The following is a 72,089-nucleotide window of genomic DNA, read 5'->3' on the forward strand; positions in this document are numbered from 1 at the left end:
ATAGCCAAAGCCTCTGGGAATCATTTCTCCTTTAACAAAAAGTAGCAGTAGAGAATGGGCAGTGGTTATCAGAGGATGTGAGTGAAACAAGGGCAAACACTGAAACCTTGGTCAATGAGTAAAATTGCGTATCTTAGTTACTTTTCTATTGCTGGTGTAAACATCCACATCCAAGGCAACTTTTAAGAAAATAAAATACAAATTTTCAGGCGAAAGAAAAAGAAGACTAGAAAATGCTGGAAATCTGAAGCTTTGGTTAGTCTTTTTCTCCAGATACCCTTCGGGCCTTGAGCACAGGAGACAGCTGGGGGCCAGAGGGGGTGAAGGACTGTTAGAGCTCAGTTGAGAAGGGACCCCCTGGAAGCTGTTGCTATAACCTTACCATGCACAAGGGAGCGCTTGCAGCACAGTTACACCACTTCTGAATCCTCTCCAATGAGCTTCAGCCCAGATGGTCCAGCCCCTACCTGAACAAAGAGCCTGTTTGTAAGTCAGCCTGCAAACAGCACCCAACCTTCCTCTGCTCACACTGACACCCTTTGGCAGAACAGCAAGCCCCTCTCTAAATAGCTGCTTTTCACATACAGGAAGCAAATGTAAAGCAGTTTCTGTACTCTAAACATCCTTCCATCCTTAGCACAGTAAATTAGACAGCACCATATTTCGAGACTCCTGTTTCTCATTCCTCTCTGAACATGGAATGGGACTGAGCAGGTTTCTCCAGAGTCAGGGTAAAGAGATGAGTGAAAACCAGGATGTTGAGGGGCTGGGAGGACAGATAGAACATGATGTTCAAAACCCATTCTTCATGGCTTGAAAGGCAGAGACTTTCTCTGTGAATAAAAAAAAATAAAATAAAATAAACCCATACTGGTCCACCTTGAAACCTGAAAGTCTCATATAAATCACAACTAAGATTGGCATGAGAAGACAATGAGACCAGGCAAGAGCCCCCACCACCCTGGGGGAGGAGGACTACTGCCTTTGGCATTTACATAAAGAAGCCGAAAGTAGGGAGTCAGAAGGCAGGTGTGTTAGAGGAGAGTGGAAGGAACAGAAGTAACCGTTCACCTCCAACACCATTGGGTTAAGACCTAGAGGACATCAGTTCCTATGAGCAGATGAAAACACATTCTCATGACACCCCTAGATAACAAACCCAATTGGGATACCAATGTGGGAGACACCTCCAACCATGGGCTAAGTGAAGCCATAAACACCTAGGAAGCAAGGGCGATGAAGCGGGGGATAAGTAGGTTGCCAGGCAGCAGGGACAGGTAGCTTTCCATCAGTAACCCCATGAATTAGTAGGTTGCTAGATGAGCACTGGCTCTTTCTCTCACTGTGGCAGAATATTTGTTCCTCCAGGGGTTTATGTTTTCAAATCTTCGTCCCCAAGGTGGCAGGCACTATGAAGGCAACAGAACTTTTAGAGGGTGGTCCCCTGGGTCACTGGAGACTCAAACCCTCAAAGACAGATGTTGGACTCTGCTCTCTGCCTTCTCTTTGCTCTCTTGGTCATAACAGAAGCAGCATTGTTCTGCAACACACCAGTCCAACCCCACCATATACACACACATACACACTCCCACACCCTTACTGAGCCACTGTAACCTGACACACCCACCAAAGGCTCAAAGCAATAGGTCTGCCCAAACCAGCATTGGAAACTCCAAAATCGTGAGCCAAAATAACACTCTATCTCCAGTATTTTGTCATAGTGATGGAGACTGAGTAACCATTCCCCCATCTTCCACACCTATGACTGCCAGGTGAGTACATCAGACTAGCCCTAATTGGCCCCATGCTGTCCTTGATTTGGCAAGTGCTGAAGGACTGACTGAAAAGCCTTGTTTGTAGTTGAGGCACCGGTTTCCAACTAACTGAGCCAACTGTATCAGGATGGGACATGGGGCTGTTAAGCAGCTAAAAAAAACTGCAGTCCCACTTGTACAGCTCAGGATGTCTGTCTTTAAATGGCGGTAATGTGCACGCGCAGTAGCAGCAAAGATGGGTCCCTGGAACCTGGTGTGTTGACAAGTGAGGTTAAGTGAGGTTAGCTCTTTTAGAAGCTTTTTCTTCTATCGGTAAACATTTAAACAAAGGTGTGCCAAGGACAAGGCTTTGAGACCCAAGCACAGAATTTGTTGGTGTTTTTCGGCTCCTTTAGATAGCACCTACTGAAAATAGCTAAAATAACTACTTACTGGAGGGTAAGAGATGCACCAAGGAAAGGTAGAATCCTGAACAAAGCATGTGATCTAGGAAGGGTGCACATTTTAACTCTGCCACCAGTAAGAGGCGCTGTGTACCACGGAGCTCTAGTGTTAAAGCCTCCCTCTAAACTACAACGGGAATGAGACAGGAAAATCCCACAAATGCCTTCATATCTTTTCTTTTTTGGGGGGTGGGGGTGTCCTAGCCACACATGGAACCATATGCAATGAATTCAATTAGAGCAACTGTTGGTTTATAAGATGGGTTTTTTTTTTAAGCCAAGCCTTTCTTTAGCCAGCTTTCTTCTTAAAAAGATAATTACACTTTGCGATGTAAGGCATTAACTATATCCCTCAGTAATGGATTTTGAACTTTGCTAGATTTATGCCTGTTCCTTCCTATTTAAAGACACTCAGCTCAGAAGATTGCATAGTTAAGTAGAAATGACAATTATCCAACTTCCACTTCCCTGAAAGCCTTTGGAACATGGGAAGTACTCCGATGGGGTTTCTTTTCCTTTTAAAGAAGAATAGAATGGGATCCCGAAATCAGATGTCTAGAACTAAGAAAAGCATTCAAAATTTGTCTTAAGACTCAATGGATAATGGCGAAAATACACTTCAGCAAGTACTTATTATGCACTTTGTTGGATTTTGTTTAATTTTATTTAATGTGTGTGGGTATTTTGCCTACATGTACTGTACACCATGTGATTGCCTGGTGAGATGGATGCCAGAAAAGGGCATCAGTTCCCCTGGCTGGAGTTCTGGACAGCTGTGAACTATCATGTGGGTGCTGGGAATCAAACCCAAGTCCTCTAGAAAAGCACCCACTGCTCTTAACTGCTGAGATATCTCCCTTCCCTAAATTTTTAGGTCACTTGATAGCCATCTAGCACTGCACTCACTTGCACAAACCCACACATAATTAAAAGTAAAAAGATATCATGTATGTGTATATATATATATACAACCTTGTTTTTGGGTTCCCAGGTGCTCACAGCAAGCTCAAAAATTAAGGACTGTGCCGTGTGTGTGTGTGTGTGTGTGTGTGTGTGTGTGTGTGTGTGTTTGTGTGTATGCAAGTTTTCACAAATTCGTAGACATATATTCAGATGCACACGCATACTCGTGCATGTGGAGACCAGAGGTTGAGATGGAGTTGCCAGTATGGGTGGTCTCACTAGCCAGACTGTTCTGGGAATCCTGCCTTCCACTTCTGAGGCTAGAAATACAAATGGGCCTCCTGCCTCTCCAGGGGCTACCTACCTGAGTTCTGAGGATCCAAACACCCAGAACTTTGTTCTTGTGTGTCAAAGTACACTAACCACGGCACCACCTCTCCAGGCTTGTACTATCTCTCTAAAAAGTAACTTCACTTTGTGAAGCAGGCTGCCCTGTGTGCCCAGTGAGCAGCTGCTCGGGACAAAGTTTTTCATTTTGCAGAAATTTCGGTTCGAAGGAAATCTAAAGCCTTTCAAAGGTGAGAAAGGAAGGCTGTAATTTCCAGGGCTGACATATCTAGCACCTGCTGCTAATCAAACACCTGCACTCAGGCACGAAGTAGAGGCTCCTGTGATTGGCCATCTCAATCGCTGTCTCCAGGGATCACTGTCTCAGCTGATCATCCAGGGACCACATTCATCAAAAGCATAATTTGGGCAGAACGTGACTGGTTTTCCAAAGCCAGAGGGATGGCATCCAAAAAAAAAAAAGTCTTTTAAGTCACATTTGTGGTCTATGGGAATAATTGATTTTCTTTTTTAATTTTTAATATTGAAAGGTAATTGTCCATTCTTTATAAGTGGTTTCAAATGCCTGGAAGTATTTGCTTGACCACTCATTCATTGTATTTATTTGTTTGCCTGCTTGCTTGCTTGCTCTGTGTGTGAAAAGATCCAAAGATGTTGGGACACTATCAAAAGAACAAGACATGGTGGACGATGCCTTGGGGCAGTGTGAGAAAATCTCCAGGGAAAAAAGGCAGAGGGCCCTTTACCTCAGGTACAGTTTGTTCCCTGGATTGTTCTTGGATGTGATTCCATGCCTCCTGTGACAAACATTTCATTCAATTTATAAGACATGCTTATTCTTGCTGGATGTCAGAACACAGCTTTCCTGGACATGATCTATATAGTATGTGCCAGGCGTTGTGTTTAAACTGGTCTGTCTGTCCTTAGAAAGTACTGGGAAAGGGTTACTCTGTTGCTATTTATCATGTGCTTGCTGGCATTTATTTATATGGTTTTTCTGAACTTGAACAACCTTCAGTGAACTGTACTTTCTTTGTTGCATTCATGTATAAAGTACACTGGAACTGAAGTAAGGTTGACTAGAGCATTAGACTATAGCCCCCTTCTTTAAGGCCCTTAAATCCCAGGTCTCAAAGAAAAATCTGTGTTTCTCTCTTTCCACTATGTGTATGACCTGGGGATTGAACTCAGGCCATCAGGCTTGCATTGGGTGCCTTTGCTTACAATCTTGCAGGCCCTGGCCATTCATTAAAAAAAAAAAAAAAAAAAAAAAAGCATGATACTAACCAGGAATTCAACAACTATAATACAGGGGATGTCAGATTCTTGGTACCTGAAAAATAGACTAGCAGGTTAAGTGATGTCAGAAGTCAGTAAGTGCAAAGTGGTAACCTTAGTGTGGTAGTGTCTTGTCTGTCCACCAGCCCTTCCATTCAGGGTATCATGGGAAGGCAAAAGGCCTAGACTGAGCTGTCACAGGCCCCTATCCCTCAGCTCCAATAACGTGCCCAAGACAGATGTATTGGAGCCCTGATCCAGTATTTCCCACCTGAAGGCAGATGGAAAGAATTCCTTAGACTGGGGTATAAAGTGTGAGGATGTAGCTGGGCACTTCCTGCAATGATGAGGAAGAATCTGATAAAATAAAGCCAGCACACAGGAAGAATCTAGACTAAGAGGCAAACACAAAGAGTCGATTGCTCAGGTTCAGTCACAGAAGTTTCCAGAATCGCCCCTTTTTCTACCTCTGATGTTAACTACACCGGGTCCTTCCAAGGCCTGGTCTTCATTTCCCTGCCTGTGTTCCCCTCAGGCTAGTGACATCCCAGCTACTGACATTAACAGCACAAAGATGACTAAACAGAAACTAGTATTAGTTGATGACACAAGTGACATGGCCTTACACAGAATGAGCTTAGCTGACACAAGGCAGAGGCCACAAGGAGCACCTCATGTCTATCTAGGAGGGCAGGAACTGGGTACTACTTACTGCCTGTTGGGTCTGGGTGTTCAGACTATGATAAGATGATTAGTTGGTGCAAAAATACTTAGAAAAAGAAGAGCATATTTCTTGTAGCCTTCAGTCAGGTCCTAGGAGAAGAAGAGAGAGAGAGATTCCAAGTAGATAGGAGTAAATATGACAGGTGAAGCTAAAGCAACGCTCTTCCATCTGTGGTTAATAACCCACATCACTAAGAGTCAGACCTCCACCCAGTCTACACCCTAAGGACAGCCAGGAGGGGACTGTTGCAGCATGGAGGCCAGAGATAACCAGCACCCCCATGACTAGCCATTATGGTTCATGTAACCCAGTCCTAGGGGAGTGGAGACAGGAGGATCCCAGGGGCTCACTATACAGCCAGTCTAACCAAAACAAGAGTTCCGGACTCAGTGAGAGACCCTGGGTCAAAGAATAGGGATGTGAGAGACAGAGGCTCTATGTGCATGTACACACACAATGAAAGATGAACATCTGTCCCACAGTGACATTATCTCACCAGGAAGGAGAGGGTGATATCCAGGAAGGACCTAGGAATGGAGAAAGACTGAAAACCCAGGCTAAATGTATTTCTCCCGGGGGAGGGGGGAGTGATTTCCCCATCCTGAACTGCAAATAATTGGGATGTAGCCAGGAACCAGAGGACAGCTAAGCCCTATTTTACCAATCCCAACTCTTGCTTCAGTTGCCATGAGGCAGGGGCCAAGGAAAAGTTATTCAACTGAGATCGTGGAAGGACAGGTAAAGCCCTATAGATTTGTTTCTAGACAATAAGAAACTTGAAAGGCAGCACCCAGTCACATGCTAAGGTGCTGTAGGATCTGTGGCTTCCTGCAAGTCAGAGGAGACCCCAGCATGAACACAGCAGTTTCCAGCCACACACACTCCCCTGCAAATGTCACCATTTCTTTCTCCCTAGTGGCTAAACTAAATCCCTCTGCATACATACACCATATTTCCGTTATAACCATCCATCTGTTGACACCCAGGCTGGCTCTGTTGCTTGACTCTGGGGAATAGTACATTGTGAAAAAATAGTGGCTCTCAAACTTTGATTGTACTCCAGAGATACTAGGAAGAAATGATTAAAGCCATCAGTGGACATTCTAATGCTTTATCAAGGTCTGAAAAGAGACAATCTGATTTTAATACTTTTTTTAAATTTTCTGTGTGAATGTGAGCAAATTGCCTATCTCTGACCTTCTGTTTACTCAAAAAAAAAAATGTAATGTACTTATATGATTCCAGGATCATAAGAAAGTAAGCAATGACTGAGAAAACTTTTTAATAATAAGCTCAAAATTAATATCCAACTAGAGCATTTTGTTATGTTTCTCTGTACAGCCCTGGCTATCCTGAAACTCTCTCTGTAGACCAGGCTGGCCTTGAACCTAGAGATCCATTCCTGCTTCTTCTTCCCAAATGCTGGAACTAATGTATGTTACCACCACCAGGTTCCAACTAGATCTTTTAAGATTATTTTTTATTTACTTATCTCTTCATTTTTGTATGCACATGTGCTTTCGTAACTTTATATGTACCACGTGTGTATAGGAAGCCAGAAGAGAGCACCAGATACCCATGAAACTGGAATTATATAGTTGTGTGAGAGAGAGAGAGAGAGAAAGAGAAAGAGGATCCCCTAAGCTGGAAGTGTGTAATTGCTCAGTGCCCCCCAAACCACTGGAAGAACACAACCTTCCCTGAGCTGTCACTCTATCATGCCATGGAGGGAAGGACAAGGGCCAAGTAGCCAAGGCAGAGCAAAGCACTGCTGTCCCTCACCCGGCTTGTGGCAAAACACGGCCTGGCCTCCAAAGTTTTCCATTTTATCTGGCTTGTCCTGCCCCCCTTTGCCAAGTAGGAAATAAATTTTGTTGCAGTTATTGTGTTTTGCCTGCATTATTGTATTACATGTGAGATGGAAATGGCTAAATTAGTCCCAGTGCCTACAAATTACAGCACCTCAAGACATGACCAAACAGAGAGAAAAGCATTGCTTTGATCCACTTCTGCTGTTGTTACACACACACACACACACACACACACACACACACACACACAAAATAGGTTATATTGTAAACACAGAACAGAAATGTATTTGTTACACTTCCAGAGGCTAGGACATCTGAGATCAAGGAGTACATGGATTATGTGCATTAATGATTAACTCAGTACTACAATACTACACCAGTGTTGCATTAAGGAAAGAAAACCCCTTAAAGTAGGTTAACCAATTAGTGAGTCCAGGTTTGAATTCTCTGCTTCCTGCTCTCTGTGCCCTCTGTCCTCTGTCCACCTGTCTGTCTGTGTGAATCTGTGCCTGACTGAAAGCTGACTTGTGAATCTGTTGTCCCTGTGTCTGTGTGCATCTCAGTGTGTGTCTCTGTGTCCCCAATAATGGGTTCTTCTCTGCATTTATTAAACAGCACAGAAAGAATTCTCACAAGGAAGGAATGGAACACTTTACAGAAATATTTAACAGATTTTACAAGGGATTAAGTCACTTCATCTAACTGCCTCGACTGACACAGATAACAAACATCATTGTTTATCAACCAATATCTACACGTGGTTGCTTTCCAGCTATCTGGTAGATTTTAGGAAACTGCTTTCAACTTCTATATTTGCTGCTTTTAGCAAATGATATGCATGCAGAGTCTGAGGCAGGGGCATGGAAGAGTATATAATTTAAGGTTACAGCTATGCACTAGCTGAGGTTGTAAATGTTGACTACATGGGGAAATTCAAGGCAAATAAAGTTGACTGTCACATTGTTTTCTTAAAGGCAGGTTAACAAGCAGTTTTGAGTACACAGTAGAATGGCTATTTTAAGTCTTAAGTGGCTGTAAGGTGGCTGTGAGGTCCAGCAAAATACCAGTCTCTTAGAATGTATGAGATATTTTCGTAAGGCTGCATCAACACAAAGAGGCTATCTGGCGAGGGTCTAGTGCTGTTCCAAGGTAACCCTTCATTGCTGTGTCCTCTGGAGTAGAATGCCATGTGCTCACACAGAAGATGGCAGAGAGGCAGACCCCTGGGAATTCTATGTGAAGTCACTTTCATAAGGGCTTAATCAACCCATGAGGAGAAGAGCCCTTCTCACCTAATCAGTTCTTCAAGGCCCCACTCCTTGACACTGGGGACACCTGGATTTCAGAGAAGACATAGTCAAACCATGGCAGGGCAGGCATATACCACTTTTAACCTCGGTAACAGACACGGCAGTTGGAAGTGGTTTGTAATACCCATCTTGAAGAAGATGCACTGAAAACCAGACATGGATCTGCTGTTTTATAGCATCAGTAGAAGTTTTATAAATGAAAAGTAAGCTGTGAGTGTGAATTGTGGTGTCTGAGAAGTTAAGTCATGGATGCTTGCATTGACCAAAGAAAACAGGTCAAGATGCACACCAAGCCAGGCACACCAAAAGTGGTAACTAGGTTATCTCTGAAGGATATGATAGGAGAGATTCCTTTCTTCTTTAGTCATAGTCAAGGAGACTATACAACCTCAGAACTCCAGGAAGACAGAGTCCCCTGAGTCCCATAAAAAAACCTTCGTGCAAAATAGAAAATGTGTCTATTTCTCAAACCCAATGGCCTTTGTTAGAAGGGACACTTGAGTGCCCACTGCTGTGACTTTTCTATGCACACAGAGGTCTGACTGGTGTCCCCAAGCACCTGGGAAGTTAGACCTAGTGATTCACAAAAGAAGTAGACATGGCAAAGACAAAAATTTTCACAGGCTTCAGAGGTTTAACTGTAGCCCAAAGTTGACCTGGCTCCAGCAAGTCTTCCATTCTTCTGGTAGCTCCCAAACCCTGCAATATATTCTTCTTGTTGTATCTATAAACTAGTGCAACTGAGATTTTGCTTCCTAGACTCAGAAGAGTCCTAGAAAATCTACCTGGTTTTACAAAAACATTATCTGTCTATATAAGCTTGGCTCAGACATCTGGCCTCTATGAACACAAAATCCATGATATGCAAACTGAGACAGAAGCACCAAGGGCTTTTGAGAGTATGATACTTGGCAGAAGGAAGGAAGGAAGGGACTTCAAGGCAGTAATGAAGTTGAGCATAGCACTGGGGCCAGTGAGGTGACTCAGGAAGTAAAAGCATTTGCTGCTCAAGCCTTACAACTTGAGCTACATCCCTAGAACCCAAGATGGAAATCAAGGACTAACCCCTGAAAGTTGTTCTCTGATCTACATGCTTGAGGCATGAGCATGCCCACATTCACACACACACACACACACACACACACACACACACACACACACACACACACGCTCAAGTATTAAGAATATGTTTAAAATGAAGATGATGCTGATCTTAACTTAGAAAGCAAGAAAATGCAAAATCTTTTTTCCTTCTGTAGGTGAAGATATGAGTATAAAAAAGAAAAGAAAAGGCAAATACTTAAGAATCAGTGGACATAGGACAGCGGTTCTCAACTTTCCCAATGCTGTGACCCTTTAATACAGTTCTTCATGTTGTGGTGACTCCCATCCATAACATTATTTTCACTGCTACTTCATAACTGTAATTTTGCTACTGTTATTAGTCATAATGTAAATATATGATATGCATACCTGATATACTCCTGTAAAGGGATCATTTAACCGCCAAAGAGATTGTGACCTACATGTTCAGAACTACTGGCATAGATTAATGAAGGCTTTATGAGCAATGGGCTCAGGGTCCCATCCTGCCCTCTTCCACCAAGAAGAATTAGCAATGGTTAATCATAACAAATACGGTTGGTAGCCATGAAAATTAGTCTCCAATCAAAGTTAATACATTGAAAGATACAATCTGAGATGAGTCCTGCTTTATCAACTACATATAGTAGGAGATCTTTGGCTACAGTTTATCCCTAGTAGAAACTAAAAAGAGAATTATTTTTTAAGAAGGCAATGTTGGGGAGTAGGGCCTTTAGGTAGACAATGCCCTTATGAATGGATTGTCTTTCCCAAAAGATTTCCCAAAAGACTATTTTTTTCAGGACTGGATTAAGTATCATGGGGATGAGTTGAGACCTTTAGGAATGAATTAGCTTTGATGCCAACAAATTATAATAAACCTGGCTCAAGGTCCAACCCCAATCTCTCTTTGATAGTGCTTTATTTTTTCCCCACGCATGCCTACTTCCCCTTTCCACTTCTCTGTTACACAGTCATTCATTCAGCAAGAGGCCCTTATCATGGACTTCTCTGCTTTCAGAATGAGTCAAACTCAAGTCCTTTCTTTATAAATAATCCAGTCATGGGTGTTTGATTATAACAACAGAACTGAGACTAAGACAACATACCAACAAGCCGTTGGCAAAACTATTCTTTGGGACAAGTGAGTAAAATATAGTAAGTGGCTACTTCTAACCCAAGTCAAAAACTCTTAATGACACCAGCCAAACACATTGAGTAGAGACAAAAATCATCAATTAGGTAATGTAATGAGGCTGGAAATTAGAGGAGTCAGTATAGGATGTAACTTACTAATTGATTGGCCATTGGACACAGCAAAGACCAGAATATTGCTATATTCGGAAGCAGCAGATTACATCTGTCTATCAGAATGACCCAGTGCATTAAAGCCTGGCTGCTTTCTTGCTTTTCATACCTGGATTAATCCACCTGAATTTGGCAGATCATTTACCAAAAACATGGTCGAGATTCACCACATGCAAAGCCCTATGCTAGACAGCTGAGAGCTGAGGATTTGAGTGACGGGATTCCTGCCTTCATGAAATTCAAAGTCTAGGCGGGGAAAGGAAATAGTCACATAAGTTTAAGTCACTCATTAGCTCTTTTACTTGCTGTTAAGTTCAGCAGATAATCACTGAGTACTTACTGAGGACCAAAAGACAAAAGTAAAGGAAACTATGGTCCATGCCTAATAGAGACTAACATTACTAAGGAAGATGTGAGACACATTTGATTTCAACCTGCAGTTGGCACTACAAAGCAAAGCTACACCATGTCTTCAATACAAAGGTTATTTGTTTTTGTTTTCCTGGGAAAAGTCACACCTCTGCTGGAGCTCTGAAGGATGGATGACAGTTGGCCTCACAAGGATAAAAGTAATAGAATATTTCAGGCAAAGGAACCATGGGTGAGAAAAACTGTAGCAGAGAGAGAATGCAGAAACACGAGGAGGAAGGGCAAGAGCAGCCACACATGGTATGAGGGAGGAGACAGGTGAAGTTTCCAAGGAAGGGCAGGACAGTGACAGGTTGCATCGCAGACTTGTTAAAGTTCTTGTCCTTACAGCATTTAGAAGCCACCCAGGCCTTGGATGAAGAACAGTGCCATCATAGCAGCAATTCATAAAGATTAGTTAGGAGGCATGACAACTTAAGTTTGACCACCAAAACCCATGTGGAAAAGCTGGTATGGTAATACGTACGTGTAATCTCAGCATTGGCAAAGCAAAGAAGGCAGACTCCCTTGTCCAGCTACTTGATAAGCTTCAAATCAAATAGAGATCTTTGTCTCCAGAAAAGGGAGACAGCATCTGAGGAACAACACCCAGCGGCATCCTCTTGCACATACATACTCACGTACACCCACACTCTCATTCATGTACATGAGGACACACATACACAGACACTATACTAGACAAGACAAAAGCAGATTTGAAAGGCCAATTGGGAAGCAGCTGCTCCCCCATGGATATCTGTTGTAAAAGGTCATTCCCATCATACACCATCTCAATATCACACTATGATCCATACCCAACTCCTATGGATATTATCAACTCTGAAGTTAGAGGGCAAGGCTCACCAGATACCATGAAGAGACACTCTTGGAGCATGCCTTCCCACAGCAACAGGGCTGTCAAATGCAGTTGAGTTTCATATTCTAATTTAAATACTGTAGTGGAACTTCCATGGTACAGCATACTTCAAAATGGGTTCCAGAAAAAGCCAGGCATGCCAGCTCATACCTACAATGCCAACATTCAGGAGACTGAGACAGGGTTCTGCCATGATTTCAAAGTCAGCATGGCCTACACAGTGAGTACCAAACCAGCAAGACCCACCACACAATAATGATGATGGTAATAAACAATAAACGGTAAATAAAAATTTAAGAGTCCCAGTAGTGGGAGGTTTTAGATATTAGTTTTATGGTAAAAGAAGGCAAAAAAAAAAAGCAGGTGTTTTCAAATACAAGGAAGCTCTTCTATAGACACTGAACAAACATAGAGTTGTTTCTTCTTAGATTTTCTTTTTGTCACTCAGCCTTCCTAGTGAGTAAACAGATTCTCTTTCTCTCTCCCTCTCTCTTTCTCTTGAGACATGGTTTCTCTGTAGCTTTGGAACCTGCTCTGGAACGCAACTCTGTAGACCAGGCTGGCCTTGACCTCACAGAGATCTGCCTGCCTCTGCCTCCTGAGTGCTGGGATCAAAGGCATGTGCCACCATTGGTCAACTCAGACATTCTCTTCTACAATTATTGGACACATATCAAGAGATATAGTCTTTTATCAGGTGGAAATCTCTCTGCTTCAGAAACCGATGAACCTACAAGGGGTAGGGAGGGTGTACCCAGTGCCTAGATAAAAGAGCAACATCTATCTGTGCAGTGGCACTCGGGAGACAAAGGCAGGCAGATCTCTGAGTTCAAGTCCAGCCTGGTCTACAGAGTGAGTGCCAGGACAGCCAGGACTACACAGAGAAACCCTGTCTTAAAAGACAAAAAATAAAGGACCAACGTCTAGAGCAAGCTGCTACCAACCCATAAACTTCCTGTGTCACACTGGACAAGGACTCTTCTGCTCCTAGTGAAGAGAGGTTTCAGGGATGTCCCAACCAGGACCTGTGTGTCCACATACGTCCACAATAGCTATGAGTGCAGCCCAACCCAACCCAAAAGATTAAACTTACTCGAAACATTGAGATTTGTTTCCTTTTAGATTTTCTTTTTGTTAATCTATTGTGTGGTTTTCAAGCATGCACTGTGTAGATTTAGATGTTGTATCATAATGCCAAAATGTTGGACACACTAGCTACTAGAACGTAGTCCACAACACCCTGAACTCTACCTCCCCAATGAATGGACAGCAGTACACTATGCTGCAGCCCTTGCTTGGAGAGAAGGAAGGAAAGTATATACCAAGATGAAAACGGCAATGGTGGGCAGATTGGTGGAGTGTGGTCAAACTGCAACCCTGGATCCATGTTTGATTTGCTAGCTACATGATGATAAATTCTTGCCTCTCGAGTCTTCCGCTTACAAAATGACAGTAACACTATCTACTTTAAGGCTATCATGGAAATTAATATTTGGTACATAATCACCATTCAAGAAAGGGTTAATTAAATAAGAGGTTAGAGTGGGCAATGCTTACTCCACAGGAGGACAAGCCATTTGCTATAAAGCAACCAAACATTTAAGAAGGAATGTCTATAGAAAAACCACCTGCAAAGGGTCACAGGGCCATCTTAGAGAGTTGAGTCTTAATGCAAAAACTGATGTCACCTCTGACCATCACCTATCAGAAAGGCCTCAGGGGCAGCTGCATGGTGCTCTGCCTGTATCAATTTCAGCAGCTGTGGGAAAGCAGAATTCAGTGCCACATCCTTGCACTTCTCCCTACCCCACCCCCACCTCCCAGTCACCTGAATTCATGCTGAACATGGAGGAATTAACTGTGCCCTCCCCAGATGGTGAGCAGATCCCTGCTCTTTCCGGAAATGCTCATGGCACTCAAATCTGTTTCCCAGTGGGAGATTCACGCCTGCTGCTTGACTACTGAAAGGATTCAGGAAGGTTGCATGCAGGCGCTAATGGCTGCATTTACTCAAAAGTTATGGGAGAAATGAATATTTTGACACAAAACAACACCTCCACCTTCCCATTACCAATTCAATTATTCCCACACCAAAACTCATTCCCCACTCGGAAAGATGACTACATTACCCACAGTGGTCTATCTTAACAATTAAAGAAGGCCAGGGTGCCAGGCATGCTCACATACCGATGGCTTGTGTAAGCCACCCTTGTCTGCTTTTCAAAAAGCTTTACTGTAACAGCAGGGTGTTTAAGTAGGGGGTAGGGCAGGGAGATTGCCAATACAATCTCCAGCAACCTAGACCCTTTCCAAAATGTCGTGGCATTCACAGCAGGCACTGATCTGGTAAGAAACTAAGCAGTACACCTGACTGAAGGCATCACCACAGCTATATGGCACTTGGTTCACACACTTGCATCCTCACCATGAGGAAGGGCGGGGTTTATCCTCCATCTTTATTTCTTTGTCAGATTTCTAATTCAGATTAGAAAGAGGGCTGGCCATAAACCAGCTGAGGGATCTACACTAGTCAGTGTGAACACAGAAATGGATACTGTATATGTGTGCATATACACACATGTGTGTATGCTTGTAGAAGCCAGAGGTCTGGCTCAGGTCCATTCTTCAGGAGCCATGCACCTTGCTTTTGAGACTGGGTCTTTCATTGTCCTGAAGCCCTCTAAGTAAACTAGGCTACCTAGCCAACAAGCCTCAGGGATTGCCCCATCTCTGCCTCACCAGAGCTGGCTGACAAGCACCTGACACCATATCTCATTGCTGTTGCTGTTCTCTGGTGGAGCAGAGTGACAAGCACATTTTCTCATGGATGTGTTTAGGACAGAAATGGCTGGGAGAAGGAAGGGAGGCAGAAAAGTGAATGTGTTGTATTCAAGGAGAAATGAGAGAGACCACCCGTCTCTTAGCTCCTGGAGCTTTCTTTTCCTTTGTTTTCCCTATCCTGTGGATATGCATGCCATGGCTATCTCGATCCACAAAATGCTATCACATTTTATGGACACTTCTGCAAGTGTCTTCTGCAACAAGCAGGCCAGCTTCCCGAGTGTCTTTCCATTTCATTAGGAACATTAAGTCACCACAGGGATCTGTTGCTCCAGTGATGTCTTCTGGTTCCAGTTCCCTGCCAACTCCTTGAGCAGTATCATTGCGCTTCAATTTAAACGATCAGCCCTATTCAAGAAACTGGACTTCCCCTTGCTACCTTCTGACTTCTCCCTGGGTGTGGTGGTTTGACTAGAGATGCACCCACCCCATAGGCTCACAGGAAGTGGCATTATGAGGAGGTGGAAATATGTGCAGCATTGTTGGAGGAAGTGTATCACTGGGGGCAGGATTTGATGTGCTCAGATGCTCAAGCCAGGCCCAGTGTGGCAGTGCAGTCTGCCAATACAGATGTAGAAGTCTCAGCTACCTCTCAGCACCATGGCTTGCTGCATGGGCCCATGCTTCCTACCATAACAACAGTGGACTGAACCTCTGAACTGTAAGACAAACCCATTAAATGCTTTCTTTTACAAGAGCTGCCATGGTGGTGGTTTCTCTTCACAGGTACAGGAACCCTAATAGACACTGGGTTTGTTATTTTCAGCCACTTTCATCTTTGTGTTCATTTTTAAATAAACTCAGAAATTAGTTCAGGACAATACAAGGTTCTTGTAGGTTCCCAGGTATTATGCCCCTCAGAAAAGACTTGCTTGCTCTAACAGATGTTCCACTCACCTCTTGACTGCATCCGTCTGACACCTTTCCCATGGCATACCCTTCTTCTCATTTTCTCATCTCTTGGTGTTCTTTCCCCTGTCACATTTTGGTTGACCTGAAGGGCTAAAGCCATGGGGCTCCACATCACCCCAGTTCTTTCTTCCCCTCTGGGAAGGTGTGGGGCTTGGTGGGCTGGCAGCTCACGCCTGACTTTTTAAACACAGATTCTGGGGACCAAACCCTGGTCTTGGTGCTTGCCAGGCAATTGCTTCACTGACTGGACCATCTCCTCAGGTACTAAACTCAAAGCATTTTGAGCAGACGGGACTTCATGCAGAGAATTTCGGTTAACAAGATCCACAGAAGGTCTGAAGAGGCATCTGACCCCCTGAACAATGGCAAAGTTATTCTCCTCCTGGGCTGCCACCAGAGCTGTAAACACTAAGTCACCCGTGTGACTGGGCCCCAAGAATCAGGGAATCTGGAAGACCTTGCTGTCACTATGGCCTTGATCCTACAGAAGCTGGATGAGTATTGCAATGCAGGTGCCTAAACAGCACCCGTTTCCATCCCTCCTTACCAGCAAGGGGAGGAAAATGAAGCAGAAAAATGGCCTCCACCTGCCTCCCACCTTGTATAACTTGGAACAAGAACATCTAATTCAAGAAGAAGAAGAAATAAAATCAATTTCATACCCAGAGCTCTTGTTGTAAAGTAGTATTGGAAATGTCGTTTTTAGCTTTTTAACCTCTACATAAAGGAAAGTAAAAATGAAAGGTAAGTAAAGCAATCAAAAAAATTTGTCATATGACTTCCACAAAGTTCTCAAAATATGTTCAGTTCTGTGGCATGAAACTATATGGAAATGTACCACTCCTAGGGGCTAACTAAGCCTTGACCTTGCCAAGAGCCACAGAAACAATTCATAGAACAAGAATAAACTTCAGCCCTTGGTAAATAAGGGGACCAGTGGGTCTAATAACTTCCTAGAGTTCCAAAATGCAACAAAAGTCATATAGAAGACAGACTCAGAACCAGGGAAAATTAAGCGTGGCAGGAACTGGACGTCCAAAATACAGTCTGTGGTAGTTTGAGTGTAATTGGCCCCCATAATCCCATAATCTCATAGGAGGTATGGCTTTGTTGAAGGAAGTGAAGGAAGTATGTCACTGTGGGTACAAGCTTTGAGGTTTCATACACTCAGGATACCACCCAGTGTCAATCAACTTCCTGCTGTCTCTGAGACAGGATGTAGCCCTTTCAGCTCCCGCATGCTGCCATGCTCCCCTTCACGATCATGATGGACCGAACCTTTGAACTGTACGCCACCAGAATGAAATGAGTCACAGCGGTCATGGTGTCTCTTCATGCAATGAAGACCTAAGACAAGTCTCTTTACCATGAAGCGTTAGGCCAATGTTACAGCCAGGATCTGAGATGCAAGAAGGAGATCTGTTACACTCTTACATAGGGCCACTCCCTAAACACACATGGTGAGAGATATCCCATGTTGGTACTGAAATTTCAACAAAAACATTGAGTCCTACCCACAAAGGCCAGAAATTCCAAACTGACAAACCCATTACTGTGTGCCACTTCAGCCAGGGTTTGCTGAGAAACTGGAATATAGCCTCTGTGCCCAGGACTTGCATCTCCGTATCTGTATAGGAATGCTCTCACTAGCATTTTTCTACAGCTACATCCTACACTGGACACTCCTGGACTGCTCCTTTGCCTATTAGGAGAGAACTGAAAAGTCAAAACCCAGTGAGAGGTTAGACTGGTAAGATGACCTCAAAATTAAAAGCACTGGCTGTTCTTACTGAGGACCCAAATTCAGTCCCCAGCATCCACATCAGGCAGCTCATTACTGCCTCTAATTCCAGCTCTCAGGCATCTGACACCCTCTTCTACTGCCTGTAGTATCTGCACCATGCGTGAGCATACCCACACACAAATACATAAAACTGAAAAATTCTTTAAGGACAGTCGAGGGACTGTGGGGTTAAGTCACTGGTAGAGCATTGTTTACTCAGCATGCACAAAGCCCTTAGTTCTGTTCCTCATCACCATCTAAACTGAGCATGGAAAGACAAGCTTACACATAGTCCTAGGACTCAGGAGGCAAGACGATCAGAAGTTCAAGCCCATCTTCGGATTCATAGCAAGTTCAAGGTCAGCATGCACTAATGTAAATCCACATCACAGAAATAAAGGGGAAAAAAAGCCAACAAAAGTGTACAGTATCATTTCTTTTGTTGTTTTGATATTGTTCTTTTGATATGGGTTTTTTCTGTATAACAGCCCTGGCTGTCCTTGAACTCAGAGATCTGCCAGCCTCTGCCTCCCAACTGCTGGGATTAAAGGCATGTGCCACCACCAACAGGCTCCAACAATATCACCAAACTCAGTGGGTAAGTATAGGATTGTAAGTGACAAACATAACAATGAGAAATAAAGAACAACTCAAAGTGGGAGGCCCCGCTCACTATATGACACCAAGAAAGACACTTTCCCATGAGGGACCACAGGGGTCATGACCTTGAGTTCATCAAATTGAAAGACTTCAGAAACCCGGTGAGCACCAAAATCCAGAGACAACAGAGATGTGTATGTGTGTGTACGTGCACGCGCATATGGTAGAGGGGGGAGAGGGGTCCTTAGCCATCGTCATATAAGAACACTAGCCTCAGCCTCACTTCCAAAGAAATAGGTAGAAAGCCCAATGGGAAACTGGCCAGGAGCCTGGGAACTTGTCATGCCTGGTAGGCCAAGCACCCCAGGCTTGCTCGCCTACCTGCCCAATATTAAACTGTCTGCCAAGCTGGAATGGACCACCCCCGAGCAAGGCCTGGCGATTATCCAGGATGGCTGCTCTCTGCCTGGGCTCCTCTCACAGGCTTGCTCAAGTCCCAGGGAGCTATAAACTATTTAACAACTCAACTCTAATTAATAAACTTCTTAATGAAGATATAAATGCCAATGTTTTATCCTTTACAATGTACTGTGGGCTCCTTTTTCCTTAAAGAGCTTAACCAGTTCCCACTTTTCACATTCCTATCTGATCTCTAAATAACAGCCAGTGTCTGCCTGGGCTCTTTAAATCCGACTTGTTCAATGCACCCCCTACTATCTGCTCCTCATTCAGGGTGTTCTATGTGTTCCTCCAAAGTGCTAGTGTTAGACAGTGAAGATGGGGAAGACCCACTGAGCTTTTCAGTGGAAAGGGCAGAGGCTGGGTAACCATCTACATATATGGAAACAAGAGAAATGCCATGGTATTTGAGAAAGGTAGGTGTGGGCACCGACTTAATGGGACAATAGAAGAAAGGTGGTGGGCAGCCCCTGCTGAACATCACTGTTCTCTCTTAGCTGGTGTCATTAGACTAAAGCCACAGGGTTCAGGGAAGGTCACACATGAATACCTGAATCTTCCACTTGTCAAAACTTAAAGGCGTATCTTCAAACTATGTCATCTATTCACCCACGTCCCTTGTGGTACATACAATTTAAAACCTTTATAAATACAAAAGAGAAGAATATGACCTCCACATAACCACCTCCCATCCCCTCTAAGGATCAGCAGGAAGCCAAGCATATTTTTTTCGTCTGTCTACTCAATTTCCCCACCATATCTCAGCTTGCCTGCGACTTTTGAGGATGACTTTGACTTTGGACTCTCCTGCCTTTCCCATGTGCTGGCCTTACAACAAGTATGACATCTTGCCTTCCCCATTTCAGGTAACAGGAACTCCAAATGTTTACTCCTTCATTTACTCGGACTCCCATCAGATACCTTGACATTTGTTTGGATTGTTTGGAAAAGGGATTACATTGTCATCATAGTACGCAGTGGAACCGACCCGGCACTCCACTGCAAGCCTTGTCGAATCCCCGCAACAGCTCAAACAGCTGGAATCCATTCCCCAGGTCTTCATAGCCAAACAAGCTCTAAAAACCAAACAACCTCTTTCCCAATCAATGGTCTGTGCTGACTCCAGAATGTGTGCTCACTCTCCAGTACAGTGAAATATTTAACCTTAAATTCCACCGATCAAGAGCAAAGGAGACGTGTGCACATCTATTGCCAGAACACGTTCCACGAGCCTTCAAAAGAGACTGAAAAGGGTACAAACGCTGCAACAGTAAATACAGCAAGTGCACTCGAAGACCTTCCTATCGTTCAGGTTCATAGTGTTGATCTGTACAGGGATGAAGCCACACAGGAGATTCGCATCTAATGAAAACAGCGCATGCCCAGAATCTGATCGCTTCCTGGGCAAATCGAAGCAGGTCACCACGGAGGCTGCACAGAGCCCAGGCCTGAATAAAAGCTTATCTAACAGTAAATGCGTCTCCGTTGAGCCAGTGCCTGCCACCATTTCTCTGCTGGATAGAAGCTCTTATGGGACCATAGTATAGTCCTATTTCACAAGTCAGATCTTAAACTGTCCCAAGAGGATATCGATTTGTGTTGTCAGAGCCGCGAGATTCCACAGCTGGGAAGCTGAGGGAGTCTGGTGCTTTTAATCAATATTTTCTTACTCATTAAGGTAGATGCCTGCCTCAGCTTCTGCTTTTAAGCCTGGGATCCAATGTTCTGAGGCTATAGTCTACTGGGCAATAAAACACAGCACTCTCTGTCTCTCTATATCTTTGTTTCTCTCTGTATTTCTGCCTCTGTCTTTGTCCCTCCCTCTCTCTCTCTCTCTCTGTCTCTGTCTCTCTGTGTGTGTCTCTCTCTCTGTCCCTCTCTTTCCCTCTCTTTCTCTCAGCACCATTGTCCACACTGGATGTTTAATTCCAGACCCAGCAGTATCCTTCCACATTTGCCTGGAGCTAATCCAAAGACAAGCTCTCCCCTGAGTCCAAATCACCCAGACCAAAGTTCTCCTATTCTGGACATGGGTCATGGGTGTGTCATCCCCTTAGATAATTTCTGTTGAAGCCATCCTAGCCTATTCAGGCAGCTGACCCTTAAGATTTAAATGTCTGAGCAGGTAGAAAAGAGTAAGGATGATTCATGGGAGCCACACAGGGTCACAGTTCAAATGTCCTCCTCATTGCCATCTGCAAGGCAGCCCAGCCCATTGAAAGAGGACTGTGGCAGACGTGTGCAGCTTGTTTGAAACTCCTGATCAGCCCACTGCTGGGAGAGTGGCTGAGAGTGGCTAATTGTACTCTGGGCTCATTTTCCTCTTCTGTGAAATAGAGAAAATCATTGCTGTCTCGTGAGGTCTATGTGGAAATTGAATTAGAAAGCATAAACAAACAAACCCAGTGTTTCACATAATCACAGTCATAATCTCATAATCACCAGCACCTCACAGGTTCTTGAATGTAGTTTAGTGCTTCATCTTTCTCCAGATTCCAGCTCTCTCTCCCACAACCCCCACTAAGTTTATTTTTCTTCTTCCTGTTTCTCCATCCTCTGTCTATTTCTATTGATGTCTTAGGTTCATTTCGTCATACCTTTTCACTGGACCCCAAACCACAAACTATGAGCACCAGAAGGCTTTGAGAATGATGTGTCCCCACTACCTTCAACTCACCTCTTTGCAACAGTTAAACCACAGGAGCTCTCAACACTCCTAACTCCATAATCTTCAGCTAGGCTCCCCTTTCAGAATTTAATGAATTTCTTTCCTAGTGGTTCCTCTGAGTTGGGTACTTTGGGATCATTCTCTGGGCAAATTACAATAGCTTTTTAAGTGTGTGTGTGTGTGTGTGTGTGTGTGTGTGCACACGTTGAGGTCTTAGGACAACCTTCAGGAAAAAGTTACCTTTTTTTCACCATTGGCTCTGGCAATCCAGTCAGATCACCAGGCTTATGCAGCAAGCTCTCTTAGACACTGGGCCATCTCGTCAACCCCAGAGTTGGTATTGTTCAAAGCAGCCAGTCCCCCTGACAGCTATAGTCAGTTTGCCAGAGAAAGACCCCAAAGTGCACAACTCAGAGGAACCACTAGGAACAAAATTCATTAAGACACTTCCTATGTTCTGCTTGGATATGGTGATATAGACACCAGTTGGGCTGTCTATAATTTGAAGTATACTTTCTCTTCAACTTTGATCTATAAAGGGTCTTTTTCTCTGACCTAACACTATCACTGGTGTGTTAAGCCATCTCTAGCCATCTCTAGATGCCTCAAGAGAAGCAATTCTCATCATCCCTTTCTGTCTATACATTCCTCAGTGATAACACTGGTAAGCAGATGTCAGCATGGTTGGAATATCTATACCACAGTCACTAACAACAACTACAAGCAAAATTTTTGTTTTCTGGAGAACTAGGGTCCAGTTACTAAATATTTATTAGCAAATTTTTGGTAAGTTCACACCCATTTACATGCAGTCTTGTGTCATACAACAATAAGATGCCTTCTGAGCTATAGTCACTAAACAACGTCATTACTTTTTAATGTTTTCACACATAAACCATACTATACTATTAGAAGGGACCACCATTATCTATGCAGTTCATTACTGACACAGTATCAGCATATAGCACATGCAAGATAAAAGAAGAGGAGAAAAGGAGGAAGAGAGAGAGAGAGAGATTAATTTCACATGGCCATAGCACCCATTACTATTAGCCCTGTTCTGTTTAAAGAACTCTGAACTTTGGTTTTATGGTAACAGCTTCCTTAGAGGAATAGAAGCTCTGCCCTGAACACACACAGTAATGTACTTGGGCCTCCACAGATGTGTTACCTGCTGGTGATGGTAAAGGCTGTACTAACTGCCAGGCTTGGATAGGTGCATTAGCTCTGAAGACAGTGAGGAGACCTGTCTGCCTTACCCTGCTGACTCAAATAGTGTGTGAGAGATGGTGGGGACTGTAGTACTTCATCATTACTGTGTTGATCCTGGCCTCAGTGAGCACTCCAGTGTTTGCATCCATGTTGAGATGGATCTCACTTTCTCCAAATGCAATGTTTTACAGCGTTTACCAAGAGAATGTCAGTGGGTTCTGAAACCAGCTGGGATTGAGTCCCAGCTCCCTATTCAATAACAAGCTATCTAACTTCTGTTTGCCTCAGTGGTAAGTGGGGAGAATGTCAGTAACCATAGCAGGAGTGATTAGGAAGAACAGTGGCTGGCACACAAGTACCCAGTGAATATCAGCAAAGAGCAGAGACAAAGGGCTTTGTCACAAGATCTAGGACTTAAGCACCAGTCTTTAGCAGAGAAGGGAAAAGGTTAAGGTACTGCAGCTAGAAGCTTCCACTAGCCCTGGAAGCTGCTAGAAACTCCTCTCAGGCCCAGTTCTGTCTCCCACTGGGTCTACAAGTAGTGCTCATGTAGACCTGAGCAATTGAGGTATACAGCAGAGCCTCCTCTTCTCTGAGGGACAAGTATTCACAGTCTTAGTGTCCAGAGCAGACATGAGGGTGGTGTTCCCATGCAGACACTACCCTGGCTGTGGGTAACTGTAGCCAGCCTGTGGATCAGATACTTCCACCTTCTGCCAATCACTGAAGGCAAAAGAGTGAGATCCACAGATGTGGAAAGTTTCTTCTCTATCTCTATGGTAGCATCATTTCCTAAAGCTCTAATTCTCCCCCTTCTATGAGCATGGCCAGGATCACACTTCTTCTTGTGGCCAAGATCATGTATTCTATCTTGGCCAGTGACATGGGGATAGAAGTGACAGATGTCTCTCCAGTCCTCAACTCAGTGATAGAAACAAAGCCCAGCATGTGTGCAGCCCTGGATGTAACCTCTGTCACCCCAAATAGAGCCAGTAAGTGATTTGCCCTTCTGCCTACTACAAAGGATATTCTACACAGTGAGGGCCCACCAGTTTTTTATGTTACCCATGTTGTGCCCACTATAATTCAAGTTCCAGGGTATGCAACAATTTCTTAATTGGGTCCTTGTTGGGTTTAAACCTCTCTCTCTCTCTCTCTCTCTCTCTCTCTCTCTCTCTCTCTCTCTGCAGAACTAACATGATTAGACAAAATATATTTCTTCTGGAAAGTAAAGAGACAGTAAATTAGTAAAAGTAAACAAAAGGCTAAGTGTAGGAAATCTAGAGAATATAATTTTACCACATACACATAAAATTGCTCTCTGAGCCATCACAAACATCTAGCCTTCAACAGCCATTTGCTTGGTGTCAGTCACAGACACTCAACTTGAACCTCATTTCTGCTTTCTGGCCACCGCACAGAGACTCATCTATCTCATACTTCAGAACCACAGTCTAACTCAACATTTCACTGCAGATGTCTTCAGCTTGGTAATCATGTTTTCCATTTCAGGCTTGATTTTTCTGGTTTGGGACTACCACTGGGCAATTCATTCTCAGCTCATAGGGAGAGCCATTCTTAATCCCCACTGATGGAACACGCCTTTCCAAGCTCATATTATTAGTGTTGTTTCTGTAATTCATTCTGTCACCAGCTCGGGACACACACCTGCACACCATATCCACCGACAATACTGAAGAAAGTGAACCCTGTTGTTTCCAACATTGAATCAAGACATGAATTCACAGTGACTATGCTTTTATAGGTGTATGTTTACGCTGCATGGTATTGGGTTTATAAGGGCATTTCCATATATGTATATAGTTCACTTTGCCCATGCCCCTCTCCCCTGCAATATCCCCTTTAATGGCTCCTTTCTCTCCCCTTATCCCTATCATTGGTCTCTTTATTCCTCAATTGTTTTACTTCTTTTACATCATAAGTACACACATGTGTCTATGTGTTTATATCTAGGATCCACAAATGGGAGAAAACATGTGGCCTCCATCTTTCTGGGACTAATTGTTTAATATGCTAACCGCTAGTTGCATGCGCTTTCCTGCAAATGACATAATTCCATTCTTCTCTGTGGCAGACACCAGGTTGGTTGCATTACTTCACTGCCATGAATAGCGCTGTGATAAACATGGATGTGCAAGCATCTCTCACAGCGATACTGAATAGATTCATGTGTGTTTACATGCACATGCATGTTAGCAGGTCAATTAATAATGAGCTGTGAGCAGATAAACAGTTTTAGCTCTCAGCTTCAACATACCCGTACTGGGAAGTTTAAGGCAAATTATTTAATCTCTCTAAGCATTTGCTTCCCTGGTTGCAGATCGAGAATGATAATAGAGTAATCTCTACACGTAAGACTGATGTGGGCTTAATGTACTGTGAGTGACATGGAGGCTGGGATTTTAACTCCAAAGCAGAGAGCTTGGCTACTACATATGGGGCCCTAGACTCGATTACAAGTACCACAAAAACTAAGAAGAAGAACAAATATGCAAAGCAGTTAATACCCAGAACATAGAGCTAACCAATAAGTCTTAGCTGGTACCAGAGGTGCCTGTGGCTATAATGGTGGTAGGAATAGCACAATATTACTATCATAAATAAAATGAGGGGGAGCATTGTCTCATCGTTGTCCCACTATCCCCACATTTCTATTGCAGCACCTATAATTCTCCAGCAATTTTTCTAATGAATGCCCAGCAAAGTGATTTTTCAGTTCTTTGGAAATACAAAACACTTGAGTAATTATCACTCATCCTGCAGTGTTATCCAGATCATCAGCAAGACACTGCCTCTTCCCCAGTGTCCCAGAGTGATTCAGATTTGCTGATCTGACAGTGATGTTGTCCCAGCTCCTTCAAAGAAGCAAAGGCTTCCCTCATTCCTTGCCAGGCTGCATCATCCACTCCCTTGAACCTCATCCAAAATCAGTCCTGCATGAGGAATCCTGTAAGTGCCCCCGTGAGAATTCGCACACTTAACAATGCACTGAGCAATTAAACTTGGGTGAACTACTTTAGAAAGCAAAAGAGGAACAAAGAGAAGAGTGAGCAGAAAAGCAAACGTAAGTGAGTTCAGCTAGGTTCAGGGAGAAACACGTATGCCACTCAGTATGGGCTTCTGTTTGGAAGGAATTCAAATGTTTCTGTTGAACAGCAAGCAGCAAATTTCATGGTATAATACACGGGCCAGCTCATACTTAAAACAGAGAGAGACCTGGAGCAAACAGCTGCAGTCTTACCTTATGTATCTCGGCTGTGCTGCGCTTAGGTAACAACTTTGGGTCCTCCCGACCCAGAAGCTCTAGTGTGAAGAGCCTGTCTCACATTTGTTCCTTTGTCACTCTTCTTTTGTGGAATTCTTATGCTATGATGATGACTGTAATCTCATCATAATCATGATTATGAGAAAGTCTCCAAATGGGTGAGAGTAAACTGAATCCCCTCTCTAATGCTTAGCTCATCCAACAGCCAAGAAATAAAAGCCAAAATGCCCTGCTCTTCTCTGCTATCTTTAAAGTATCTGGATCAGACTTCCAGACTAAGCATGAGTTCTTGGGACAACATGTGGGCAGAAACCCATGTGAGACACTGTAGAAATATGCAGTCTATGAAGGGACTCATGGTGGCAGGAGGGAGTGGGGACAGCTCAACCTCAATCTGCTGACAGCCTAGACTATCAGGAAAATGCACTGGAAGCTCTGGGACTGTCTTCTGGGCTAATTAGATATCCATTGGTAAGCCATCTATCATTAACACCTAAGCACTAGCAATCCAGACAACCATGTCATAGTCTTCAGGATGGCATGGAAAAGTTTCAGGGTGATTAGTGGCAAAGCTAACTTTAACAGAATCTTTAACTGTGGTATAGTTAAATCAATCAGCGTTCAGGCCATGCCACCTCAAGAAGGTAGAGACGTGGAGATCTTATACATCAAGACATGCTCAGGTCAACACACTCTAAACACCAAAAAGCAGCAAGAAGCCTCCAAGAACTCTCACGAGGCATTTTCTTTTATTCCCATAATGTCCATTGACACTTCACTAAAGGTGGATGTAAGAATTTTTTCCCTAATAAATACTTGTGAAGATACACAGCAGAATATAAGGTTCACTTTCTCCACTACTACTTAGCAACAGTTCCCAACCTACATGGCTGAATCACTCAGTTGGCCTTGGGGTTTGGGGTTATTTTTGTTTGCTTGGGGTGTGTGTGTGTGTGTGAGTGTGAGTGTGTGTGTGTGTGTGTTTAACTACAATGATGTACAAGAAATGAATTCAGATTAAATGAGTCAAGGGTGGATCCTAAGAACTGATTTTTTCTTTCTTTTTTTAAACTTTTACAAGGGAAGTCAAATATACTGATAAGATTTAGGACTGTTTCGGGGTTAGAGAGATGCTTCGTTGGGAACAGGCACCTGCCAGGGGGCCTCGGTGTGATCCTTGAGACGCACTCGGAGAAAAGAGAGAATAAAGTCCCTCAGGTTGCCCTTTGACCTCCATGTGATTGTCATGATGCTTGCACATGTACATGTGTACACACACTCCAAACAAAATGTTTTTGAAAAACTACTTTTACATACAGACTGAAAAATCTATGCTCCTCTGAATAGAGAGGGATCCAGGCTCATTTGCTAAAGGTTGTGTAACAAAAGGCCACAGATTCGGTTGCTTAGAGAACAAAGCTGATTTCCATTCGCTCTAAAAACTGGAAGTCCAAGGGCACAGCAGCAGCAGTGGGGTCAGTTTCCTGTGAAGTGTCCCTCGTGATTAGACCTTACTAAACTGTCCCTCATGCTTTAAAGACACAGTTGTATCTGATTTGGGGCCCATTCTAACAGCCTTGTGTAAGTTAATCCTCCCTTTCATGATCTTGTCTTCAAATGTGATCACATCCTGAGTCACTGCAACTTCTGTATTTGAGTCGAAGACATTTCAAACTATAACAAAGAATTATCAACTCCTGCCCCCCTCAGATTGCTCTCAATGCCTCCTACTCTCATCGGTTTGATCCAACAGTATCAATGCATCTGTTTGTATATATATTCCTCTACTCTAGAACCATCTATTAGCCTCAGTACATAAAAAAAAAAAAAAGGATGTCCTAACTCCTTAGCCTGGCAAAGCAGACTCCCCTCTCTGTGACCCAAGCCCTTCATTCGTCCTCATATCTGTCCTCCTCCCTTGATCTCTTACTCGGTCCAAGCTGAGCTTCTCTCCTGAAACTCAAGTTTCTTATTTTCTGCAAAATAGTCCAGCTCTGACTCCTTTGTTCTGAATTCTCAGCCACTTGACTATTCACTTCTATTGTTTACTTAATTTGTTCATGTGTGCAAGTGTGCACACATGTGTATGGCCTGCAGAGGCCAGAAAAAAGCATCAGGTCCCCTGGAGCTGGAGTCACAGAAAGCTGTAAGCTACCTGACATGAATGCTTGGAAGCAACATCCAGCCTTCAGTAAGAGTATCAAGAGTTGTAACTGCTAAGCTCTCAATAAAAATTGTCTGACTAGAACACACAACTGGGTGCTCTGAAGGAGCTTCAGGCCCACCCTCACCCATCAAGGAAAGCTTTGGTAAGCAGGAGTCTTTGTTCAGGTAGGTGTCCCAAGATCCTAGAACAGTGCCTAGCCCACTGTAGGGTCAGAGTGAATATTTGACAAGTTTATAAAGTGAAAGAATGAGCATGTTAATCAAGACCTGATTGAGGATGACAAAAATGTTTTCACCTTGGAAAGTAAATCAACTTGTGTTGGGCAGGGTAGACTGTCTTTTATTTTGACTTAAAATTATTTATCAAGGAACAGGTAACTTAAAATGGTCATAAAGCCAGAACACTGGTTAATACTGACAGCATTTGCATTACCCTTTGTTCTTTTTTTAATGAGTTTGTGAATTGATGTGCACCAAGTATGTACAGGATCCCACAGATGCCAGAAGAGGCTATGAAGTGCCGTGTGGGTTCTGAGACCCACACCTGGGGCATCTGCAAGAGCAATGAGCACCTTTAACCTCTGAGCCATCTGTCCAGCCCCCTTCTTCTGTATACTTTTCAATGCATTGTACCATGTACCAGTCTATTCTCCCACATCACAGATGAGGAAGGTGGCCTGACAAATAGCAGGACTTGATCCGATTGTCTCACAGAGCTACTTGGGAAGAGAGTCGGGATTTGAACTGAAGCCTCTTTGTAACCCCAGTGCCCTAGTTAGGGTTTCTATTGCTGTGAAGAGACAAACATGACCATAGCAATTCTTATAAACAAAAACATTTAACTGGGGCTGGCTTACAATTTCAGAGGTTTGGTCCATTATCATCATAGTAAAAAGCATGGTGGCATGCAGGCAGACATGGTGTTGGAGAAGGAGCTGAGAGTTCTACATCTGGATCAATAGGCAGCAGGAAGAGAGAAACACTGGGCATGACTTAAATATCTGAGAGCTCAAAGCCCACACCCTAGTGACACACTTCCTCCAATAAAGCCACATTCTCTCCATTAAGTCCTCCTCATAGTGCTACTCCCTATGGGCCTAAGGGGGACATTTTTATTCAAACCACCACACCCAGGCTGTCCTGGTACTTGCCAGAGGCCACAGAGTACATGTTGCAGGTGGTCTGACTGCAGCTGAAAGGAGTGTGGAGCGTGCTGTTAAGTTTCAGCCAGGTGGCAGGTACTTCCCCTCTCTACATGCAGTGCATACACAAATCAGACAGAGAGAGAGAGAGAGAGAGAGAGAGAGAGAGAGAGAGAGAGAGAGAGAGAGAGAGAGAGAGATCACCACTGATCTAAAATTACAATTGTCCTCAAAGAGAAGAAACTCCAGCTCAAGAATAAAACAAGCTGGAAGAAGTTGATTTGCTGTTGTTGCTGCTGTTGTTGTTGTTGCTGTTGTTGTTGTTGTTTGGGGATTTTAATGCACAAAGTTGAACCTGAAGGTGAGGGAACTGCTACAAAGAGACAGAGATGCCTGAGAAGTCTGAAAACAGCTTCTCTGGTTGTTCTGTTAACAGAGTCTCAAAGGCCCGCCATCCAGTAAAAACCCAACTTGTGCTAAAGAACTCCCTTCCAGATTCACTCATGTGGTTTTTAACTGCCTCAAGTTGACCTCTGACCAGAAACCTTAGTTCCTAGCCACAGCATCCTGCTCAGGGTTCCCAAGACAGAAGCCATAGGATTTCTTAGAACCTCGTTTTGGAAAGGACTGAGCATCACTCCTGCCATATACTATTGGTCACAGAAACCAGCCAGTATGACGTATGAAAGGACTGTACAAGGCAGTGCATTCCAGGGGATGGGCATCGCTGGGGACCAGCCTGGATGCTATAGAAAGTACTGCGAGATATGTACTGGTTCATCTTAAAATGTTGTCCCTTTCTAAAACTCCAACTGGATTCCAACAGTTGGGTGTGAACTGTCTGCAACACAGCCAAGTGGATACTGTCTGAACCATAGTTGTTTCCATACTTTCAGCAGATGTCTGTGGGGTAAGCACATACTTGACTAACACAAGAAAGTGACATGGAAAAACTCAAGGAATTAAGGGTACAGTAACAAATATCTGCTTTTGGAAGCTGGTTGTAGAAGGTTGGGTGGGTCATTTTCCTTCTCTAAACGTTGCTTTCAGATCTAGAACGAATACCACCTAAGGAGTCTGTGAGAATTATAGGACGCAATTCATTCACCCCTTTGACAGGCATCTTCATGTATCTGATTTATCCACTGACTCCCTAACTACATGTTTGTTAAATCCATACCCAAATATAATCTGATTCCCATATGCTCCCTTAAGTATCACAGAAGGATATTAGGAGTGGTATCCAAAAATCTGTCTTTCATACATTTTTACAGAATATATTCTTTATTCTGTGGCCTCTGGTTTTTGTGCATTTATGTTTTTGTGTGTTTGGGTGTTGATTTGTTTTTGAAACAGTCTCACTATGTAGTCCCAGTTCCAAGCCCACAGAGATCCACCTGCCTCTGCTTCTCAAATGTTAGGGTCAAATGTGTAGGCCACCATGCTTAGCTCCCTCCATCCCCTCCTTTTAGTCAAGGCACTTAATTGTCCTAGCAATCATTTTTCTTGTCTGCAAATTATAAATATATCACTATAGGTAAATTTAAAAATATGGCTTGTTGAGGAAAATGGAGAGTGTTGAGGATGAAATGAAGACAGTGACTCATAAAGAGTTACTTTCTCTTGCTTCTCCATTAATAAATTTATGATGATTTCTTCTCTCACATAAGGCTGTTGTGAAGGAGCAGAAGTGGCTCACCTCTTCCATGGTGTCTGATACTGTGACAGGAAAAATCAACAGAGTAGGAGACTCCTGGCTTATAAGACAGCCATTGCTCTTCCCTCCAAAGCCCAAATTGGTTTTTGAGACTCCCTCAAGTGTGGCCCCACAGTCCTGCAGCTTTAGCTAGCCCACACCTTCAGAAACACTTTGCAGGCATGCAACTCCAAGCCTCACCACCTCAGATAGTCTACCCACAATGGATTTCTGTAGAATAGAAATCCAGGAACAGAGGAGGGGAAGCCATGAAGCATTAAGAACAGTATTAAGCAAGCGAAGATGAACCAACCAGTGGATTTTGTGGTCAGAACCTGATCCAACAGCTCACATGCCCATGTGCAGCAAAGGAGACAGGCAGTGTTAGCATGCTCACACTGTTACATGGCTTTGGGTTGAGGCTGGCAGGTAGGAGAAAAGCAGGATGAAGAAAAGAGGGTCAGATAGTAGACATGTGATTGAGGTTCATATTCTCCATGGGAAAAGTGAGGACAATTAAGAAATTAAAAAAAAAAAATCTCTGCCTTCCATTTGTCTGAAAGCAGACTTACCAAAGCAAAAGTTACCTTGTCCCGAATTCACTGCCTCCACCTTACTGGTCCCCTCCACTTGCTGCCAGAGAGACACAAGTTTACTACTGAGGACAACCTGCAACCCTAATCACATGTATACTATGGATACCAAAGGGATCAGCCCCAAACTTTATTAACCTTTTAAGTGAAAAGTCTCAAAGGGTCCTAGTCTTTATTACAGCCTTGTCTTGTTAAGAATGAGCTGTCACTTTTGAAGTCTGCCATCGATTTGCTCTCTCCAGAGACCTTAAAGCCATTTGCCTTTGCCCCATCCGTTGTCTAGAAATGTACCAACTTAAAGATGCTGTGCAAGCCAAAGTTCAAAGCCATCTCTCTGAGAACTATTGGTTTTCTGGGTTCATCTGTGACTTTACCAAGTTACCAGCCATAGTACCCATGACTATAAACTGACTACATGCCCTCTCTGTGGTATGGCTAAGGTGAAGGATTTATTGTAGATACGAGAGAAAGAAAGCAGCCAGACCTGGCTAAGGCTATCTGCCAGAGAAGGGGGATGGCGGGGGATGGAACAGAGAAAATGCAGTGAAACAGGAGCAGGGCATAGTGAGAACAGAGGAATGGCAGGGTTATAAGGAGGAGTAGCTGCAGGGAAGGAAGCCCTTGACTGGGAAGAGGAAGTAGTGAGAAGGACTGGGATGCAAGCATGGACTTTGAAATGTGTAACAGGTACTTATGATCCTGAGGGAGCTGGGAAGCCAGCATGATACACTCATAGGTGCCACAGGTAGCCATATGCCCCTTTTTGCCAGGAATAAGGAAACCTCCTCCTTTAGGTAGAAAAGAACCAGCTTCACAAGTCCCTGAGGAACGTTGGCATCTATCTAACCACAAAAAATTCTCCTATAGTCCAGGCTGAGCTCATTTCTGGATATTTAGACTGCCTTTTGAAGTTTGGGAAGTCGGGGCTTTCTTTGGATCTGTCAACAACATGCTAAAAGTCAGCCCCGGTGGACATTAAACTCTAAGCTGCTCCCTGACTGCCCTGAGATGTGTTCTTGTCTGTTACACACTATGATTTGTGTTGATTCTGCTTCCAGAAGCTAAGGACAAAAAGCGTGGGAGGAGGTTTGCTGTCTATCCTGGAGCAAAGGAGGAGATGCTGAATACAGAAACGCAAGCACCAGATGGAGCAGGCAACTCTAGACAAGCTGATTGGCAGGAGTGAATGGTTGAAAATGGAAACCCATCTTAGCAATCCTCAGATGCATTAGGGGGAGCATTGCTGCCCCCTATGGTAGTCTATTATTGTTTTAATACATTTTATTGAGGAGTGTATGTGTGCATACAGTGCATTTTGATTATTCCCACCCTAACTCTTCCCCTGCCCAGGTTCATGAACTCTTATTTTGATGCCAACTGAATCCAATCTGTGCTACCATACATTCACGGATGTGGGGCCACCCACTGGAAACCACACCCTTAAAAAACTGACTCTTCTGCCACCAGCACCCATTATTGTCAACAGAGACTCAGTTAAGGGGTGCCATAGCATCTATTTAAGTCATCCTGCCAAAAGAAAGGGTGTTTCCATGAGGCTAGGGGCCAGAGAACACTGCGTTTCCACATATGTATATATGCATATGTGTGTAAAGTGTGTGTGCATGTTTAGTACATATATTTCAAAGTATATAAAAGTTCATATTTTAAATAGTTTCTAATAACTGAATGTGGTTAAATGACTCAATATGTTTTAAGCATTTATCTCAATTCCCACCAAACAGAGCTCATCAGAAGTTCTACTTTAATGAAAAAGGTGGGAAGAGTATCTTAGTGTCAGAATTCCTTTCAGTGGCAGGAAGTGTTCTTACTGAGAACAGTGCACTGAGGTAAAGTCAAAGTTGAAGGGGCCTTGGGTGTACTAAACCAAGTTTTTTAAGGAAGGGACTTAACCTTGGAGATATCACTCATAGGCAGTCAGGACAGCCTGGCCAGATAACAGTGTTCTTTTCAAACTGGGGTTCACACCCCACTGAAAGGTCCTGGAAGAAGGCCACACACAACACGAGGATGAAGGCAATGGCATTGACTGAAGGGCAGGGGTTTCCTCTTTATAGACAGAGAGAGGAAGCCATGTTTCCTTTGCCATGACCCTACATATTCCTATTCAGCCCATTGGAGAAAAGGGAGAGACCATCCTGGAGCATCTAAAAACATGGGAGAATAGCTGGGCACTGGTGGTGTACGCCTTTAATCCCAGCATTCGGGAGGCAGAGGCAGGCAGATCTCTGTCCATTTGAGGCCAGCCTGGTCTACAGAGAGAATTCCAGGACAGCCAGGACTACACTGAGAAACTCTGTCTTGGAAAAGAGAAAAAAGAAAAGAAGAAAGAAAATGAAAAAACAAAACAAAAAATATGAGAGGAAAAAAAGTAGACAGAATTCCATCTCTGTTTCAGGGCTGAGGATACTTCTCAGTAGGTAGACTGCTTGCCTGTGTTTATGAAGCTTGGTTTGATCTCCAGCACCACCAAGTAAACCAGATGCTGGTGCCCATCCATAATCCCAACCCTCAAGAGGTGAAGGGACCATCCCCCTGCTTTAGCAGCCATGACAGGCCTCTGACTCAGCACATGTCTGACTTTGCTGGGCCTGCCCTAGTCACTAGGAGGTCAGATACCCTCCTCCTGACAAGGAACCAATGGGTCTCTGGATGTGCTTTATGGCTCTGGGTGTGCTTTATAGTAAAAGTGGCACAACAGTGACTCACAAAGCATACCAACCAGGCTGGGAGGGACTATAGGCCACAGTAACCAGTTGACCAATCAACAGAGGACAGGCCGCCCAAACCTGGGAGCACACCAATCCTGAGACTGTTGTGTACCCCTAGACATTCCCCTTATGCTGCCCAATAAGTGTCCCTCCCCACCTCACAGTTTCTCCAGGTTCTTCTCTCCATCCACTGTGATGAACGGAGGAAAGGCCCCAGTTGATGCAGTTAGCTTGGTAAACAATAAAAGACTCTTTGCTTTTGCATTGGAATTGGGTCTCTCAGTGACTTGGGAGATTCAGAATCTGGGCATAACAAAGGGAGAGGCAAGAGGATGGGAAATTCAAAACCATTCTTGGCTGCACCACAAATTCAAGGCCAGCCTGGACTACACGAGACTCTGTCTCAAAGGATCAAAACAACTCCATTTGAAAATTACAAAATGTCTCTGAGGGAATGACAAATACTGACTTGTGAGGGACAAGAATGCTTGGGACTAAAAATCAGTTGACTGACAACTCAGGGAACACAATGAAACCTTGAGATGTTCTGCCCCAAGACTTGTTACCAACGTGTAATGGAATTTAGTGATAAGAAATAAAAAAAAACTGCACAGCTTTCCATCCTCTCCTGGTATGAAATTTCTGACAGCTCCTCTTAAGTGTCTGGACCTCACGAGTCACTTAAGGAAACACGGGTTGTCTAATACAGGATATGACTCTGTAATAGTTTCCCTCTGAACCAAGAGTCAAAAGAAATAGATGTGAGCTGACACTTGGACTCTCCCCCAAAGTAGTTTCCAAGACAAAACCACACAGTGCAGCGGTACTCTTGACCCACATAAGCCCTCTCTGTTATTTGGGCAAAACCAGGAGGCTGTGAACTGAGCTCTGATCAGTTCAGAGCTTCCAGAAGCTTCTAGCTCCTGACACTTCCATTTAGTTTAACAATTACAAGTGTGATTTAAGCATGTCACCCCTCTAGCTTGATGGGCAATAATCATGCCACTTCCCCCAAGGAGGAGAAACCGAAAGTGACTAAGAGCAAGAAGAGAAGGTGCACTTGAATTCTCTGATGCAGCATTCAAAGACACATCACCACAGAACTGACTCTTCAATAGTTTGTTGTAGGAAGGGGAGGGGACCATGGCCACTTCCCTTCCTAGAGAGACCCTGGCTTTTAGTGGTTGTTGGAGGAAGCAGTGTCATCTGCAGTGGTGTTGCCATTGATTAGTTGCCTGTGTCCCACTAAGTAACCTCCTACTAGATAGACATTGTGGGCTACACACAAAAAGCAGACACGAAAGTTAGGCGGGGGCTTGAGAAGGGTTCTGGCAGGAGAGGGAGGGGGGATAAAGGAGGGTAATGAGGGTAAAATGACCATTGTGGAATGAAATGTAGCAATAAGAAATAAAGAAACCAAGGTCCCTCACATGCTCCATCCAGCCTCTCCACCCAGCCAGCTCTCGAACATTCTTCTCCAGGGTCTAGGCCTGTGAGTCTCCCTGACCCTCCCCAACCATACCCTCTTCCCAACCTGCCAGGTCCCACCACTAATCCAATGGGACCAGGAAGCAAGCAGACATCACATTGCTATCCTAATACCTGACAAAATAGACTTCAAACTAGCACTAATCAGAAAAGATACAGAGGGACAGACACTTCAATAACCAAAACTCCAAGTGGCTCAGAATCACATCTACCCTGGACTCTCCCATGTATCTCTGCCTCTGGCTGTACTCTCCCTTTTCTCCACAATAAACTTTCTCCTCCACCTTACCTAGGAGCAATCACGTCCTTTTCTTTTCTTTTTTTTCATTCATACACCTTCTTTGGATAATTAAAACTCAGGGAGCAGCCTTCCTACCCCAATACCTGATGGAGAGGATGGTACCCACTACAGCTACCAGGCCCTCTATCACCAGCTTAAACACACCTAAGCCCTGGTCTCCTTTTGTCAAGTCCTGGCAGCAGGCTGCATAGCAGGGTTGTGAGGCCAAGAGGGGGCTGACCGACTTGGAAAGGAATTGGCAGGTGCTGGTGCGACTTCAAGCTCATACTGAAACATCAACCTTGAGCTGTCAGTTTTCTCCTCTCCTGGAGCTCAGTGTGGAGTGCTGGGGTTTCACACCACATCATCTAGAATGCTTCCTACAGGATGGAAGAGCTGAGGTGGCTCTAACAGGTTCCTGCTCAGTTTCAAAGATGAGCCAGCTCTCCTACATCTTCCCTTCCCCCCCCCCCTTTCTTCACAAATATAATACCAGAAATAAAAGCCTCACTCAACCTGTTTCCCAAACTTGGCAGTTATGACAGTTTCATTGCAATGTCTTATTAAAGTATAGCCATGGATTTACATAATTAGCCCAGATCTGCCCTCCCCCACATCTCCCCTGCATCTACAGCTGTCAGTCATGGTAGTTTGCATGGGATTCCAGCTTTGACTCCCAGGGAACACCTGGAGGCCTGGATGCTGTCGGCTGAGATACCAGCAGGAATTTGATCATGCATAGAGATAAATGTTTCCAGGCTTCTCACATGAAGCTGCTGGCCTTTTACATTGCATCACAGCGCAATAAGGACCCTGAAACACATCTAAGATAAAGCCTAAAAGCTGGGAATTTGGGACAAAGTTGGCCCCAATTGTTTTTATTTTAAGGTAGAGTCTAGATCCTAGACTGGCCTCAAAGTCCTTCTGTGATTAAAAATGGCCTTAAACTCCCGATCCTCCTGTCCCTGCCTCAAGTGCCAGAACTGCAAATGTATACCACCATACCTGGTTTCTACATGTTGCTGGGGATATATCTCAGAGCTTCATGCATGCTAGGCAAGCACATTACCAAATGAGCTATGTCCCCAGCACCCCCCATGTTTTTTTTAATTTGACCTTGTAATATATGTGTTTTTAAATTCAATGAAATAATGTTAGTTAAAATTGAAGAATTCATATGAAAAGCCAAATTTGGAGCTGAAAAGCTCAGTGGCCAACCCTGACAACCTGAGGTCAATTCACAGGACCTACATGTGAAAGGTGAGAACTGACTTCCACAAGTTGTCCACATACACTAGATGAATAATATAACCTTTTTAAAAGTACATTGAAGATTCCCTTAAAAAACATAAAACCAAACACTTTATCATGGGCCACTCCAGGCCTCTGTGTCATGTATTCTAGCCATCTGCCATGGGTGACAGGTCCTTCTGCTTGGCACAGATCTGTGGCTGCCTCCAGCTCACACTCCCTTTACCCCATGTCTAACATACATACATACATACATACATACATACATACATATACATGCATACATTCCAACATTTCATATTACATAAAATGTTGACTTGTAAATTTCTCCATACTCCAGGTGAAAAAGAGCTACTCAGCTAGTCCGGGTTTTCTGCCTCTGAACAGTAAATCCCTTGCTTGAGCTTCCCAAAGACCTAAATTCTCACTTCAGCTGCATTCCTCAATGCTGTGACATTGAGGCACAAGGTGGAATTCTTCTAAGCCATACATTCCCATATCAGTAAAATGAAACTGACAGTAGTATATGTTTACCTCATGTGAATTCAAATATTCGGGAAAGGGTTGAAAACAGCACAAAGCCCAAATAGCCTTACACTTATTATTACTGTTATTTCCAGGGTGGTGATATCAATTCATGGTTTCAAATGTTCTCATACTATTAACTAATATGTTCAACCCTCAATTCAACTCAGTGACTATTTTTTAACATCATTAATGCACCCAAGCTTGTATCTTAATGCAAAGAGACCCAAAAAGAGATGAGCTAACACCTTCATGAAGTGACTGGAGATGGAATAATCTGTAGGCTGTTGAAATAACACAGGATGGTACCCAGAACAACATTCCCATCTTCAAAATGCACTGCAATCCTCTTGGAAGTCTCAGATTTGAATCTTTGCAGACAAGTCTGCATTCTAGCATCACTATGCCCAGCATCACCAGTGTGCCCAGCAGCTGCCAAAGCCCTACCTGGATTATCTTAGCCTCTCACCAGCCTTGTGTGGTAGTCATCTCTTCCTCATTCTACTTTTCCAGCTGGGAAAATTGAGACATACAGAAGTCAAACAATTTGTCCAAGGTCATACAGCTTGTCAGCAACAGAACTAGCCACCTGACCCACACTGACACACAGGAATGCATTGCTTCCCTCTCTCCTTACTATGAACAAAGCTCCTAATAACACTGTTTTTCAATTCTATATGCTCATAAACACACATGTGCACACACACAGGCACATGCCTGTGTGTACCAGGTCTCTTGAGCTGATTTCATTGATATTTTCTAACACCCACCACCACGAGCCTTGTCCTTGCCTCTTCAGCATCCCCTCTGGATCACCTGTTACAGTCAAGCAAGCCTTGCCAGTAATGCTTTCCCTCCTGCCTAGACCAAATTGTTATCATTGCAAAGATGATTGTTTACTCGTGGTCCTTGCCACACTAATGCTGATTAAGCTTGTATTATTGCTGAAAGGGAGTGTGGCTCCATCTTCAGTGAGTCGTTAAGTGCAGCCAGCACTCATCAAAGGGATGGTAAATTGATAGCTGTGATAATCCTCCTAATTAAGAGTTTCTTTTTGATGACCTCCTTGCTATCAGTAATAGTCCCTGTGCTGGTGAGCCAACATCAACCTCCCAAAGAGTATGTGGACACAATCAAGCTTATACCCACACAGGTATCGATTTAAATTCTATCTTGTCTCTGTTATGATTAAATAAAGTGCAGAACAAAAACAGAGAACTGTAAAGTTGGACTGAGAATAATAAAGCTGAAAGTACATGTGTACATGTGTTTCCACTGGCCAGAGATTCAGCTCTCAAACTTTCAGGGGCCCACTGTGAAATAATAGTAGTTTGATCATTGATTTTAAAAAATGTTAGAGGAGAAATTAATATAGAACAAGACAAGAAGATTTTACCTGGGAAATCCTTAACAAGGGACAATATAGACTGGGTATAAACAATGATCTGAGTGGTACCCTTGGAACACTCGCCAGAGTAAGATGAGTTGGCACTATTGTGCCGCTGAGAGTAAAGCCTTCCATCTTGGTGGGAAACTTGGTAAGACTTAGCATGTCAAGAAGTGAAACAATAGAGTATTTTAGGGCATGATGTACAGGAGGTGAAGAAATAAAATGTTCTCACTAAGACCTTCTGAAGGAAGGTCTTAAAATAGGAAGTAAACAACTCAAAATAGCTTCAGGACATCCCTGAAACTGACCAGACTCACTAGGCCCTTTTCTCTCTGAGAGTATGTTAATAGTAAAGGCTGCTGAGAGTCATTCTCAGACCAGATTGGAAGCCTAAATGAGGATGAGACCAGCCAATCTGCCTGGAGATGTTCACACCAACTGGAAGGGATATTTCCCAACCTGATGAGCTACCTATGGGCTGTGCAATATGCCTCAGGTTCCTAGCTTTTATGAACTGTCACCCATGCTGATGTGGGCTTTGGTGATCCAGATGTCTTTGAATCATTTGCACTCCTATAAGTAACCCAAATATAACTCATTAGTTCACTGTCTTAGTTATGGTTCCCAGAGCAACTTGGGAAAGAAAGGGTTTATTTGGCCTATACTTCCATATCACTGTTCATCATTGAAAGAAGTTAGGAGATGAATTCAAGCAGGGAAGAACCCTGAAGGAAGGAGCTGAAACAGAGGTCACAGGAGATGCTGCTTACTGGCTAGTTCACTGTGGTTTACTCAGCCTGCTTTCTTATAGAACCCAGGACCACCAGCCCAGGGTGAACCCACCCACAATGGACCGGGCTCTCCCTCATCAATCACTAATTTAAAAAATATTCTACAGGCTTGCCTACCGTCCAATCTTATAGGGGCATTTTCTCAATTTAGATTCCCTTCTCTCCACTAATTCTAGCCTGCAAGTTGACATAAAATTAACCAGTACGTTAAACAAGTATGACAACAGTGCAATAATTACTTTGGTCCACTGTGGGTTCCTTTTCTGGAGTGAGTAGATATATATGTGTTATGTTTCCCCAGGAAAAAAAAATCTGTCACACAACGAAAGGGCACAATACAACAACAACAACACAAAAAAAAATGACTCTTAGGGTAGACAAAGAAAGGATTAAGATGCAGAACATTTTTTTAAAATGAACTTAAATATGTTCAGAGACTGAAGATTAAGTAAGAGTCTCCCTTCCCAGGTTCAGACTGGCAGAACATCAGAAAGATCAGACCTAGAAAATAAAACAGGTATTATCCATTACAGCCAACATTCACTGGAAGTGGAGTCTCAAACCAGGAAGTCCCATGTCCCTGTCTATAAAGGATTTATGATGATGTGGGGTTTCTGTAGAGAAAGGATGCTTCTGTCACAGCATCTGATGACTATGTCATCTCACTGCTTTGGGTTATCCTATGGAATTCTACCTCAGACAGTTCTGTGTGTCCTCTCACTAAAACTAAATAGCCACTGGTTAGGAGTTCTGGGGTTCTGTATCCATATATCCATTAATGTTTTGGCCATTAATCTCAGGTTATTTCATGATTGACCTCTCAATTAGATTTTAAGTCCTGTAGCACCATAAGTATTACCTATTGTGACCATCTCGTTTGCTGGAGAAAACAGAACTTTAGCATGGTTAAGTATGTGTCTCCCATGTTAAATGGGCAGAGAGTGGCAAAGCGGTCACAAAGAAGGCCATCAGGGCATCGCATCTTCCCACCAACCCCAAGGGATACTGATGTCTTCTTTCTTGGCTCTGTTGATTTGATTCTCAAATGTTCCTCTTTTGCCCAACCCTCCCCCTAGCCAACCTCCTCCTTAACATTTTCACCTGCCCACTTCAACATTTCAAATTCTGCTTATTCTAATAGAACTCAATATCTATGCTCTCATCTGAGGACTCCTGCATTTTTGGTGATGTTCATATACTCCATGAAGAAGGCAACTTACATTTACTCCTGATTCCTTTGTCTCCTTTAACCCAGCCATCAAAGCCCCTGCTAGCTTTACTTGCAGACTGTTTCCTTTCCTAGTAATCCCTAAATACTGCCCTAACTTGACTCTACTGTTCTACTGCCCTTTGACTTGCTCCCACTCCACACCAGGAAGCAAGAGGTGCTTAAGGGAAACAGAAAGCACACAGCATTCGCTGAGCCCTTCTGCAGGACCAGGCACTGTGCTAGTTGCCCAGTGCTCTGTGATCACAGCTCATAAGGCATCCTGATTCTACAGACTAGGAAGCTAAAACTCACTCCAGGTGCTTATGAAGGCTGGAGTTACATTTAAAAGGCAACCACAGCCACTGCCTAAGGCAACCAACACCCAAGTCTATTATACCCCTAAGCCCAAGGCATACAGAAGAGAAACATTTTCAGTACCCTGCAGAGAAAACCGTCTGTACAGAAAAGGCCTTTGGCCAGAGCAGTGACCTTCACAACAAACTGGTAAGGAGGAAACTGTCAAATCCTCCTGGAAATTGAAAGCCATGGAACTCATCAGTAGAATCTATGGGTCACCCTCCCCAGGCCCAGCACAGAGAAGCTATAGGAAGAGCAAAGTTAGAGAGAAAAATCAGATGCTTATCTATATGACAAGCACTCAATGGAGGCGGGGCTTGAACCTAGCACCAGGTGGTTCCACATCCCCTGCCATCAATGTCTGGATTTATAATAGTGTGAGGTTTCTGTGGAGAGAGACTATTTCTATCACAGTAGAAACCTGTGAGTGATATCAGACAGAATCTAATTTCACAGACCAAGTCAACAGAACCCACCTTGGAAGCTTTACAAACTGAGATACTGTTAATCCCAAAGATGGAAAGAGAAAGGCCACTGACCCAAATCATTATGGCCAAATAAAGTGAAACAAGCAATTAATTAAAGCAGTGTTTTTTATCCTTATACATGATCTGCCTCCCCCTAAGGCAGGGTTTGAGAGGTCAGTATTGGATGTGAAGAATAAAAGGGTTTTATAGCTCAAGGATAGTGAGTTTTCAAATGGGGGATTTGGAAGACAAAAGCATAACGAATTAGTTATAACGACTTTCTGAAACAAAGATATGATTGCAAGGTAGCCATAACAAGGTAGCCATAACAGCCCTTTTGAAACAAAGGTAGGGTTTCAAAATGATTAACTTTTTGAAACAAGGATATAATTGTCATTCCTTAAACAGGCAGTACAAAACCATTTGTGTAAGGCATAGCCTAATACTTGAGAAACAGAAGCTCAGTCATAAAAAGGAATAAACCTAGGTTATCCTTGCTATAATACAGATCGTAAGCCAAAGATGGAGGCAGGGTGGTTCTTCAATGCATACACACACAAACACACACACACACACACACACCTCCTGTCTTAAACCACTCTATCTTTCACCAAAATCATATTTTTCTGTGAGTCTAAACAGTAAATCTTGTTAGTATATGAACTATATAGGAACCTACCACTAGTCCTTGATTTTTGTGAGAGCTGTCCTTGACAATACAGAAATAAATGAACATACAGTGTGCCAACAAAACCGCATTCATGGACTCTGAAATTTTAATTATATATAACTTCATGTGTCACATGTGTCTTCTAGCAATTTTTTAAACTGTTTTAATCCAAGTGGGGGAAGGACCAGAGTGATGGCTGAACAGTTAAGAGTACTCAAATGTTCTTCCAGAAAAGTAACATTCAGTCCACAGAACCCATGTTGCAGCCAAACGTACACATAGCTAAAAATAAGATAGGGCTAGGCAGTGGTGTGCACACCTTTAATCCCAGCATTCAGGAGGCAGAGGCAGGCAGATCTCAGTGAGTTCAAGACCAGCCTGGTCTACAAAGCCAATTACAGGACAGCCAGGGCTATTACACTGTCTCAGAGTGAGAGAGAGAGAGAGAGAGAGAGAGAGAGAGAGAGATCATGTAATATGTTGGCCTTTGTTCTCCTTTTATTTCTCATTCTCCTCAGATGTCTGAAGAAGACTGATGCCCTGAAACGGAGTTACAGATGGTTGGGAGTCACCGTGTGGGTTCTGGGAACTGAAGATGGATACTCTGAGAGAACTACAAGTGCTCTGAACTCCTGAGCCGTTGCTTCAGTCCCAAACTGTTCACTTTAAATGAGTGTATTGTTCACCTGTGAATTACATCTCAGTGAAACTGTTGTTGTTTTTAAGATAACGGCTTCTGTAGCAATCACCCTTGTACAGGGACTCTTAAAGCTCCCCTTAGTTATCTGGGAAGTGCAGGTATCCTAATAAACAGGGCAGAAGAGGCACATTAGTCCCTCGTGTCTCCTTTTTTAGCCTGTGCCAGGAGCCCAGCAGCTATTTATTGGTCCCAAGCAAGCTGCCTCTCCCTCAGCCACCATCAGTCTGCTACTGAGGCCAGTTTTCATTAGTTCTATCTTGGGGTCCTCAGGTGCCTCCTTTTGAAAGAGATCTACTACTCATGTGTAACAACAGGTCATTATTAATTAATAATGAATATCAATACTAAAATTCTCATTACTGCATGGAAAAATGGTCACAGACTAATCCCTAACTGAATGCTTGATTCGATATGAATCTGTTGTCATCTTTTTCTGACAACTTCAATATGTTTCCATCTGTAGAACACCCCTTTCTCTCCACAGACAAGTCTCTATCTAGATAATACAGTCAATGAAAAGCCTGGTGGAACGCCATATGTCACACTGAATGACAACTTCTAGGGAGGATGTGGGAGTATACACTAATGCAGCCACTATGGAAGTCAGTGTAGAGGCTTCTCAACAAACTAAAACTAGATCTACCATACTACCCAGCTATTGCACTCTTGGGCATATGCACCAAGGAGTCTATGCTCTATCACAGAGAGACTGGCACAGCCATGATTATTGCTTCTCTTTCACAATAGCAGGGAGATCTAGCAGGCTGTTAGATGTCTACCAATAGATGACCAGATAATAAAGATTTCATGTAAGTATGTGTGTGTGTGTGTGTGAGAGAGAGAGAGAGAGAGAGAGAGAGAGAGAGAGAGAGAGAGAATTATTTTCAGAAAAAAATGGATGGAATTTGAACATATTATTTTCAGCACAAAGTAATCTAGGTTAAGAAAGACAAAGATTGTGTTCTCTCCCATATCCAGACTCTAGCCTCTGTTAAAAAAGTACCCGTGAACGTACACACAGGTAAAGGCCAGGAAACTTTGAAAGGGGCCCAGGAGACTAAGGGGTGGAAAAGATGGGCTTAAGGAGGAGAATGGAAAAGACAATATACAGGGTGGAAGGCAAAATACCCCGGGCCACAGGACAGTGGGAAGAAAGGGCCAGAGAAGTGAAGGAGGAGTGGGGTGAGGAGAGGATCAACCAAAATAAAATACATATGAAAACCTCGTACGGAAGCCTATTACTCTGCAAGATAATCTGAAGAATAAAATACAATAGCAAAAAGAATTATAATAGATTACAGAACACAAAGACTTTTAATATTTTCCTAGTGTGGTGCACGCCTTTAATCCTAGCACTCAGGAGGCAGAGGCAGGTAGATCTCTGTGAGCTTGAGGCCAGTCTGGTCTACAGAGAGAGTTCCAGGGCAGCCTCCAAAAGCTACAATTACCATTTAAGTTACTGACTTGAGTTTCATTTTCTTTAAAAAAAAAAATCACCAAATTAATTTTGGCTTGGGATCAGGATAGAATTTCCAGGATGGCTCTACACATGCTTCAGTCACCTTGTGCTCTGTGTGGATTAAATGCATCCATGATTAACTCTGAGTCACCAATAATGCAGTGGGGTTGCACTGAGGAGAGAAACAAAAGCAGTTTTCTTTGGAGTCCTTTATCCAAGAGCATCCAGGTTTGAATTCTCTACTTCATGTTCCTTGTGCCCTCTGTCCTCTGTATGTTGTATGAGTCTGAACAGTGGCTGCCTGGAGGCTGTCTTGTGAATCTGTCCCTGTGTTGGTCTCTTCTGTCTGTATGTCTGCCCCTAACAAAGGGCTTTGCTCTGTATTTACTGAACTATAGAAAAGCATCTCATGGATAAAGAATATGAAAACTTTAAAGGAAGTTTACAAAGGATTAAGTTGCTGGTTCCAACAGATCCCAACTGACCCAGACAGCAAACAGTGCTACAGCATCATTGTTTATCTACCAATATCCATAAGAGGGTATTCACTTTTGAAGGCTGCTTTCAACCTCTGTATTGCTGCTTTCAGCAAATGATACACATGCATTGTTCTGGATCAGGGACAGGGAGGGTACATAACTTAAGATTGCAGCTATGCTTTAGCTTAGCTTAGGTTGTAAACGCTGAGCACATGGGAAGTCCAAGTCATGTAAAGTTGATTATTACATTGTTCTCTTAAAGGTGGGTTAAACAAAGGCTGGATACATAGTAGGATAGCAATCTTGAATCTTAAGTGACCTTGGAGTGAACTATTAACTTGTCTGTGAGGTCTAGCTAACATTCTTTTTATTATATGCATTGCCACACTGTGCTCATACTAAATGGAATTCTCAGTGACAATTATAAAAACAAAATAGCAATCAGCTCTTAGAAACATTGAAGATACTTATGTCCAGCAATATCAAATATCCAGCTAAAATTAATTCTGTGTGTGTATGTGTGTGTATGTATGTGTGTGTGTGCATGCATGCATGCACATGTATGTGTGGGGTGCATTCATAGGAAAGGGGGTGGGAGAAGGGCATGTTGTGGCCAGAGGTCAACCTTAGGTGTCTTTCTCAGCCACCCTCACCTAAGGCTCTGCCTATCTCTGTCTTCCAAACCAATGGATTACAAGTGTGTGTCACTACTCTGGATTCTTTTCCTGTAACACAATATTTTCATTGAGTTATAATAAAAATATTCACTGAGATATAATGAAAATATTATAAATAATTCTTTGAGAATTGCATACATGCATATAATGTATTTTATTGATATTATCCCAACTCTTCCATCCAAACTTTCCATCCTCCCCATCCACTGCAGTGTGGTCAATCTACCAAGAGCATATGTTTAAAGAAAATTGACTCTCCCTCCCTCAGGAGTCATCAGCTGTCTATAACTCCTCATCTAGGATGAGAGCTCATAACCTCTTCCCCACTCTGTACTGTAATATTCACTGGCTTCATCTGCAGGTCTTGTGCAGACAAACACAGTGACTGGGTGTTCATAAGTGCAGAGGTCCTGCCATGTCAAAAAGATACTGTTTGGCCCCTCCTATCTCTGAACTCAGGCTTATAATTTCTCTGCTCTCTTTTCCACTGATGGTCTTTGAGCCTTGAACAAAGTGTGATACAAATGTCCCATTTGTGGCTGAGAACTCTGCAGACATTTATTATCTACACTTGAACCAGTTTTGAGTTTCTGCATTAACCACTGTCCACTGTGCAAAGAAGTGTCTATGACAAGTTCTGACAGCAACACTAATCTATGGTAAAGTGATACAGATTTAGAGATAATTTGATATTATGACCAGTTAGCAAACAAGAGCTCATATGTGTATATGTATATGAGTGCATATGTGGGTAGGTACACGTAAGTACAGATGCCTGAGAGGGCCAGAGTCATTAGATCCCCTTGGAGCTGCAGTGACAGGGAGCTGTGAGCCATCTGACATAGGTACTAGGAATTGATTCACTTCCTAGAATGGTAACTGCACTTAACTGCTGAACCATCTCTCCAGCCCACCCAGCTCTTGTGACATGGGTTCTGTGGATCAAACTCAGGTCCTCATGCTTGTATGACAAGCATTTCACTAACTGAGCATCTCACCAGCCCCAAAGATTCAATTTTCATGAAAAAAAAAAGCCCACATAATATGAGATTTGCTCTTGATTTCAATCAATAGTAAAAGCATATGTATACCAAAAATAGTTTTAAAATACATTTCCTTGTAATTTATTACTAATAAGTATTGATTGACATAACTGCCTCCATACCTATATGTAGTGAGATAGTCCTTCTGTGGCACTGACCACACCCATTGGGGGTGGAGCCATGGGCAGAAGTGACCTGTGGAAGAGGAGAGAGAGCCAGGAAAAGCTCTCTTGCTGGCGTGACTCGGACAGGAGAGGATCAGGTTGAATTTCCTGGTGTTCATCTGTCTAGGTTGTAAGTTATTTCTCCCTGAATAAACATCTATTCGGCTTATTTGTTTATCCTGATCCTTATTTAACCACGATATCTGGTGTCATTATCCAAGGCCATTTGAAAAGAGAAAAAGAGTCACAGGTGGAAAATAGTCTAAGAATCCCTAATCTAGAGTTAATGGTAAAACTGGTCCATGGTCCTCTTTGGTTTGTGCCTACACTAAATATCAGCTCTAAATTTATAATGCCAGATCTTGACAAGGGTGTTGGCTGAAACCTGAAGCTACTCAGCCATCTAAGAGATGCAGGTCTAAAAGGAGCTAGCTTGTCAGTATCTTTTCTCACACTGACATTCCACATCCAGAAAACTAGGACCCATACAGATGCTCTGTCTTCCAAGTCTCATCCTTAATAGCAAATAAATGCCTTCCTTTTGCAAGCTAGAGATCCCCAGCTAATCACACTGTTTTGCTGATTAACCTTTGAAATAGACATTTTTTTCCCTGCCCCCTCTTCCTGATAGTTTGAGGCCAGGCTTTCCTTAAAGGTCAGGAGCTTCACACCTAATCTGACTTCTAATTACCTTTGTAAACGTTTCAGAAGGAATAAAAGCCAACATAATTAAGCACATTCCCTATTACCTACTCAATCCCGTACCAACAGAGAGCCTGCACAATTGGCACTTCAGGCTCCCTACACTTCCTTGTAACCACTTAATTGTTTAATCTATCTAAATCAGTTTCCCAAGCTTGATTGACAAGCCAAGAATCCCCTGGAAATTGTAGACACATATTCTCAAGCCTTGTCAGAGACTACTAACATCTCCCTTTCAGGTGGAACATAGGAATCAATGTTTTTGTTACCCTACCAAGTAGCTCTGATGTAAAATCCAATTTAAAAACTAAGAGTTGGGGACTAGAGAGATGGCTCAAAGGTTAAGAACACAACTACACTTCCAGAGGTCCCCAGCAACCACATAGCAGCTCACAACTATCTATAGTGTTATCTGGTGCCCTCTTGTGGTATGCAGGCAAAACACTGTACACATAACAAATAAATAAACAAACTAGCAGTCCGGCTGGTGAGAAGGCTCAGTGGGTAAGGATGCTTGTTGACAGGGCTGAAAACCTACATTTTATCCCCAAAACCCATATGGTAGAAAAAGAAAACCAACTGACTGCTGCAAGTGGACTTCTGACCTCTACACAAGCAGCATGGTACACCTGTGCATACACGCACACACTAAATTATAAAATAAAACTTAAAACACTTGTTTAGATCATTTTCCCCTTAGTATGGACCCCTCTCATGACATTTTCCCTCCTCAGGACTAGTCACAAACTAATTATAGGCCCCACCTCTCCAACCTGTTACACTGGGGATTAAGATTCTGCCTGAGGGCTTAGGAGATGACTCCATCAGTAAATCAGTAAAGTGTAAGAGGATCCATGTTTACTCCCTAAGACCCACATGAAAGTGCCTAGTATGGCAAGACACACTTGTAGTCCCAGCACTCACGGGCCAGCTAGCCTGGCCGACTTTGTGAGCTCCAAGCCAAAAAAGAAGCCCTGTCTCAGAGGAGGGAGATGGTACTTCTGAGGCTGACATTTGAGGCTGTCCTTTGGCCTCCATACACATGTGCACATACATGTATTTGCCAGCACATGAACACAGAGACAGACAGACACACACACACACACAGAGAGAGAGAGAGAGAGAGAGAGAGAGAGAGAGAGAGAGGGGCATAAAAATACTTTTTTAAAAAAAGATTCACTGTGATTTTGAATAGTTTCCAGACATTCATGACATTCATATGCATGCATTACAGTCTCCACTTTTCCCCAGGGGCCTTCCTATTCTACCTGCCTATATTTGCAGGGTTCCCAATCCTGCCCATATCATTCCCCTAAACGGTATTCACAGGTGTGGGGAAAGGGGGTTGGTGCTCATATGAGAATGTCCTGAATCTTGGTAGCATGATTTTATACAGTGAACTAGATACCCCTGCACAATAAAAACCTATCCCACCCCCCCCCAAAAAAAATACCATTAGCCCACACACTTCAAAATTGGAATTCCTCACAGTCTTTGCCACACAATCCAGTCCTTAATTACAGCTTTGTCAGGAGAACTTACTGTGGCATTGTTCAGGTAGCAAGAGCCTCATAACAACCTAAAAGGCCCTTGATAAGGGGCTATTAAATAAAGTGTGGCACATTCACATGAAAGAATTCCATTACAGAGAGAGAGGGAAAGCAATGTGCGGCGATACGATGGTATCCCAGACAGTTTATGAATTTTAAAAGGCAAAGTGTAGGAGAGAACTACAGTGTGTCTTGTTTAGCATTTTGATTAAAAGGAAGGAGCCATACATAGCTATACGTTTGCATATAGAATTTCTCTGAAGTTTCTAAGACACTGAAAACAACCTGCAGAAAGAAGTTGGGGGGGGGGTCAGTTCCACCTCTAGAATTTTCTGACTTTCATATTATGAGGAGTTTACTTTTTTAAATATGAATACTTGTATTCATATTTAAAAGCTGCTGTTGCTTTGTATGTGATGTCTCACCCCCTGCATCTTGTCAAGGGCAGAGATGTTCCCCCAGGGTGCCAAGCAAAGAGCAGGTGCTTTCTTCCTGTCTATTACAAACTAATGAGTCTCTAAAAGAACTCAAGCTGGGCAAATAATTCTTTTGAAAACCAAAATACCTGCCCAGAAAAGTGGAACATTTGGGGTTGCTTTTCTATCCTGGAATGCCATGCCTACCCCCTGATCAGAGGGTCCACAAAGAAAGTGATTAGAAAGCTGGACTTGATGACACAAACCTGTAATCCCAGCACCCAAGAGGCTGAGGCAGAAGGATCTTGAGTTCAAGGCCAGTTTAAATAACAGAGTAAGATCAAGGCCAGCCTGAGTCCATAGCAAGACCCTGTCTCAACAAGAAAGAAAAAGAGAGAGGAGGGAAGGAGGGAGGGAGGGAGGGAGGGAGGGAGGGAGGGAGGGAGGGAGGGAGGGAGGGAGGGAAAGGAAAGACTCAGGAGGAGGTTGGAGTTTTAGGGAACTGCATTACCCTCTCCACCTCAGTCACTCCATGACTTGGAAACAAAAAGCCAGAGTCACTGGACTGGCACTGGCCTCATCTGTGTGGAGTTGAGGGAGTCACTAAGCACTGTCATCTCCATTAACCTGTTTGCCACTTAAAATCCCATGAGGCAAATATTTCACCAGCATAGCTGAGGAAGACAGGAGACAGGGACTATGACTTGCCCAAGAATACGCCGACCTTGAACCTGGGAACTTCAAAAGCTCAGTGTCTTCTTCCTTCACAGAACTCTAAAACACAGAGCATCTGGCCTTTCACACAGCAGGATCACAGAGTGATGACTGGATAGACAGACCTCCATTGATGAATGTGGAACCAAGGGCAAATTAAATGGCCTCCTTAGTTTTATTCTACCAACTTGAAAAAAGAACTTTAAAGTACAATGCTGGGGCTAGTAAAGTGTTCGCCTGGCATGCACCAAGTCCTGTGTCTCCATCCTCGGCTCCATAAACTGGGGATGGTGATATATGCCTGAAATCCCAGCATTCAGGAGATGGAGACAGGAGTGTGACGGCTAATCTTGATCATCAGGTCAACATACCTGGGAAGAGGCAACCTCAACTGAGAAATTGCCTCTATCAGACTGACCAGTGGGGCACTGTCTGGGTTGATGATGAATATAGGAGAGCCCAGCTCACTGTGGGAAGTGCCGCTCTCTGGAAGATTATCTTGGTTTATATAAGATAGCTGCCTGGGGGCTGGAGGGAGATGGCTTAGTGGTTAAAATCACTGTCTGATCTTCCAAAAACAAAAAACAAAACAAAACAAAAAACCCAGGTTCAATTCCCAATTCCCATGTTGTAGGTTACAACCATCTGTAATTCTAGCTCCAAGGGATCCAATGCCCTTTTCTGGCCTCCAAGAATACCAGGCATGTAGTACTTAGACTACAAGCATGCATGTAAAAGACCCATACACATAAAAATATAGCAAAAAAAGAGAGCAGACTTGTCACACAGGTAAAGCAAGCCAGTGAGCAATGTCCCTCCATAGTCTTCGATTCAGTTCCCACCTCAATAATGGTCTGTACCTATAAGCCAAATAGAAATACCCCCCATCCTCACTAGTAAATGATTTTGAATAATGCTTTATTACAGAAACAATGAGGCAAATCAGGAAAAGGGGGATGGAGAATCAGTGTTCATGATGAAGGGATCCAATGAGCTGATATGAGGTGTTGCATCAAGGCACCCATCTTTGAATCTGAGTCACAGTAGAAACTGTAAATGTGTTTTCTTTTTATCTTCTCCCTCTTCTCATGTTCCTATAGTCTCCTTCATAAAATTAATTCAAAAGAATAGCACTCATAATTCAGACATGGCCAATTTGAAGGTTTCCAATATCTGCCTTGATATTGCAAAATACAGTGACCTGCTCAATTCTTTGTAAAGTTGTTGCAATGTAAATGGCTTTCCTGGGGATGTCAACAGCAAACTATCTGATTTGCTTCTGCATAGTGGTTGGTCTACTAAGCCAGATGTAACCAGCCTCTCCAGTACAGGAAACTATAATGGACACTTAATTGCTCTTGGTCACCATATTGGTAGTGATGGCAATGAAATAAATACATCCTTCTAACTGTCACTTCACTTTGGGAAGTACACTTTCGGCATGCAAATGTTCACATTATTGACAGTGTCATTACCTCTGTAATGACAGAAGTGATGTTCATAAGATGGCAGGCCAGGAACAGAGAGAGAGAGAGAGAGAGAGAGAGAGAGAGAGAGATCCTCATAGCTCATAGTGATAACAATTTGGCACCTGTCCTTGGACAGGTGGAAATTTTGAGACACAGATGGAGGAGTCAAGTTTAAGCAAAGATTGGAGCCCAGGGAGCTAGATTGCTGACCCCATCACAGACAGGAACATTTCTCCATTACTCTGTGGACTTGGTTATAGCCAATTTTGCTCTGCCACTAGCAGAGCAAAGCAACCACCAAGCAACCTGAAAAGAGCCTAGAAGAAACAGGATAATATATTAAAAGAGCTGAAAATGGGCAGAGGAAATGCAGCTTAAGTGTTACATTGTGTACCTACCATGCACAAATCCCTAGGTTTGATCCCCAGTACAAAAACCTAGTGTAGCATCACATGGCTGTGATCCCAGCACTCAGGAGGTAGAGACAGGAGGATTAGAAACTCAAGGTCATCCTTGACTACATAGAGAGTTTTTTAAAAACACCTTATCTTTTTTTAAAATCTGAATAGATACATCTCACAAGAAGATGGCCAATGGATATATAAAAAGGTTCTTTTTAAAAAAAAATCACTATTGTATAAGAAAATGCAAATCAAAACTCCAATAAATTTTCACATCATACATGATGGAATGGCTATTATCAAAAGATGTGTGCAGAGGAAAGGGAGGGTTCACATCTGTTGGTGTGAACTGGTTCCAATGTAAATTGGTATGGTGGAAAGAGAAAACAGTATGAAGGGCCCTTAAAAACAATAAACAAAAGGGACCTAATGTCTCCATGGTTAAGAGAACTTATTGCTCTTGCAGGGACCCAAGCTCAGTTACCAGCACCCATGTCACCTATAATCCAGCTCATCCAAGAGAATGAAGAGATGTTTACATCCCCATGTTTTTGCAGCACAATTGAAAATAGCCAGGCGAGGAAAACAATCTAAACATCTGTTGACAGATGAACAAATTGAAAAGAGTGGGGTATGAGAAGCTCAGTTCAATGGAATAATATTAATATATGAAAATGAAGAAAATTCTGCCACTTTTAATGACATAGATTAATATGGGGGCATTATGCTAAGTGGAATATGACAGGCTGTTAGAGAAGTACAAATAATGCATGACCTCATGCGTGAAATCTAAATATAACATAGGAACAGAGTAAAACGAACATCCCCAGGACTTGGAGAAAGGGACATGGTATGCAAAAAACGGTAGGGAGATGTTGATCAAAGCGGGCAAATGTTCAGTCAGTCATAAAATGGACAAGTGATGGCTGAGGATGTAGCTCAGTAGTGGAGTGCTTGCTGGATACACAAATGCCCTGGTTTCAATTCCTAGCATCCCACACACATCAAAAATAAGTTTTGGAAGTCAATACACTACAGAGTCACTGACTATAATTAGTAATAGTATGTGGCATAGTTGAAATTTGCCAAAAGATCTTATCTTAAATGTTCACACACACAAGATATATATCTATACATATATGTGATACACAGGGCACAGGTTCCTACAGATATGATGTGCTGTGCATGGATCCATTCAATTCCATCATCTTTACATGCAAGGATTTTTAAAAATAATTTATTTTTATTTTATGTGCATTGGTGTTTTGCCTGCATATATGTCTGTATGAGGGTGTCAGATCTTGGAGTTATAGACAATTGTTAGCTGCCATGTGGGTGCTGAGACTTGAACCTAGGTCCTCTGGAAGAGCAGTTGGTGCTCTTAACCTCTAAGCCATCTATCCAGCCATTCTTTTATTGTTATTCTTTTGTTTTGTTTTGTTTGCTTTGCTTTTTTGTGTAGTTTTGTTTTGGAGACAGGGTTTCTCTGTGTAACAGTCCTGACTGCCCTGAAGCCCTTCCTATATAGATCAGGCTGACCTTGAACTGCCTGTCTTTTTATTATTATTATTATTATTATTATTATTATTATTATTATTATTTTAAGACAAGGCCTCATAAAGTCATCCAGGCTGATCTATGTAGCCTAGAAGTTCTTGAACTTCCAATCATCCTTTCCCTTTACTCCTTGTCCCAATTTGTATCATATAACTATGTGATGTAACTAATGTATTGATTAGCTTGGCTACAGTAATCATTTTACAATATGTAGACACATAAAATTATCATGTTGTCCTCCCTAAAAATAATGCAATGTTATTTGCCAACTCTACCTCAACAAAGCCGGGTTGGGAGGCATCTAGTTGTACTCAATCTCCAGATGTGACTAAAATTCTTGTATCCTTTAAGGACTTTTACAACCAAAGGATAAAAATATACATTCCTATACTCGGAGAGGAATCTAGAAAGGTCACATAGTTCGTCCATTCTCCTGGCTTCAAGAAAAACTAAAGAGAAATGACCTTGAACATATAGATTTAGATCACACACACACACACACACATACACACACACAAAAAAAAAAAAAAACAGCGAAATTGCCCAACGTAAGTTTCCTAGATGTGAAAATTTACCCCTATCCGACTGCTACTTCCTCACTTCCTCAGCTTATCATCCTAGGTGTCCAGAGCCTGTCCCACCCTTCACATTCCAAGGTTGTTAGCTGCAGCTGGGATCTGGGAGTTGGATGGCTGTTTTGCTGTGGTTTGTTAGTTTCTATCTGGTTGGCTGGTGGCTTTACTTCTATTCTTTGACTATTATGCTATCTCAGCTATGTGAACTTGTGTCTAAGAAACTGGTTTTGTTTAGGCTTTGTCTGGCTTGGTTTGGTTTCAGAGATAGGATCTAATTATACAACCCTCACTTGCCTCCCTCTGGCAGTCTTCCTGCCTGAGCCCCCTGGGTGCTGGCACCCCCAGGCGACCCTTCTCCTCATCAGCTCCTGGTACCTCGCTGTTCCCCAACGTCTCCACAGAATGGAACGCTTCTGATTATCTCCAGGGCACTCATGTGTCTAATGGTTTTGCTCAGCTGCGTGTTCTTACACCTGTCAGTGATCTCTGTTCTTTTCATAACCAGCTTTACCTCATCAGCTTATTATTCATCTTTAATTTTTTACTTGTGTTTTATTTTGTTTATTTGGGAAATGGGGACTGGTATCCACATACCACACCTATGTGTAGAGGTCAGCGGACAACTTTTGGGAGTCTGTTCCCTCCTTCTACCACATGGGTCCTCAGGCCCAGAAGCAAGCACCTGTACCCACTGAGCCATCTCACCAGCCCAGCTTACTCTTTATCCTGACTCAGAGCTGCACCTTCCACACAATACCCTGGGGACAGAAAATCTCAACAGAGGCAGGCCAGTCTCTGAGTTCAAGGCCAGCCTGACCTACAGAGTGAGTTCCAGGACAGCTAGGGCTCCACAGAGAAACCTGTCTTGGAAAAGAAATACTATGATAAATACCTCACATAGATTATGTCATTGCACGCATATGATCACCCTGCAGGTGATCCCCATGTTACAGATTAAACAAAGTAAAGTGTGTATCACATATATAACATAGCCAAGTACACAGGTTGAGTAAGTCATTGTATGGATTGAAGATACACACACACACACACACACACACACACACACACACACGCATATGCACGCACGCACGGACGCACGCGCGCGCGCACACACACACAAACTTAAGGCAGCTCCAAAATAATAACAGAAGACTCACACCTGAGAGCTGACAATCTGGAAATTACTTGGTCCATGAGGTTGATGTCTCGGAGTCCTGGTAGGTTCACAATGGCTGCCTTTCACCTGGGCAGACCCATCAACAATGACTAGTTGCAGTCCATAAGGCTGGGTAGCTCAGCAGCCCCAGTCTGGCCTTGGAAGACTGAAGCTTCCTGGAAAGCCATTGCTCCCTAGTCCAGGATAGAAACTTGGAACCGGTGGTTCTGCTATCAGCAAAGGGATCTGCCGTGGCAGTGGCAGCTTAGGGGCATAGTTCTATCTGCTCAGAGGCAAGAGGGAGGCCATGCAAGCAACAGGAGAGATATCCCCCTCCACCAGGCCCTTTTCATCTGCAGAAGGTGCCACCCAAAGTCAGGGTCTTCCAGCTTCGATTACCACAATCACCACAGTCCTTCAGGTAAGGCTCCCTACACGGGTGATTTAGTTTGTGGCAAGCTGACATTAAAACCAATCACACTAGTCAATGACCCAACATTTCCAACCAGGTCATCCTAGCTATCTGCATAGGTACTGGATAATAACGGAATTATTATGGTACAAAAGACTGTACCGTAACTGCACCAGGGTCTAGGCCAGGCCTGTGGCATATAGAAATGGCCAGGGCAGAGCTGGCTCTGCCTTTGTGGGGTTTACTGTCAGGTAAACAACTGATACATTCATTAAATGTAAGATCGAATTCTACTGTTACAACATGCAAGGAACCGTGAAGGAAAGTCGTTCTGTGCCATGAGCAAGTGTGAATTCCAGGAGCAGCTTAGTCTCAGGCAAGGAACTTTGGAGTCAGGAGTAGAGGCAAGGTTTCCTTTCCTGAGGAGGAGGGGCACCTAGCTGGCTGTTTCTGTAAAGTGCTGGCCAGGTGGACTTGGGCTCACCACTCTGCATTACTTCCCTTTCTCTTCTCCTCTAGTTGGTGCCTTGAGGGTGTCTCCTACGCTGGTCTTTATTTGCCTTCCTGCCACGTGCCTGGCTATGTCTTCCACACCATAGCCACGGAGATACAGTCCCATGGAAACCAACACGATTCAGGGAGGAGAACTGGCCCAAATGATTAGGACACGCGTTGGACTCTATTTGGCAGGTTTTACTCCGGAAGATTTAAAGACTATTATTCCCTGGGGAAGAGGAGATCGGTGGAGGCGGGTAGACAAGCGAGCTGTTATGCAGGCACCAAAATTGCAGCAATATTAAAGCTGTTTTGAACTGAGCAGTGAGTGAGCAGGGAGTCTGCGGCCCATGAGCCTTGCCTTTGCTGCCATCTGCTGGTCACTCTTGGAAATGCTCCATATAGCACTTGAAGGTGGGATGGTGTCAGTCCCTTCAGGGGGCAACTAAGTTGCCTCCTGGCCTGTCTCTTGGCCTGTGCAGTGATCAGTCACTTGTTCAACACGCCAACCCAGTTCCTCCGAGCTTCTTTAATCCCCACATCCCCAGCAAGCAGCTCAGTGACTGACACAACTGTTGCTAATATTGTTTCACTCTGAAACCTCCTAAACTGGCCTTGCAGGGGCCATATCCTGGCTAGTTTTATGTCAACTTGACACAATATGGTCACTGGACAGGAAGGAACCTCAACCAAGAAAATGCTTCCATACGATCCAGCCATAGGGCATTTTCTTCATTAGTGATTGACTGGGTAAGGTCCAGCCAATTGGTTTTATCCTTGGGCTCATGGTCTTGGGTTCTATAAGAAAGCAGGCTGAGCAAGCCAGTAAGCAGCTCCCCTCCATGGTCTCTGCATCAGTTCCTGCATCCGGGTTCCTGCCCTGTTAAGTTCTTGTCCTGACTTCCGTCAATGAGGAACTGTGATGTAGAAATATTAGCCAAATAAACCCTTTGCTCCCAAGTTGATCTGGGCATAGTGTTTCATCACAGCAGTAGTAACCCTAAGACAAACCTCAAGACTTGTAAACATCCAAAAGACAAACCAAGAGAAAAGGGAGGAATATGACATCACACCTGTCACCTTCATTCTCCACATCAGCCCCTGCTCTTTCGTCCTAGTGACTTCTTGTCGGAAGTTCACAGTGGTGACAGGCCCCAGGCCTGACCTCAAGGCCTCTGAATTCATATGTCAAATGGGACCTATGTCTGACAGACAAACACCAAAGTGTCACCAGAGACCCAGCAGGCCAGCAACTGCCAGTTGTCTCCAGACCAGATCTGCATTTACCCTCTGCTCTAAGTAGGTCATTTGGCTGACTGCCCTCCAAGAAAGCCACTCATCAAAAAGTCCAAGTCCCTCTGCTGGTTAGCAGTTCAGTTACAGATACAGATGAGGCTAAGGGAGACGTGTCCCATCCAAGCTCCCACACCTCTCTTCTGTGTGTCCTTACCCCTGCTTTGGGCAGCTTCACACACACACACACACACACACACACACACACACACACACACCATCATGTTGTGCCCTGAGTGATAGCCCAAGGGACACTTAACTAACTCATGGCTCATCGCAGCGGTCCTTGCCCGGAGCTGTAGAATATGTTTAGACACTGTCCTTGTCCTTAATATGATGACTCAGAACCAAAGCTGTTCAATCAAATCCCAGATGCAATGACCTTGGACAAACATTTCTTTATTTAAATACATGAAACACAAGGGCCAGGGAGATAACTTGGTGGGTAAGTTGGCCTACAATCAAGAAGATCTGATTTGGATGTCCAGAACCCATATTCTAAAACTGGGAGTGGTGGTACACACTTCTAATCCCAACCCAGAGGGAACACAGAGACAGGTGGATCCTGGGGGATTGCTGGATTAGCAGCCCTGAGTGAACCAGTGAACCCCAGGTCAGTGATAAACCCCATCTCAAAAAGGGAGGGAAGGAGGAAGGGAGGAAGGAAAAGAGGGAGGGAGAGAGGGAGAGAGGGAGGGAGGGGGAGGGAGAGAAGGAGGAACAGAGGGAGAATGAACGGAAGAAAGGTAGGATCGACCCCAAGGGACAGCATCTGAGGTTGTCTCCTGACTCCACCTGCACCCACACATATGTGCACCCACATCCTCTGTTCTTGTATCCTTTCTGTTAATGTGATAAAACACAAACCAAAAGCAACTTAAGGGGAGGGGAGGTTTATTGGGGACACTTTCAGGTCAGAGCCCATAGCTGAGGGGAGTCAGAGAAGTTACCCAAGCAGAAATCTGAAGCAGAAACCATGGGAGAATTCTGCTTGCTGACTTGCTCACTAGCTCTCACTAGCTTTCTTACACAGCCCAGGACCACCTGCCTAGAGAGTGGTATCGCCCACAGTTGGCTAGGAACTCCTACGTAAATTATCGATACAGACAGTTCCTCACAGACATACCCACAGTTTAACCTGACAAAGACAGTCACTCGGTTGAGGCTCCTTTTTTGAAAGCTCTTATTTAAGATTTACTTGTTATTTTATACGTGGGTGTGTTTTGCCTGAACATTATGTCTATGTACTGTGTGCATGCAATGCTCTCAGCGACCAGAAGAGGGAGTCAAATGCCCCGGAACTGGAGTTAAAAGATGTCTGTAAAACTCCATGCGGGTGCTGGGAATCAAACCCACTTCTCCAGCACTGTCAGTACCTTTTCAGATTATTGTAGGCCCTCTGAAGTTCACTGTTAACATTAACCAGGTCACCCTGATAGGAATGTACAGCCTCACACACAAACATGCAACCAATAAGAGGAAACAGTAACATCTACTTGAGAGGGCTGAATATGTCTAAAGAGCTTGGCAAAATGATACACATGGCAGATAAACAAAAGAATGGGTGTGGGGTGGGGGATTAGTGTTGCACATGTTGCCACCAGCACTCCTGTGGGAGATTATCCAAAAATTAACAGCCCTGGCCCTAGGAAGAGCAGACTCGAAAGTTGTAGAGCTGCGGTGGCTCCTGGGGAACACAGACACCTGTCACGGTTCTTTACACCCCAGCCCCAAGGTACCTTTAAATCTGGAGGGGCAACAGCTCCGTCCCTGGATAGATCGCAAACACTGGACTCGGGCCAGGATTTCAAACCCTCGCAACAATGAGGGACAAAGGGGAACTTTCTCAGCAGCCTCCAGTCCGCTCTGAGGAAATAACCTCTCATTTTTTTACCTCCCAAGAAAGCAGTTTTCTAAAAAACCTAATGCCAGGAGGGAAGGTTTGGCAGTCTTTGGAGACTTATCGCCATCTAGAGGATTCAGAGCCACAGTGCAGGACAAACGTGACCGAGAACAGGCTCTGCAGAGGTTTTCTGCCTCCCAGGGTGCTGCAGACTCTGCCAGGCTGCTTGCCAAGAATTGACAGCTGCGAACCATCCAGGAGGGGAGACGATGCTATTTAGGCAACTCCCATTTTAAAACATCAAGATAGAATCCCACGCTTTGTGTCTTCTCTTTCTGAATGTCTGGTTTTCTTTTCGAGGCTTTTGACCTTGTTAGTTTCTTGGAGATGATTTTACAGATTCCCACACGCAGAGTGACTATGAGTTAGTGGGAGATGGCGTCCAAATTGTGAGCCACCACATGATATGACACACGCATCCCTCTTCTTCAGCTGACTCCTGAATCCTTAGTCCTCTGTTCCTGGAAACCCACACCCCCATCCCTTGTCACCACTCAGTGTCTTCTCTCGTCTACCCCAGAGCCTAACTTCACCTAACTTCTGAAAAGCCTTTCCCGCTTCCTGACTCTCCTACCTGACTTTCCCTGCTCCTGTCCTCAGTGCTAAAAGCCCCTCACACTTAGATCTTAAATGAATCTTGTTTTTTAATCAGGGTCTTCAAAGGTTGCTATGCATCAGTACTGTCTGGAGCATCTTCCCCAGGAGACTCTGAGATGAACCAAAAGAGAACCAATAAGCAACTCCGAGGAAGCTTTGCTTGATCTCATTGGTTATTCACTCCACAGCCACCAATGCTAACAGCTCCTCTCCTGAATCACAACGTTTTTGTTTTTTTTGTTTGTTTGTTTGTTTGTTTGTTTTGCTATTTCTTACCCATTCCTGACAACACGGAACCCATCGTGTTGGGGTTATTTTGTTTTGTTTTGCTTTGTTTTTTGTTTGTTTGTTTTTCTGCTGTGACAAGACACCTGACAAAAGGACCTTAAGGGAGGATTTATTTGGGCTCTTGGTTTAGGAGTACAGCCTATCATTGGGGGAGGTGTAGTAGTAAGAGCATTTCTTCCCATGATGACAGGAACACGAAGCAGCAGGTCACATTGCCTCCGCAGTCAGGAAACAGAGGGGAATGCCGGTGCTCAGCACAATTGCTTCTTTTTATTCAGCCCTGGACCCCGATCCATGAGATGGTGCCAGCCACATTCAGGGTGGGTCTTCCTTCCTCGGTTGAACCTGTCTGGAAAATCTCTCACAGTTTCTCAGAGAACTGTCTGTCATATGATTCTAAGCCCAGTCAAGCTGACAACCAACATTACCCATCATGCCTAGCAAAGCCACTTCCAAGTTCTTCAAGAGTCTTCCAGAAGCTTCCCACACATGTTATAGACCCAGCCATCCCGTAGACCGTCAGCTGCCATGTTAGCCTCAGTTTGCCCTTCACTTCCACCTCTTTTCACCCTTTGGCTGAATGTTGTTGTGTTCTCCAGGCACCTGTCTTTGTCTTTGGAACACCACCATCTCTTCCTTCACAACCAGTGGGGGACACCAACGCTAACCATGTTCTATTGAGGGGTGGGCAAAACTAGTGCTCAGGCTGGTGAGATGGCTCAGTGGGTAAAGAGCCTGCTGCCAACCCAGACAACTCGAGTTCTATCTCTGGTACCCACGAAGTGGAAAAAGAGAATTGCCAGTTTTCCCATGACTTTCACATATGTACCATGGAACGTGTGCACTCACACACATATACAAACACTCAAACAAAAAAGGTCACAAATTCCTGTCCAATGGCAGCAAAACTTACCTAAAGAGAATTTGCCTAAAATTTACCTGAAACCTAAGTGCTCAATGGTCAACATGCCTAATGAAACACATATGTATTTTTCCTAAGACCCTGAATTAGGAGCTGGAGCTTTGGATCAGTGTTTAAGAGCACTTACTGCTCTTCCAGAGAACCCCAGTTGGGTTCCCAGCACCCATGCTGAGCATCTCACAGTCATCTGTCTAACTCCAGCTCCATTAGGTCTGAAGCCCACATCTAGACTCCTTGGACAAGTGCATACATGCAAACATATACACAGACACAGACACACACTTCTTTTTTTTTTAAGATCCTGAATTTTTTTTTTTTTTATACAGGGTTTCTCTGTATTGCTTTGGAGGTTGTCCTGGAACTCTATCTGTAGACCAGGCTGGCCTCAAACTCACAGAGATCTGCCTGCCTCTGCCTTCTGAGTGCTGAGATTAAAGGTGTGAGCCACCAACCCCTGACCTAAATATCCTGAATTAATGGTCATAAAATAAAGGGCTTTTAGTAGCCAATATTCCTTACAACACTTTGTCCTTAATTTTAGATTTTTATAAGTATGTATTTTCAGAATATGACTATTTTATGCATTTCACTTATTTTGAGGAACTTTTCAAACTATAGCCTTTACTCTGTTTCTTTTTAAATTGCCACTTCTATTAATAAACACACGAAACATGAAATACATTAAGAAAAATTTTGTTCCATTCACTCAGTGTACTTCTCTTGTTCCGTTGTTTGCCTTTCATTCACTCTGTGTGATGTACAGTCTGTGTGTACTGACCACATACCAGATCTAGTCTCTAAAAACATTTGGTAACAGGAATGTGGAGGAACCTTCAGCAAGGTATGCCTATGCATTGACACACAAATGTTCTCAGCAAGCAGCAGCTGGGACAGCCACACTAGGGACAACTGAGCCACCAACAGGTATGTGGGCTACAACTGAACACTGAAAAAGAGACAAAGTTGGCTTCAATACAGACAAATCTCAAAGTTTCTAATAAGAAAACAACAACAACAAAAAATTCAGACAGAAACTTGGCATGTCTTTAACCCCAGCACTCAGGAGAACAAGGAAGCAGAACTCTAGAAGTTCCAAGTCAGTCTGGTCTACACAGGGACCCTGTCTCAGAAGAAAATGTCAGATATGCAAAGGGCCGACTCTACTTATAACAGACCCTAGGAAAGAATGGTAACAGAGCTCACCTGAGACCAATGGAGGGAAACTGACTAAAAAAGAAAAAAAAATCACTGTTGAGAAACTGAGATGTAGACAGATCAAGATGTGAGTCGGTTTCCATGTAGATAAAAGCTGGGCTGGCTCCGAGTCTGGGTTCTGTTTTAAAGAACTCAAATGTGTAGCCTTCATGCACTGCCTACGTACACTCTCCTTGGGTAAGAAAGAATCATTTTATACCGTAGAAGCTTGAAGTGCAGATGGTTCTGAACCATAAGAGTGCAGGCAGCAGACACTAACCCCAACTGCCTTTGGGAAACCCTCTTCCCTAACTCTGTATGGTTCTGATGGTGCCATCATTCACAAAGTCTAACCTGCCCCTGGTTTCCAGAGTAACTGAGTCATATCACCTCAGATGACCAATCACATGGTTTTTAAGCCTACAGCCCCAGTGGTTGGCCCCACATCTGGGCATATGATAATAGGTTGGAGAATCAGAATTCACTATGGTCACTGAAAGAATTCCCTATTTCATATCAGTAATTGTAAGTGTGTACCCTCAAAGCCTAAGATAAGGACCTGTGTGAGATATTTTGAAGTATATCTTACAAATGCTTTCTATCAGGCATTCCTTCCCATTCTGTATGTATATAGTGGGCCTTCTTTCTGTGACTGCCTCAAACACACACACACACACACACACACATACACACACACACTGTTTTACAAGGGAGAAAAATATTGAATAAAAGAATTTACACCAAAATACAAAAAAAAAAAAAAAAAAAAAAAAAAAGAATGGTGCAATGCACTGTCCATTTCCAACAAAGGGGATGCCATGAAAAATACTCTAACAGGCAACTTAGGGGACAAAGGATTTATTTGGTTCACAGTTCCCAAGGGTTATAATCTATCCCAGTGTGAGAGTTGTGTCCTGTCCACAAGAGTAGGGATAAACAGAGAGTAGGCCATCCTAGAAAGCTTCAAGGCCCGCCCCCAATGACCCATTTCCTCCAGCAAGCTCCACCTTCCAAGGATTCCACATCCTTTCCAATAGGATCACGAGCTAGGGACCACATGTTCAAACACAGGAGACTATGGGGGACATTTCACTTTCAAACCACAACGGAGGATTGGTTTCAGAAGTAATATTTAATGTAAGAGAAGGAATCTCTCGAACAGTAGAATTTTGAAGCCCAAATCATAGAGGGTGGGGGGGGAAAAGAAACTATATTGGGCTGAGATTTCTACTCATTTCCTCCAAAATCACACCACATAAATAATTTTGTATTAAATTTACAGTCCAACCACTTTAAGATCCTGGAAGGGGGCAGCGTATAAATATAAAGCCATTCATTAACCTGAATATCATCAGAAGGCTGTATATAATTCACTCCTTTCCATCGTGTGCTGAGAACTGCAGCTAATCACTTCATGTTCTACTTATAGGAGCTGTTAACCAGTTTCTTGTCTTTTCATTCTTCATATATCAGGAGCCCTTGTCAAGTTACAGGGTATATGCTTCAGGAAAAAGCTGGATGCTTTGTGTAAACTGATATTTTAATCTTTGATTCCTTTTGGGAAACGATAAAAGTCCCAGCTGCCTCACACACACATAGAATTTAATGCCTTGTGGCTAGATAGATACAAGTGGCCAGATCCTAAAAAGAAATTTGAACGTGCTACATTGGTCATAGAACCCTGTCCCGCTCAGCACCTGCCATCCACACATGCCTGGGATGTACACACAGCCCCACACACCTGCTGCTGCCATCTTAGACCAAAGCTGCACACTCTCGCAGCTGACTAACAACAGAACAGTACCAACTGAAGAGGCTCTAGTAGCTCCTTACATGTCACCCATGGTGACAATGGTGCTTAAAAAAAAAAAAAAAAAAAAAAACAGTCAGAAGCAACCGGGCTGGTTCCAAGGATTCCTCTGCACAAATGTCGATGTTGACGATGTTCTGCTTGTTGCCTTGGGTCTGTTCAGGTGCCCACCCTTGACTGAGGGACACTGTCCACATCCCCAGAGAGAGTGATCTGGAGCTCACTGGAACTGCACAGCTAATGTAGCCTTCCCAGCAGGAAGGCAGGCAGCTATTCTGAAGAGATAGTTGTGGCCTTCCTTTTGTTATCAGGTTATTGAAACAATGGCCCACAAAATGAGAATTTCCCCCGAGAACTTCGTGGAGGAATAGGGAAAAGGCTGATGCCAACCAGGGGAAGAGCTAGCTTTCACTGGTAGTTATTTTTCTAACTGTCCTCTTGAAGATGGCTGGTGAGCCCTTGTCAATAATACTGCCAGGACCCCAGGCTCTGACCCTAACAGCTAAGAACAAACATGAAGACCAGATTCCTTGACAAAAGTGTTCCTGGCTTCACAGTATGACCTGAAAGACACACATGGGACACTCCCACCCCCAGTATCCTACCAGTAAATATCAGTGTTCATTGGTTTGGTTTTACCTTTTTCTGCTTTAGAAATTTAGCTAAGGTTACAAACTGATACAGAAGACTAGAAGCCTTAAAAAAAAAAAAGTGACAGACTCAGCACCACTTCCAGGCAATTAACAAATCTATTCAGAGCTTACATCACACAAGGAAGAATAAGCTACAGCATCTGCCTTTAAGGGAACTTCTTCCTACTGTGACAATAAGATACATATGCAACACCAATGAGGTCATTTGCTACTAGGGTCAAACTGGAAAGCTAGCTTCACATAAGAGACACGATACTGGCTACTGCTGACTTAGGTGTGCCCAACACTCATATGTTGTTCCATACACATTGTTCACCTGCATATACTTCTGATCCCAAAGAGGTTACACTGACCATTCCCCTGAACAAATGAGGAGTCCCTCAGTCCAGATCCTCTAAAAGGTTTCTCTCTCATGGTTCAAGAGTCCTCTGGGCATCCCTTGAACATGTTCTCAACTAGCCCTTTTGATTATTCCATGAGATCTTCTACCTCTCTAATTTTCTAATCAGTCTCTGTGTCTCCTGCTGCAAATAGCCACTTCCCTAAACTATGACGAATCCATTACTTCCAAATCATTCCATGGTTTGACCAAGTGGTTCTTTTCAGTCATGTGTTGTCACATGGAGCAGGCTGACAGCTTTGTTCAAAATGGCATCCCTTGTGATTGCTGGCTGTCAGCTAGAAGCCCTGGTTCTTGTCTCCATATAGAGGCTTGGGCTTTCACAGAGCATGTGGGCTGGATTCCAATAGGAATGTTCTGAGCAGCACAATTAGACATTGCAGGGCTCCTGAAGCCCAGCCTCTGATGTTGCACACCAATGTTTTGTCACATTCTGTTGGTCAAAGCAAGTCAAAGGGCTGATGGAAATGGTAAAAGATTTTTGCATCTATCTAGAATTCTCTGCAGCCATTGTAGCCAAAACATGCAAATGGTGTCACAGCTGTGTCATTTAACACAAGACACAGATGTTGGGAAACATTATTTTAACTAGGCAAAGATGTGTTACATTTGTTTATGCTGCAGAATATTACTTTAACTATGTAAAGGTGTGTTACTTTTGTTTTTGCTGCATTTGTTTAAAGATGAGGGGATGTGTTACACTTGTTTGTGCTGCATTTATTTAATTATGTAAGAATGTGTTACATTTGCTTCACCTTGGATGCTTAAGGCACCTGGTTGGTTAATAACGAGCTGAATGGCCAATAGATAGGCAGAGAACATATAGGCAAAGCTAGTGGGCAGAAAGAATAAATAGGAGGAGAAATCTAGGCTCAGGAAGGAGAGAAGAGAGGAGAGAATGAGGTACACACCCAGGGCAAAAAGACAGGCAGCCCCAGACAGACAGACATAGAGACAATAAGGAAAGGTAAAAAGCTCCAAAGCAAAATGTAGATAAAGAGAAACAAGTTTCATTCTAAGAGCTAGCAAGAAAAGAGCTAAGCTATGGCCGAGCGCTAGTAAGTCTGTGCTGTAGTTTGGGAGCTGGTTGGTGGCCTAAAAGAAAAGTCCTGGTATACACAGAATACCTCATGGTGACACAGCTAATGCCTGAGTGTCTCATTAGGCTAATACAGCACTATCACCCTATCCCTTCTGCTGGAACACTTGTACAAAGACAATGTCCCCATTACCCATCACTGTCAAGACTATCTATCAAAATGAATGGTACCCAATGTCTATGTCCTCATAGTTCAAACAAGGTCTTTCTTTTAATATTCTTATTAATTCTTTAAGAATTTCATATAATGTACTTTGACCATATTTAACCCAACTCCTCCCAGATATACCCACCAACTTCATGTCTTCTTTTCAATAACCCATAGATTCCAATTCCTACTGTTCATATACTCCTGGATGTGGGGCCATTCACTGGAGCATAGTAAACCTACCAGGAGCCACACCCTTAAAGAAAATTAACTCAGTTTGTCCCCAAGAGGCCATCCACTCTCCATAACTCCTCAGTTAAGAGTCAGGGCTCAAGCACCACATTGAGCTCTGGAAGTCCAGTCAAAGTGAGGGAGGAGTCATTATATGAGCAAGGGGAGGGGGCATTCAAGAGCATGATGGGAAAACCCACAGAGACAGCTAACCCAAACTCATAGGAGCTCACAGACTCTAGACAACAACTGAAGAGCCTGCATAGGACCAAACGAGGCCCTCTGCATGTAGGTGACAGTTGTGTACCCTGGTATGTTTATGGTACCCCTGGCAGTAGGACAAGGATCTATCCCTGGTGCATGAGCTGGCTTTTTGGAGCCCATTCCATATGGTGGGATGCTTTGCTCAGCATTGATGCTGGGAAGAGGGACTTGGTCCTGTCTCAGCTGAATGTGCCAGGCTTTGTTGATTCCCCATGGGAGGCCTTACCCTTTCTGAGGAGTGGATGGGGGTGTGTTGGGGGGAAGTAAAGGGAGGAATGGGGATGGGGAACTGTGGTTGGTATGTGAAATGAAAAAAAAAATTTTAAGTCAGCACTCATGTCCCCCTCCCACTGCATGCTGGAATGTTGACTGGCTTGACCTGCGCAGTGATCTCAGCTGCTTTAAGGTATGAGTGTGGCAGTCCTGTCACATCCAGAAGACATTTCTACTCTAGTCTGCCACAACCCCTGGCTTTCACAGCCTTTCTGCCCCTCTTCCACAATGGCCCCTGAGCCTTGGGAAAGATGGCTGCAATAGATGCCCCACTGGGGACTGGGCTCTCTATGGGCACTTTCAACACTTTGACCAGCTGCGACTTTCTGCATTAGCCACTGTCACTGCACAAAGAAGCTTTTCTGATGAGATCTGAGGGTGGCTCTAATGTATGAGTAGAGAGATTCAGACTTAGCAGGAAGCCAAGCAAGGCTTTGATGAAACTCCTCTAGGAACTGCATTCAGACTGCATCAGCAGACACCCATACTTCATAAGCCACGTTTACAGTGGGCCAGCATCTGAGGATGCTAAGTGATACAGCATCAGGCTGGAGGGACAAGCACGGTGCTTAGCTGTTGTGGAATATTAGTTGAAGATGTGTTACATTTGTTTATGCTGTGGAACATTTGTTTAATGATGGCAAAAATGTGTTGTATCCTTTTATGTTCCATTTGTTTAACTCTACGAAGCTGTATTACTTTGCCTGTCTAAAACACTTGATTGGTCTAATAAAGAACTGAACGGCCAATAGCTAGGGAAGAGGAAGACTAGGCAAGGCTGGGAGGCAGAGAACAAATAGGAGGAGAACTATGGAAGAGGAGATCGAGGGGATGAGAAAGGAGAGGAGGACGCCAGGGGCCAGTCACCCAGCCACACAGCAAGCCATGGAGTAAGGAGTAAAAAAAAGTATACAGAAATAGAGAAAGATAGAAGCCCAGAGGCACCTGGGTTCAATTCCCAGCACCCACATGGCAGCTCCAACAGTCTGTGACTACAGTTCCAGGGGATCCAACACCCTCACACAGACATGTAGGCAAAACATCAATGCATATAAGATAAAAATAAATCATAATAGCCAAAAGGCAAAGGCAGATGGGATAATTTAAGAAAAGCTAGCTAGAAATAAGCCAAACTAAGGCTGGGCATTCATAAGAAAGAATACATCTCTGTGTGTTTATTTTGGGGCTTGGTAACGGGCCACCAAAGAGTAAAGAGTAAAAAACACCAACTACACCTAGCCTCAGAATCAACCCTCTTCTGCCCCTTGAACCAAACCTAAGTTCCTCACTTCTGACTGCTTTGGAGATGAGTTAGAATCTTGTAACTCTGACATCTGACCCAACTTCCATGAATGACTAACTTGCAGCGCATGCTCATCTAGATGTACAAGGACCACTGCTACACACACAGGTGGGGGGGGGGGAGGTTGCTCGGGGACCTGAACCATTTAATTGAAGTAATGACTCTCTTAGAACAATTATATTCTAGCAACACTAGAGATGTTTGGTGGGTTTGTGGGTAGTGGTGTCCATGCGTGTGTGTATGAATGTTCATGTGTATGTGTGGATGCATATGTGAATGAGAGAGTGTGTGGGAGGATGTGGTATGGTTGATGTGTGTGTGTATGAAGGCCAAAGGTTACTATTTGGTGTTTTCTTCGATTTCTGTGCATATATATATATATATATATATATATATATATATATCACACACACACACACACACATATCCCACTGAAACTGGATGAACTGGCCAGTTTGAATAGTTTAATTAGCCAGCTTGCCTCTAGGATCCCATCTGCATTTCCTAAGCATTGGTACATAGGTGGACCACACTGCCTGCCCAGCTTTTTTGTGTGGGTGCTGGGGGACCTGAATGCCAGTCCTCATACCTATATTGCAAGTGCCTTGTTCACTAAGTCATCTCCCAGCCTCACCAGAGATTTGAATTTTTAAGATTTGTTTATTTTTATTTTATGCATTTGAGTGTTTTGGATACATGTATATCCACATGTGTGCAGTGTCCAAGGGGGATGGAAGAGGGCACCAGATCCCCGGACCTGTAATTACAGATGGTTGAAAGCTGTCATATGTGTTATAGGAATCAAACCCAGCTCTTCAAGAGCACCAAATGCTCTTAACCACTGAGCCATCCCTCCAGCTCAAAATATTTCATTATTATTTTTAAATTATACAGATGGGAGGTGGGTTCAGATGCCTGTGGAGGCCACATAAAGGCATCAAACCCCCTGGAGTTGAGTTACAGGCAGTTATAAAGTGGCTGGGAATGGACCTTGGCTCCCCTGGAGGGGCAGTGTGTGCTCTTAACCCCTGAGCCATCCCTTCAGCCTCTCACCAGAGATCTTAGTTGTCACTTATACACAGGACTAGACAGGGAAGTGTGATGGACATGCTGCCTGAGACACTCAGGCATATGTTAACTGCCGAGCCTTAAGCTTCCCAATTGCCCAGCACATATTGACTTAGGAAATCTACTCAAGCCAAGGAGATAGGTGAAAATGACAGATGAACTCATTCAGAATCACAGGCTTAAGTCATTTGTCCACAGCTAAGCCAGCTTCCCTGCCAGGCCCTTGTGACTGTCATGGCAGAGCCCTGTAACCATATCCGAGGCTCTCCCCAGGGAATGCCTTTAGCACTTCCCACTCACTCACTCCACCTAGTCTTCGAAGACTCGGTGGCAGGACCAGTGACAGTCAATGCCAGCCTCAATTACAGCTTGATACCATTTCATCGAGGTCTACTTTAGGGACACCCATTGCCAACAATGAACCTGCCCTAGCTTTATTCATTGAGAGAAATAGAATTCTGCTGGAAAAAAAAAATCTGGGCATGGAAACTCAAAAGATATCCTGGTGGTAAACATCCAAGCCATCCAAGTCACTGCTGGTCTCTCTCTCTGAGACCAACCAAAACAACAAACCCACAGAGTGACATGATCCTGCAATCGTCAGATTTTCCTCACAGAAATGCTAGGAGTGATGGCATCTGACCTTCTCCTGTCAGAGCTTGGCTCAGGGCTAACAATGAACTCATGTTTCACAGTGCTTCCAGGAGCTAATTGGTTAAAGACTCTTTTGGCCTTTTGTTTTTGCTTTTTTTTTTTTTTTTTTTTTTTTAACAGACCCAGGGTGCAAAGAAGTTTCTGGGAGAAAAAATTGTATTCCTTCTAAACGACTGTAATTTAGCATGAAATTATTTTTAATTACTTCCTAATCCTTGAAATACATATTTGAGAAGCACAATGAGATATGTGTGAAAGAAACACAGCAAATCATATTTTACAGGCAGTAAAGAAGACCCAGTGAGAACTGATTTATATCATATTACAGGGAGAGTCTGAAATTTGAACTCAAGGCTGTCAACACCCAGTTTTGTGATTACTTGCTTGAAAATTATGCTCGTTGCCAGCCAGCATCCTAGCCTGGTCCTAAATTCACTCCTGCCAGAGTGTCTGAATGGACTGAACCATCTATATCCATTCCCAAGTTTAAATACAGGTGTTTTGCTGTCAGGGCATTAACCCTGGTGTGATTCATGGGCTCTATCAAATGAAGCACCAATTTCTGTCTTGGTCCAGATTCAGTGCATCACAGCTGTCAGCCAAAGCCTTTAAAGCACAAAAATGAACCCAAAAGGGGGTCACTGGTCAACACAAGCTTTTATCTAACACTTTAACTTTTCAGACACAGAAACCATTTCACTTTTGGAGACACCGAATCTAATTTAATTCCATGAAGATAAGGGCAAAATATTTAGTTCCGTCTAGGAGTTCTTTTGCTTGAAACAGCTAAACTAATCCCAACTCCATAAAATTTTCACATTATAGCAAAGTCACCTAAAAGAAAATCCATGCAACTAATACATTTATTTCCTCTCTCCTAGCAGCAGACCAAAGACACAGAAACAAGTGACCCTGCATTTTCAGATACTAGAACAATGTCCCTCACACATACTGAGCAGGCCTCTCTAGGGCCAATCACACAAGATCACCAGGTGGATAGCAGGGGAAAAAAAAAACTTTTTTACTTCACAAACATTGCAAAATGCTCCCCAAATCCAGTGCTTAGGACAGGTATGATTGGAAGCAATGGGAGTGTAAATGATAAAAGAAAAAATATATAATAAATTATCATCTCATATGGTAAATAATTCCAAGTCCCAACCCCAAATTTTTACAAGAGAGGGGGTAAGGGGCTAAAAATGTAAGGAAGGGCTTAGTAAGAAGGCTCTACTCAGC

Source organism: Phodopus roborovskii, unplaced genomic scaffold, assembly GCF_943737965.1.
Source record: "Phodopus roborovskii unplaced genomic scaffold, PHOROB, whole genome shotgun sequence".
Taxonomy (NCBI): domain Eukaryota; kingdom Metazoa; phylum Chordata; class Mammalia; order Rodentia; family Cricetidae; genus Phodopus; species Phodopus roborovskii.